At 33.9% G+C, this 72,089-nt stretch overlaps 2 protein-coding genes and 3 long non-coding RNA genes across 8 annotated transcripts; 3 read left to right on the plus strand and 2 right to left on the minus strand.

Moving 5' to 3' along the window:
* The first annotated feature begins 7,366 nt into the window (after positions 1-7,366).
* LOC127855750 (uncharacterized) lies at positions 7,367-14,610 on the plus strand. 2 transcript variants are annotated; one of them, XM_052391551.1, is made up of 4 exons: positions 7,367-7,450; positions 11,828-12,879; positions 13,356-13,800; positions 14,044-14,610. In XM_052391551.1, the coding sequence occupies exons 2-4, from the start codon at positions 11,839-11,841 to the stop codon at positions 14,607-14,609; spliced, it is 2,052 nt and encodes a 683-aa protein (XP_052247511.1). In that variant the 5' UTR covers positions 7,367-7,450; positions 11,828-11,838; the 3' UTR covers position 14,610. The 2 variants fall into 2 exon arrangements, with proteins under 2 accessions (XP_052247511.1, XP_052247513.1); XM_052391553.1 differs by having other exon boundaries at positions 11,828-12,741.
* A 3,708-nt stretch (positions 14,611-18,318) lies between these two features.
* Positions 18,319-23,893, plus strand: LOC127856388 (uncharacterized). 3 transcript variants are annotated; one of them, XR_008037997.1, is made up of 5 exons: positions 18,319-18,606; positions 19,749-19,822; positions 20,313-20,368; positions 21,972-22,035; positions 22,599-23,893. It is a non-coding gene; the product is annotated as an uncharacterized LOC127856388 (long non-coding RNA). The 3 variants fall into 3 exon arrangements; XR_008037995.1 differs by lacking the exon at positions 19,749-19,822; XR_008037996.1 differs by lacking the exon at positions 18,319-18,606 and having other exon boundaries at positions 19,271-19,822.
* Positions 23,894-35,039: 11,146 nt separating this feature from the next.
* LOC127856484 (uncharacterized) lies at positions 35,040-37,579 on the minus strand. Its single transcript, XR_008038063.1, has 3 exons — positions 37,219-37,579; positions 35,649-35,769; positions 35,040-35,249 (listed from the first exon to the last, which is right to left on the minus strand). It is a non-coding gene; the product is annotated as an uncharacterized LOC127856484 (long non-coding RNA).
* A 4,313-nt stretch (positions 37,580-41,892) lies between these two features.
* On the plus strand, positions 41,893-43,586 carry LOC127856083 (uncharacterized). Its single transcript, XR_008037844.1, has 3 exons — positions 41,893-42,200; positions 43,075-43,110; positions 43,521-43,586. It is a non-coding gene; the product is annotated as an uncharacterized LOC127856083 (long non-coding RNA).
* A 1,803-nt stretch (positions 43,587-45,389) lies between these two features.
* Positions 45,390-46,799, minus strand: LOC127856478 (putative nuclease HARBI1). The gene is made up of 2 exons (XM_052392696.1): positions 46,002-46,799; positions 45,390-45,833 (listed from the first exon to the last, which is right to left on the minus strand). Exons 1-2 carry the CDS (start codon positions 46,379-46,381, stop codon positions 45,683-45,685), a joined length of 531 nt encoding a protein of 176 aa, XP_052248656.1. The 5' UTR covers positions 46,382-46,799; the 3' UTR covers positions 45,390-45,682.
* Positions 46,800-72,089: the final 25,290 nt, after the last annotated feature.

The raw sequence follows: 72,089 nt of genomic DNA on the forward strand, positions 1-72,089 counted from the left end.
CGGTATTATAAACCAATCAGAATATTTCACAGATAATCACCAATCTGAACAAAAAAGAATCACTGGATATTGAAAATATTTTAACATAGATTATCACAATATAAAAAAACAATCTGCCAAGACTCTTGTTTTCAAATCGTAAACACCATTTTGAAATGTACACTTAGCATATCAATATGTAACCTTTTTATTATATATTGTATAATGCAATTAACATGGCATATTGCGTTGCGAACATTACCCATTAAAATCAAATGAAACAAGCAAACTGCAAACGACATAGAAAAGCAATAACATGTACGTTAAAAAAGCGACTTCATATGCAATTATCGAATCATAAACTTTTACATTCAAATACATTCTAGCAGTGATTATATTCACCAGAATTTGTTTTATGAAAAAAAAAATTCGTCTTTGCCTTTACGCAGAAGATAACAGTTGGAAACCCATAAATCTTGTCTTGAAAAAGGAAAATAATTAGTCGAGTTTATTTTCTTTAACTTTAGCCCGCCAAACCGATGGGTGAATCTGACAGTGTATTCTAGTATATGTAACCGATGGCGGCTGTATGTCAAGAAGTGTTTCAACCTGGGATTCTGTTATACCACAGTCTGTCTTTACTTAGTGGCCAGAAAAATATGTTGTTGCCTATTTGGTGCATAACGGTAACCTCCAATTTATTCACATCACCATCTAGAATTTCGTCAGGATATCGTTCTCCGTCATATTCCATCATCTTTAAATTATTATGTTGACTCTGAATACCTGAACATTATTATTCATACATACATACAAACACAAAAATATATACAAACTATAAAAAGTTTATCAATGAATATTGCGAAATTCAATTACAAAGCTTCTTAACTACATGACTAAATGTCTTGATATACAACACGGGCGTGTGCTCTACATAAATAATGGTACTTAATTAGTTTGCACAATAACAATGTGTTTCCGCAATACTGTTGTCATAGAGTAAATTAACAAATCCTTATTTCTTTTCAATATCTCATCATACGAAATCAATATCTATCTATTTTAATATTAACCTGAATTCTTTTCAGACAGTTAATACAGTTCAGCTAACAACCTAACCAGTTTTATCACTAAACCTATTACACGCATGATTGGTTCGCGGCGTTGGTCAAGTGGCAAATGCGCGGTTACTTGCGCTTTCCACTTGACCAACGCCGCGAACCAATCATGCGTGTAATAGGTTTAGTGATAAAGCTGGTTAGGTTGTTAGCTGAACTGTATTAACTGTTTGAAAAGAATTCAGGTTAATATTAAAATAGATAGATATTGATTTCGTATGATGAGATATTGTAAAGAAATAAGGATTTGTTAATTTACTCTATGACATACGTCCCCTGTCCATAAAATAAGTCTCCTGACTTACACTTAAACGCAACGCATATACCTCAATACTTCAACGCTAAAATATTATTTATTTATTTTAAAAAATAGTCATACATGAATAATAATATAACGCTGTGTGCATCAAAACGGCTACGGAATGCACGGTTTAGAAAATATGTTTGTCTGATAATATCCTAGATATTACGCACGTTCACGAACTTTAGACATCGCAGACTGCATAACAGTTTAACTGCAACTTCAATAAGAATTATACTATTTGACTAACGACTACAGAAAGCATGTACTATTGCTATCAAAACAGTCTTCCTAATAGTTGTAACAATTACCAACTACTCATACAGCACTAATACATGTTATACAACTATAGATGAGTGAATACTAAGAATACCTCTGTACAAGTGAATACATGATTATAAATGAATTCGATAAAACTAGCGCAAGACTAAATGCACGACATATATATAGAAATAGAGTGCATCGCAACTGAGAGCTTATAATAAAACGATTGATTGCCATCCATTCATAACAACATAAGAATAATAATGGCAATTGAAAAAGTTCAAATACTGTTTAAAATGATTAAAATTCAGTAAAAACTGGTTCAAATATCAGTGCGGCAACAGTTATGTCACAAAGTCGCCTGTCGTCATCCACAGCGGTTTCTTCCGTTTCCGCTGTGATCTGGCAACCGTCTCTTCCTCAACATCAGTGTCTGATCCGGACGCTTCTAATGTTGATGGCGCCTGTTGTTCTTTATGGCACGGTTTTGATGGCTCTAACAACCCATCGGTTACTGTCATAAACGGGAGTAACAGATTCCGGTGTAGCCTCTTAGTCTTCGTAAATCTTGCTCCTTCCCGTTTAACCTCATAAACAGGTGTGTCTGGGTTGGGCTGCGCTACAATCACGTATGGCTGGTGTTCCCAGCGATCGGCCAACTTCTGCTTTCCTCGGAGAGCAACATTACGTACGAGGACAATGTCGCCAGGTTGAAGTCGAGTAGATCTAGCTGATTTGTCGTAGTGCTTCTTGTTCAACAGCCCCGATGACCTAGCATTCTGGCGCGCCCTATCATAAGACTCGCTGAGTCGTTTTCTGAGCTTTGCAACATACTCCGTATGTTGTTTGTCGGCAATGTCTTCCGTAGGAAGCCCTAGAAATGCATCTATGGCCAAACGTGGATGCCTGCCAAACATCAAAAAGTGCGGAGAAAACCCCGTACTTTTGTGATGAGTGGAATTATAGGCATGCACCAATGTTGGAATATAAGACTTCCAATCAGCTTTTTGATGCTCTTCCAAGGTGCCTAACATGCCTAGTAGAGTCTGGTTGAACCGCTCCGTTTCGCCGTTGCCCATTGGATGATAGGGTGTTGTTCTGCTTTTGTCCATACCTGAAATTTGACACAATTCATTGATTAGAGCAGATGTAAAATTCGTGCCTTGGTGAGAATGCAACCTAGCAGGAAAACCATAGTGAACAATAAACTGATCAAACAACACTTTAGCTGTTGTTTTAGCCGTTTGATTGCGTGTTGGATACGCCTGTGCATACCGGCTAAAATGATCAGTAATGACAAGAACGTTTTCAAACCCGCCTTTTGAACGCTCTAACGACAAATAATCGATGCATACGATCTCTAATGGTGCTGTCGTGTCAATAGGCTGAAGTTCAGCGCACTCTGGGCGGCTTTTTCTACGAGTACAGCGACCACATTGTTTCACCTTTTCGGCAACAAACGCATTTAAACCAGGCCAGTAGAATCGCTCCTTCATCAGGCTAGTGGTACGATCCCTACCCTGGTGTCCAAGGTCGTCATGGAGACATCTAAACATATCGTCCCTGAGATGTTCGGGCACAACAATCTGTGTTCGGTCAACATCATTGACCTTCGCCCTGCGATATAGAACACCGTTTTGTACAACCAATTTGTCCCACTCTCTAGCATAATGTTTGCAACTATCCTTCGAAGAAGGTCTATTGCCACTGAGAATGTGACAGACAAGTTCTTTCAGCTGTGGATCATCCGATTGAGCCTTGATCCAGTCCTTGTTAGAAAGACTATATGATTGAAGAAGATCTTCCGGTATATCTTCAGTTGGATCATTCAAAGGTGGCTCATTTCCTGGCGAAACCAAGGTTTGATAAATCGGAATGTTGACCTTTACAGATGTACATAAGGCGCACATGACTGATGGCGAAATACGACTAAGTCCGTCCGCATCGTTGTTGTTCTTCCCCTTCCGATAACGAATGCTGAAGTCGTAAGCTGCCAGAGCCGCGATCCATCTTTGTCCCGTTGCATCAAGCTTCGCTGATGTCGTCACATAGGTGAGAGGGTTATTATCCGTAACAACCTCGAATTTCCCGCCGTACAAGTAGTCATGGAACTTATCACACACAGCCCACTTGACAGCGAGAAACTCGAGCTTGTGAGCCGGATAATTCCGCTCGGCCTTGGTAAGGCTTCTGCTGGCGTAAGCCACTACTCGGTCCTTTCCGTCTTGCTTCTGATACAGCACAGCTCCGAGTCCTGTACCACTGGCGTCAGTGTTCAGCGTGAATGGCAAGGTGTAGTCAGCATACGCAAGGATTGGTGGATTTGACAGCTTCTGTTTTAAAGCATCAAACGCGATTTGTTGGCTGGCTTCCCATCTGAACTTGGGTTTGGGATTTTTCTTTACTGTCTTCTTAGTTGAAGTTCCCAGCAGCAACTCGTTCAGTGGTCTGGAAACGTTTGAAAATCCTTTGATAAACCGCCGGTAGTAGCCAGCAAAGCCTAGAAATTTTCTGACATCTTTTAAATTTTTAGGGACAGGCCAGTTTTGGACGGCTTCAACTTTTTGCGGATCAGCTTGGATTCCTTCTGCTGACACCACATGACCCAAATAAGTTGTTTTGGTCTTAAAAAATTCACACTTTTTAGGGTTAACTTTAAGATTGTATTGTGCAAGACGAGAAAAAACGGAATCTAGTCGATCTAGATGGGAGTCTATGTCCGAAGAAAAAACAACGATATCGTCTAGGTAGATAAAGCACTCTTTCAGATTCAGATCACCCATGCAACGTTCCGTTAATCTCTGAAACGTTGCCGGGGCATTACAGAGTCCAAAAGGCATCCTGGTAGATTGAAAGAAACCAACTCCTGGAACTTGGAACGCTGTTTTCTCCTTATCATCGTCTTCCAATTCAATTTGCCAGTATCCAGATTTTAAATCAATCTTTGAAAAATATTTAGAGCCAGCAAGCATGTGTAGGGTATCCTCAACTTTTGGAATAGCATATGCATCTTTCTTAGTTCTTGAGTTTACGAGCCACGTTGGGCGCCATTGTCGACGTAGCTCTCAGCAAATTTTTGTAAAGGGTTCGTGTGAAGGGCTGTAATTATGACGCAGAACAATATATCAAAGATATATAAGGTGTTAATGTTCTGGCGGTCAAGTGGCAAATGCCTACATTAATCACCATTATTATACAACAATAACAGTAATAGCATTTGTAAAAACATGGCAATATTGTAATCCAATGAATACAATAAATACAGTCAATACAATACATACAATACATACAATACATACAATAAATACAATAAATACAATAAATACAATAAATACAATAAATACAATAAATACAATAAATACAATCAATACCTTACGTTGCATTTAATTAGAACAGAGATTATAACAATACAAAGTTTAAAGTTTATAAATTGATTTATCACTAACCTGTAATAATAACGCAGAACAATATATCAAAGATATATGTGATGTTTATGTTCTGGCGGTCAAGTGGCAAATGCGCGGTTACTTGCGCTTTCCACTTAACAAATCCATATTTCTTTACAATATCTCACTGTTATCTTCTTTTACTTGTTTACTAAACCTTTTTGCGAATTTTTGGGCGATTCAGTGTTGTAGTTCGGACATTTATATTACCTAAAGTAACCGGATTTTTTGCCGTTAGTCGTTGGGGCAGCAGTTCAAGCTTGATCATTAGAGGACGTAACTAGCTTAGTTGCTGAAATTTTGCATTAGCTCAATTTCTTGAATTACACGTTTGTTCCTGGATTGACATTCTAATCCGGAGCGTTTTGGTGTTTGCACTAACCAGCTAGTAACAGTGTTTCGCTAACAGCTGAGCACTTCGAATTTCCTTAAATTAGCCCTGAATCTAAGTATTCAGCAACTTGGCAAACGTTGTAAAGTTTTGTGTTCTGCAATGGACCATTTGTTTAAGGGCATTATTGATTGGTTCATAATTACTATTTGGTCATAGTTGACATAGCCTTTCCTTGCGGGCTCGTTTACCCTGTCTTGCAGATGAGATTTTAGTCTTGTTCTGTGGTACGTTAAACATTGCAGAAATTTGTTAACATTTCATTAAAAGTCATGGTATTTTTTATTCGAAGCATTGAACTAATCAGATGTGCTTTTTTAATCGCAACCAAATCTCATGTGGAGCAGTGGTTTCCCCTCTGTTATGTGGACGTGTTTTTAATGACTTCGACTAAGCTTTTTCGTCGTCACTTTCCATTTTCAGATTCTTAGGGTCGTGGCCTTATTTCCATTTCAGGTGGTAAAAAATAACTGACAGTTTGTTTCGCAGTCACTAGTGTATAAACATTTGACCTGTAAACAGCGGCAATTGCTAAATTGACTAACAACATATCAATTGCTTGACGTTCCAAAATGAAGATCCCAAATCATCAATATCGTCAGCATCGTCGTCGTCGTCATAGTTATCATCATCATCAACAACAACATCATCAGTATCAGCATTGGTATTTATGACAGATGAATGAACATCAGTAAACATGTTATCATCATCTTCATAAGCAGCAGCAGTCTTGTCGTTTGCTTGTTTCTGTTCGAAAAACGCCGCACGCCGTTTAGGTTTTTAATATATGCATATTTCGGAGCGAAAAGCGCTAAATATCGATCGCTTTGGGTGAAAACTATCAAGTATCCAATGATAATATAAAAATTATTTTCTTTCAAAAAAAGTTGAAGGTCGCCATTTGCAACCATGAATGAATGATGTACTTTAATACACATTGAATGTCTTCACGGCCAGTGAATTATATGTCAGTAGTTGCAATTTTGATGCAATAAAGGGACTTAATATTAGAAGCCACGCTCATGCAGTTTGGCGATTTGTTTTGTATTCAGTTAAAACAAAATCTATGAAAATGCAGTATTGTATTAATTATTATCTGATGCACTAATTTGACTACATGTTGTATTTTCATTCAATTACTATGATTATTTTAAAATTTAAGAACAATTGTAGACGATTTAAGTCTTTAAAATGTATAAACATCCTCATTCATTTGTTCTTAAATTTAGATACATACAGGTCTTCACTCCATTTGACCATTAACCGTATGTGAAAGGCCAAACAAGTGGTCCGCTGTGTACATTGAGAAGCGGGATAAATACCATCAGACATGAAAATCTCAAGTTTATCCGACACCCATGGTTTCCTTCTATAAAATCATTTAGCTGTAAGATAAAAAATCTTATACCATAGCTAATTTAAATATACGGAATGAAATGCACGTTCCATATCGACAAAACAACAGTTCAACAGAAAATAAATCTATCGACTATTTAAAACGCTCGTAAAAGGTCATGCAGCTTACCAGAGTAATCCCCCGATAATTACGCACATCGTTCTTTTCATTGTTTAAAAGAACACACGGACGCAATGAATCACTTGAAGTTTGCTATTTTGCTGGCATGAGTTTGAGTCTTTCCGAAAGCGTGTATAGAATAAATTGGCATTTTATGAAATAATTATTGTCTTAACTAATTCATCTATATAACATTGAAAGATAAATATCTGCTTGAAATTATTTAATATGGAACGGTTTTATACATGTCTTTATTTAGGTGAACAACCGTCCACATGCCTTGTGATCACCTTGTGATCACTTTTTGATTTATTTTAAACTTCCCGCCAGTGTAAACGGAACTGCGCAATCTGTGTACGTCGGTGGGTGTATACGTGTAGACCGCTTCAACACAGCAGTAGTTGATAAGGACGCTTATTCTCTTTTGTTAAACAGGTAAGCTCCATTTTCTATAACTTACAATTAAATACATAATTTCAATTGGAAGCAGGTATAAATGAGATCTTCTACCACAAACAACAGTGTCGGAAACGTTTTAAATAACATGTATTTATTGTATTTATTTTACTACGTTTTAAAATCGAAAGTACACATTTGTATAATTTATGATAGGTCTTTGCAAATAAGTATTTTTGTGTTGAGGTCACTTATAAAATAAAAGTAGTATTAGATCTACTATTATATTTCTGTGATCTGCAGTGCATTATTATTAAAAAGTAAACACTGTCAAAATAAAGGCCTATGTCAATGAAAAATATAAAAATGATTTTTTGCGGTTAAAGAATCGTTCAGTAACGTATGACGGGGATCAGTTGCCTTGCTCATATTAAGAGCCAGGCTAATGCAAGCGGTTAAGAAGCACTAATTTATTGTCACATCATTTTGAAGTTAGCTTTATATCACTACTATTAGCTATCGGTACTCCAATACTTATTGCTTCAGCGAATTAAGTTTTGCAAAATTTCTTTATTTGTTGTCTCATTTACTGGACGAGGGGACGATTGTTCGCAGAATCAGTTCATGAACAATAAGCAAATTTATTTTAGCCCTCGCATTTCGCTTCCAATAGACATGTTGTCGATGAAAAAGAAAGTATGAACGTACACACTGTCATATATTTAAGGGGTGTTGCTGCAGTGTTTTTCATCTCATGGATTTTGTTCACAGTTTATATTCAAGTATTACATACTAATACTAAACAAATTAAATAAAATCCTTGGGATATCTGGATTTGTTTTGATTGTGTTTACCATTATATAAAATGTACTTTTCGTTTAAACCGAAAAATCACTCATTGCGTCATAATAACAAATAACTTATTAAATTTGCAACATTAAGATATTATTCGATCAAAGATTCATCAGTCTCATACTATTTAATGAATTTTAACATTACTAATAAAATGGAGGACACAAGTTAAATATTAAGAAATAGATTTTTTTTAAATAATAATTAATCATTTTAACTTCACCTAAAAAACAGATTTTGATCACTATTTTAACCACATACTTGGCATTATAAAAAGTTTTGACTAATAGAATTCTGCGAAATTGCTCAAATGTCTTCATCTACGTGGTGTCATCATAAAACAAAAAAGTCACCGCACTTTTAACAGATACTAATTTTTCAACAATCACAAGGGTCCAAGTCAAATTCAACAAACTTCAGAAATTTATCAGTCCCAAGTACAGGTATATAGATTGCTTGAAATACTCACTCACATATGACATTATTTGCAATCTTATCTGGTATCATAACATCTTACCAAACAAACAAACAAGAGGGTCATGATAACCCTTAATCGCTCACCTGACTAACCTTGCTACATCAACTTAAATTCTTTCAGACTATGGCTAGCTATATCATGACGTACAGATGGGCCAAATTTCAGGACCATAGCTAAAGTATCACAAAAATGATTCAATCGAAGTTAATGGTCAGAATTATTTTTGGTAACTTTGCATGACTGTGAGTTACATACATAATGTTTGTTGAATATAACATCTCAATTAGGTCATTTTAAATCAAACATAATGCAGAATAAAAAAATCAAACATAATGCAGAATAAAATGAGATGTAACACATCAACTCGAAAGAATTCCAAAACGTTTACGGCTGACCTTCTTCGCATAGTTCACTAAAATATAAATAAACTAAAGATATTAGTACGTTAAGTAATGAAATCTCTTATTCACATAACATATAGTATAAATAATTCCTTTATCAACTTGATAACTCATACAGTTCATATCAATAAATTAAGTTGCACAAGTGGTCAAAAATTAAAGGTCATCATCATTGTGAATAAGTTCATTTTTAGGAATTGAGTTGAATTATATATAATCCCAGCCCAGATTCAATCAAAATAAACATTCTGACTATATTTCATAAAGATCTGATAAACTGTGACTTCTATCGTCTACAGGAAATTTTACTTTGATTTGGCCAAATGACCTAATTTTTGACCCCAGATGACCCATATACGATCCAAAGTCAGATATTATCAAGATAAATATTCTGATCATATTTCATTAACATCATATAAAAACTATGACTTCTATTGTCTTCACAAGGTTTTTCTATGATTTGACCTAGTGACCTAGTTTCTGACCCCAGATGACCCAAATACAATCCCAATCCAGATTTCATCAAGATAAACATTCTGACTTAATTTCATAAAGATCTGATGGAAACTGTGACCTCTATTGTCTACACAAGGTTTTTCTATGATTTGACCTAGTGACCACAGTTGAAACACTTTTGTTTATGTTAAATTATCATTACTTAAAGAACTTAATGTTTCTTCTGAAAGACATACCAAACAGTTGTCAATATGCTTCAACGCGTGGTTTTGGTCACTTCATTTTTCTACATTGTGTCAGATCTGTATGTACCCTGGCTAACATAGTAACGTCTTCATTACTTATAAGGACACTAACATATACATTTTTTATTCAATATCTTTAACCTGCTCTCCTACAACATCAGGCTCCATTACTTTAGAGCTAACTCCTTCTTCTCTTTCTTTTGCATTTATGATCAGGAACCATGCTGCCCTTAGCCATATGGTTGTCACATTTGTTTCACTTTTGGAGCCAAAACCGTATGCACTGATTTTGCCTTTCAAGTTTCTGATCATAGTTCCTTCGAGTGATCTGCTGTAATAGCATCTTCATGACTCCCGTGTCATATTTGAATTGCCCTTCAAGGCAGCCTATAACCCTGAATATGTATAGTCTGATCGTAATTAGGTTTATGCACCAACAGCAACTGTAATGAACATGAATATTATAATTAACTATATAGTCTATTCTAGTGTATAAACTAAACTTTTGTTTTTTATGTAACTGATCAGAAAAACATAACAATGACGTATAAAAACAATTATGTTTGAAACAACAATTGGTATACACCGTTTCTCTTTAAATTTGGGATTTTCAAAGTTTTGCTCATAGATATTTTTGTCTAACGCTTCTGTCTAATTGAACACATGTGAAAAAAACTTAACATTTACTCTTGCGACAAGACTTTGCAGCTCATCATGTGTATAAACAATGGGGCTTTGTCATAAATACTGTTTGAATATAGAAATATTACAACACAATGTTTTATGGTTTGCTGTTAAATAAATAAAATGTATAGTTATGACAGATTTACCTGTGTCACATTCAGCTTTATTCCTTGAAGGGGTATAAGAAGTAACATCGCCTTCTTTCGGAATCTCATATTCTGTGAGGGACGCACTTTTTGGCAGAATATCGTTTTAGTTGTGTCCTCAACAATCGTATCCGAAACTACCGCTATTGCCCTATGTTGAACATCGTCAGTTGTTTGTCTACCTTCTTTCAACCAGGCCTTCAGTTCTGTGTTAGATCATATACACGGACTCCCAGAGCCTTTGAAAATAGTTGCTGCGGGAGTCCATATAAACTCATTCGTAAACACAACTGCACTTCTCCACAACTGATCAGTGCGCATCACTTAACAGACGTCGTTCTAGAACCTATTTATGAAAGCGATGCATACACTTCAAAACACATAAATTTACCAGAATGGCAATCTACAGAAGTTATCCTTTGCATCAATCCTTTTAAAACACGACAACGTGTCAACACACTCTCCTTGTTGACATTTTTATGTTGACATTTTGGGACAGTGTCAAAATTAAAAAATCGTTATCGACTTATGCTACATCGCAGATAACAAGGCGCAAAATATTGGTGTTCTGCAGCCTAACTGATAACGTTTTTCATGGTAACCGTGGTGACCGAAAGAGAGTACGAAAGAAAAAGATAGCCTTAGCCCTTGCATTAGTGGTCAAATTTTGCACCTTTGGAACAAAGACGACGCTTTGCAATTCTCAGCAACCCTTTAAGTTATGAAGCATAGAGTTGCATTATTGCAACTAGGCCAGTGTATGACAAAAATGCTCGTTGTTAACTTTTTCTTATCCAAATTTATCTTTTTGCGTGGCATCATGAAAAACTAACGTTGTATCAAAGACATTTTTTATTGGGTTGTAATAATAGGCATAATCGGTGTTTCTTTAAATATATCCCCGGTTTAATAAACTGCTGCAACACCCCTTATTAAAACTTTTGCAAAGTATTGCTGTTATGTCGCGTAAAAAATATAGTTTAATAAAATGTTTTCAATTCACAGGCGGGAAGAATAATACGAGTATTATGAAAAATGAGTGTTTGCTTCGTTCGCATAGCATTATTATTGTTGATTTTAAAAATCATGTTTCTTGATTTTGTTATAACTTTTATGGTAATACTTATGTTATAATATTATATATTTTATTTTAGTAAACACGAGTATGGAATCCAAAATGGAAATGTGTGCGTTTTGTTCTGCCGAATCAGTGATGGGGTTTTGTGAAAACTGTAATTGCAAGCTCGGCTCAAACTGCCTTCAAAATCATAAGAAACTTCCAGTATTTGCAGATCACGTTACTTTTACTTTTGAAGATTTGTACCCATGTACCAACGCAGAAAGTGGGTTTATCAAACTTACAAATGAGTTAAAGTTAGAACCCGATTTGCATAATGAAAATTGTGAGATTCATGAAACAGAAAAAACGAGAATGTATTGTGAAAATCACAATGTTGCAATATGTGTGCGTTGTTTACGAATTAATCATAAAGATTGCATAGATAAAACTATAGACCTTCTGGACATTAAACTGGAAGAGCTAAATGTGAGAGAGAGCTTGTCAATTATAGAAGAGTTGGAAGACGAAATAACCAAAACTGAAGATGGCATAGCTGATAATGGTCAAGTGAACGATGATTGTAACTCAACATTTAAGAGAGAAATTGAAACGTTTTTCTTAAAACTTACGGAACAGCTCAGTTTGATGAAAAATCAAGCAGAAGAAGCAGGCTGGGTTAAACATAATCTTAATGGCAATGCACTAATTAAACTTACTGTTGAATGTGAAGATGTAAAGAAGATTGTTAGTGACAAAAAGAGGTTATTAGTGGATTTAGTTAAGAAAAAACAACCAGGGCGTCTTTATGTAGCAATGAGGAGTTTTCTTAAGGAAACACGAGACATAAAAACAAAATTAAGAAATGTCTGCCAGAAAAATCATATTCAAAAGTTCAGTTTTAGGCCAAACGACGCATTGCAACATGTATTTTTCAGCTATAATTCCGTTATAGGTATTTTGCAAGAGGCGGCTACTGGTAGTGATGAATTTCAGGAGTTGGAAGTGCAGGTAAAGAGTAATATTCATGAGTTCAAAAAGAAGCCAAACGATGAATTGGAACATTTGTTGTTCAGCTCTAATTCCGTTAAAGGTTCTTTGCACGAGGAGGCTATTGGTAGTGATAAATTACAGGGGTTGCAAGTACAGGTAAAGAGGCTTTGGTTAAAACCACAAAATGCATAGTAACACATTTAAATATTGCTTGTTACTACTAACATTTTTTTCAACGTGATAAACCAATGTCCAAATTGTTATGTTTATTTAACTCCCATCGACATTCAAATACTGAAATGGTCGAATTAATATTTGTTCCAACTCTGGACACAATGCCTTTTTTTCAAAATTTTTTCGATATTCCTTCTTTCTAACTCATTACACAATTTGTCCTTTCAAATTTGAATTAAAATTTCTTTTTCGTCGGAAAGAGAGAAATGTATATTTCTTTAATATGTTTTAATACAGTGGAAAAAAAAACAAATGGAATACCATTGACTAAAGAACATGTAAATGTCTTACTTTGTTAATTGTTTGAGTTTTCGTGATAGAATTTTTTTAATTAATCCAATGAATTTTTACCCACATGATTTGTGTCTTGTTTATGTATGCCTTAAACTACATTACAGACGGGTGGCAATTGGAAAAGCCAATACAGCGAGCTTTGTGAATACCATACAAAGTCCACAGTTAAAGTGTTTGTTTATAAAGCCAGCATATGTCATCTGAATGTTGATTGCATAGTTAGTGGCTCTAATGAAAGGCTGATTCACGGTGGAGGAGTATCGAACGCCATTGCAAGAGGAGCTGGAGACGAACTTACGAAAGAATGCGACAAGTATATCAGGACACACGGGCTTATTCCTACCGGAATGGTTGTCGTATCAACAGCTGGGTGTCTAAGTTATAAGTACGTTATCCATGCTATTGGACCTAGATGGGGTGATTATGATACGAGCAGCTTAGAGGGTATCGAATCATGTGGTGGGCATCTGTACAACGCTGTCTTGAACAGTTTCATTGAGGCCAACAAATTGAGCATGAGATCAGTGGCATTACCTGCGATCAGTTCTGGTAAGACATGTGTATGCGAAATTTACATATTTGAGTTCTTTGCAATTTTAAGCGCAATCCAATATCAACATTTTGCATCGATTTAACCATGCATTGGTTTAAGTTGCCACGTATATGTAAAATAAATGCAACACATTTTACCGACGTGATACGTATCTTTATGTTACATATTTTTATCGCTTTTGTATTTGTAACGATATAAAGCAAAATGTATTTTATATAACCATAATAGGTATCTTTCAGCAATATTTGGTGTCCCGATGAACTATTGCACAGTCCAGTATGCAAAGGCGGTATTGGACTTTTGCACCTTGTCTAACAATACATCACTGCAAGAAATTCATTTCGTTGACATAAATATGAACACAGTAAAGGCTATCCAGGAATCGTTTGATTGCATGATACGCCACGGAAAACCAGCACCGTATGATGCACGCTGCTTTCTTCCAGTACAAAATGCAAGAACACTGCAACTACAAAAAACATTGCAAACCGGAAGGCAAACGGTCGCTTCACAAAGACTTGGAAAAAAGCACAAGCAAGTCAAGAAAGACATGAGCCCCCAGGGTGGTTATGGAGGTGGTGGATACGGCGGCTATGGCGATGGTGGATACGGGGGTGGATATGGTGGCTATGGTAACCAGACATACAGCGGTGGTGGAAGCTACGGAAACGGTGGTGGTGGCGGCGGCAGCTACGACAGCTACAGTGGAGGCGGTGGTGTTGGATATGGCGGCGGCGGTTATGGTTGTGGTGGCGGCGGTGGATATTGCGGCGGCAGTTACGGTGGTGTTGGTGGACATCGATAGACAGAGTGTTGGGTCCTGGTTTATAGGCTAAATCAAATTTGAGGAAAATCAAGCATCAGGAATTAAGTAGTCCAAATAAAGTCTGTATTTCTTAAGAAGTCCTTAAGTTTAAGTGCTCAAATAGGGGTTTGATTAAGGGGCTGACATTTCTGATGTCAACTCCATGCAGATTTAGAAAACCTAAGAGAATCCAGTCCAATCAAAGCAGGCCAATCAAACCAGTGAGTATAAATATAGTGACATATCTAGTATGATTCCTATTAATGCCGTTATCCTTCACATTAAGTGATGTTGGAAGTTTAAGTGATCACATAAGTGACAATATAATCTGACATTTAACTTGCTGTATTGTTTGACGTGTTTATACTGACGTAATGAGCACTTGCGCTTACCATTTGTAAAACATGTTTTTTTTTATGTTTGTGTTGCTTTTTGTGTCTAAAATATATTACATCTTGGTATCATATTGTTTGTTTTGTTGAATCTGATTCTATTTTACTAAAAATGATGGCTTTATAGTTGATTCATTTATAGTTCATATCATCGACTGATATAAGAACTTCCTGTTGAACTGATATAAAGATATATATCAGGCAGTTTTATATCAGGCAGATATCAATATGTGTACAGCGGTATGCTACAGGCTTACCGGTATATAAGCCGTTAAGCAGTACTAATTGATATTCACATACTTTTGCAAGTAGCTTGTGATGATCCTACTTCAATAAGAGATAGGGGAACATTTACAGTACTAGCAGCTACTTGCATACATGTACATCCAATATTGTTCCAGCGAATTTAGCCCCACAAAAGTCGTGTATTGTATGTTTCATTTATAAGTCTAGGTGACGATTGTTCGCAAAAATTAGTTCATTGACAATAAGCAAATTTAGTTAACGCTCTTAATGTGCTTCGAACAGACACATTTTCGGTACAATAACATACGGTAAACATACATACATTTAATAGATCTTGAACTTATTTAAAGTCATGCTGTTCGCATATAGTGGCCGGGAGAAAAAACTATTACATAAAATGTTTTCTATATCCTTTGCACACCTGAAACGTATTAGAACGTACTCGTTTTTTCTCTCCTCAAAACCGGGGCGATTTTTACAGTGAACGACCACAACGTTATAGAACGCATACACATTTCGTTGTTTCAAAACCTGACCCCTATTAAGCCTAGAAACCCTGAAACTTTTTCTTAAAAATTACAATTATCAATGTTTGTAAATGAACTGAAACTTTATGAAATAAGACTGCGACGTTCGAACGTTCATTATACAGTCTGTTGACTACAAACTTGTCAAATAAAGTTTCGACCATTTATCGTTAATAATTACTAGTTAAAATCAATAAATATTTAAATGCTCAAATTTCATCTTAAAAAAGCAAATGAGTGGTATTTCGAAAACAATGATTTTCTGTCATGTTTGTGGTATAAACTTAAGAAAGTTCTGCATTTCGAATGTTTATATGACAACGTTTTGGCAAAAAAGATCAAATCATACAACGGATCCTGTGTAATATTGTTTATTGATCTGTATTGATTTTTTCAAAAATAAGTTTTTATCCGTTACAGAGGTTTATTTGCTATTGACAAAGTTCGTAAAAAATACGTTACATTTCTTCTTAGTATTCTCATGCACTTCATTTTTCAGTTGTATAAAAGCGTAAAAATACGGTAGAAACCACTATGGGGCATCCCTTTCTGAAAAAATTTATAACGTATTTAACCAGATAATTGTTTGACGATAAACAACTGTGACGGATAAAAACGTATTTTAGGCCCGATTTTAGTTGTGAACCGTAAAATGTATTTTAAAAAACGCGAAAATCCGTTACAGTATTGAAAATTGTGAAAAAACAACGTTGTAGGTGTAACCTTTAAAAAAGCCCCGATTCTAAAGAGAGAAAAATTGTATACGTTTCAATACGCTACAGCGTTTCGCTGCAAAAATCGACCAGCAGCCAATTGTATAAATATGGATAACTCTCATCCAGCGGATAACTTTTGGTTATCTTCAATTTTAGGATATCTTTTTTGGTTAGCGATTGTATAAAAAAAATAGTTATCCAAAACGGTTCACGTTCCGGTTAAGTTTTGGATAAGATTTAGCCAAGATATTTGACGTCGGTTATCTTTATCCAAATGAAGAACGCGCTGACAAAATGGCTGACATTGACATACCGAACGCTAGACGACCAAGACAATTTCGACGAATTGACAGATTTACGGAAACTGACGACCCTGAAGAAATACGACGAAGATTTAGATTTACACCTGACAGCATCGCCCGCATAGAACGACTGTTCGGACATAGACTTGAGAGACCAACTGGACGGAATCAACCCTTGACACCGAGGCAGCAAATATTGATAACACTGAGATTTTTTGCTTCCGGAAATTTTTTGCAATTAATAGGGGATACTTTTGGGGTGGACATTGCCACGGTTTCAAGGGTAGTGACCAGAGAAACTGACGAACTGTGTGACCTGAAAGACCAAACAATTAAATTCCCGACGACGGACAGACATAAATCAATTACTAAACAGATTTTTTTCAAAATCGCTGGATTTCCGTCTGTAATTGCGGCGATCGACGGAACACACTTTCGCATCATTGCTCCCCATGAACACGAGGAGCAATATGTGAACAGAAAGCACTATCACAGTTTCAATGTACAGGCAACGTGCGACCATCGAGGTATTTATCGATTTGTACACAAAAGTTCAAAACATTATTTTAGGTCTTACCTTCAAGTTTGAGTATCCCTTCGTTTTATAAATCCACTTATTTATATTTATATGCATCCTGCTGTTTTACACACCAGATCAAAGATTCCGTAACACTTACTTATGATCTGGTACGATTTATTTTCGTCTAACACACGTCCTTTAAGTCCAAACTTCCACAGTGTAATGCATATTTTGCGAGCAAAAACTCACATGTACTCAGTTCAAATGACGTAACGATTCTAATTAAAGATAGGTAAAGTATGTTTCATGGTTAAAATATAGTCTGATCCTTTGTATTATAGAGGCACAAGACAGGGAATTCGAATAGCCTTCTTTCCTCTATTCATCCAACCCTATAAATTCATCCACCCCCTTATTTTGGTAATTATGACATTTTTTCTGATAAAACTTAAGTTAGTAATGCTTATTTAAAAAACTTACAACATAGATGTTGTATTTTGGTTAAAAACATGTGAATTTTAGATTTTGTTAGAGAAAAAACAATAATTTTGAAAATATTAATTTTTAAACAGTGTTTTTGTGTTTATTCGTCTATAAGATATATTGTTTAATGATTACAGTGTATATCAAAATTACTCCAAAAGATTTATGTTTTCCTATAAAAATGTTCACTGAGCAGATTGATAGGAAAGATACAGACAAATTAGTGGTTGCTAGGGTGTGCGTTGTAAATTATTTTGCCATACTTTTGTTGGAAAGATATAAAATGTTTAATTAAATGTCTCACTTGTGGTGAAATTCTTTTCATTCAGTAGAAAACGTCAATTTCACTCTTAAGTGGATGAATATACGGTAAAAGAGGCTACACAGAATTATTTTCTTGCTACATTTTAATAATAAGATGTATCATACTATTTGAATGATTTACTGCACTGGAACGTCTATAATTAAATTGCATACATTATATTCTATGTAATCATATTTCAGGTGTATTCACCAGCATAAATGCCACATAGTCCAGTCAATCTGTAATTGTACCCACAACTAATTGCAACAGAAATAATTTTTCGATAATATTGTAGATAAATATCACCTCTTCAACATATCAAAAGTCTAGCAAAGTCTAGCCAGGGCAAACTACCGAAAAATGACTTTTAATATGACAGATTTTCATGGCCCTAAATTACCACCGTAGAAGATAAAATGATCAGATGCACGGTATACAAGCGTTCGCGCGATATGATGTGATCGTCTGCTTTTGATGAAAGATCCTAGATTTAAGTCATTTTTGGAGGTAAGTTAAGATGTCTTTGTTGAATAATATTCTTTTCATCTTGGAAATTAATGTTTTTCTCCTAACAAATGCGTCAGTCATAGAAGGTTGCCTACGTAATAGACTACGTACCACTTTGTAATTAGTTTTCGTGGATGATGCAGGAACTTATAGTTTTCTTCAAATATGCAATAAAGTCAGCAGCAAACACACATTTTACACAAATATACATATGTAGGCATCTAAGGAATGCTTTAAACACACAAACAAATATGAAAAATAAAAGAGAAAAGATCGAGATTTTAATATTTTTTTTAAACTACGGAAGGCCATTTGTACCATAACGTTTTTGTTGTGGCCATTTGTACCATAACGTTTTCGTATTACTTCTTTTTCCCTATAACTTCTATCTATCTATATATACTGCTAGTCGCCAACAATAAGCATTACAAGCAGGTGCGTGTCAGTGCTAGGAAATTAAGGAAGAAGTGTATAGGAGATAAAAGTAATACATAATGTATTTGTGAGACATAGAAACAAAGGTGATAGTGTTAGTTAAAAGAAGGAATATACAGATAAAAGGTTAAAAACAGCCAACCTGCTTAGAAACTGTGGTCTAGTTTGGTCACCCCCAGCCTAAACTGGTCCAGGGTAGGTGCCTGTACAATATTGGCTGGTAGAGATTTCCATAGGACAATAGTAGCTGGTAGAAGGAGAATTTATAGTAGTTGCTTGGAGTAGGGATTTGTCTGAATGAAAGAGGGTGCAAATGTCTAGTGAGCCGGGTCGGAGGAGTGACATAGGGAGGCATTGGTACAGCAACCAGTCCGTGGACAATTTTATAGAACATCAGTAGCCGGGAGTCGTACCTTCTGTTCTCAAGTGAACGCCACCCTAATTTGTCTAGCATGTGTGTGACACTGTTGTGATATGAGTAATCATTTGTAACCCATCGAGCGGCCCTGCGTTGGACCATCTCGATCTTGTTTATGTTGTGTTGTGTGTGTGGGCTCCACACTGAGCTACTATACTCAAGTTGTGGGCGGACCAGGGTTTTGAAGGCAAATTCTCTAATGCGTGGGTGTTTTATGGGAATGTTTCGTTTGATGAAGTTTAGTGTTTGACTGGCTGTTGCAGTAACCTGGTTTATGTGTTTATTCCAGCTGAGGTCAGATGTGATGCTAACACCCAAGTATTTAGCATCACTAACTGTTTCTAGAATATGACCGTGGAGTGTGTAAGTGGATTTGTAGGGACGTTTTGACCTGGGGATGTTCATAACCGTACACTTGGAAGGATTAAATTCCATATCCCAAGTGTGTTCCCATTTTTGTAGCCGATCTAGATCTTCTTGCAGGGTATTTTGTTCAGTGGGATTGTTGACCGTGATGTAGACTTCTTAAGATATTCTACTGATTGAAACTGTTGAGAATGTTCTTACCTAATGTTAAAAAAGCTTTCAATTTTCCACATATTTGAATCATTTTAATGATTTCATGATGAATAATTATCATATATAAAATAGAAATAATAAGTTATGGTCTTAAATTTACAATTCTAAACTATAAACAAATATAATCCGAAATATTGAGTTAAGCTATACCGTAAATCGTTCATTTAGTATTATTACAACAGAAAATCAAAAGCTGTTTATAATAAATAAGTTGTTCTCTTACACACATATCAAACACTTATTTTCTTGAATACATGTGTTTGATTTATTACAGATGTTAGATCAACAATCAACGATGTCAAAGGTGTGGGTTTAGAATTTCAAAAAAAGGTATAAATATATATTCATTTAAAAGTGTTTTTATTAATGATTCATATGCCATGACAAAATGCTACAGGATAATGTAAATTTATATAAACAAAAGATAGTGTGTTAAAAAAAATCTGCCATACCATGTGAAGGTAAATAAGTACAGCTTTGATCAAACTTAAGTTTAATTTTTCCATTTCTGTTTTCTCTATTTTCTCAATATATGTTAAGTAACATTACAACTTAAAATCAACGAAAATTTCGTACAATATTTCGTAAAATAAACTTAACCAATTAAACGTCAGTGCTCCTTATGGCAATTGCCGATATTTCAACGCCAGATTTGGTCTGGTAAAATAGGTTACTGGAGGTTTCGGCGAAACACCGGTTCGGCGAATTGATTATAAATAGTAGGTGTTAAACCGGTTCGGCGAAATGATTTATGGTTGATCACGCCTTTACATAACTACTTAATAGGTGTGAATAGATCGATGTACAGCATTGCTATAACATTCAAATTGTCGGCGAAGTGTTAGCAAACACTATTGTGTTGCCCATCAGCAGATCAATTACTATTGTAGTTGATTGCTCAAATCAGCGCACGAGGAGCAATTAAACAGTATGCGTGAGTATTTAATCGTGTGAATAAAACAAAGGAAAAACAGTGTGCAGTGTAATATTTTATTGAAATACCTTTTAACGATTGTTCAACATGTTCATATTCACAAATTTACTTGCAAGTGATTATACATAAAAAATAGTCATAATTACCTTATTTACTTATGCAATTCACCATGTACTAAGGCAATCAATTTGCAAATGATACAACACAGACTGCTCAGATGTAATACCGGTGTCGCATTTACGATGCTGCCACCGACCACAACCGTCACAACTTACGGCGTGCATACGCCGAGTCACATTTTTCAAGCATTTTATACAAGGCTATTCATTTGCCATGATAGCTAGAATAAAACATAAGTGACCATGTCGAGCATTTATAGAACTCAGCATAATATAACATTCATCACTAAATACCAAACTGTGAGCTGTTTTCGGGTGATGAAATTTGACAGCCTCACTTGAGCAAAGCGTTCTTTATAATGAGTGTGAAAACAATATCGCTAATTAAAATATACAATTTGCAATGCCGTACATCGATCTATTCACACCTATTCAGTAGTTATGTAAAGGCGTAATCAGCTATAAATCATTTCGCCGAACCGGTTTAACACCTACTATCTATAATCAATTCGCCGAACTGGTGTTTCGCCGAAACCTCCATAATTCGTAAAATAGATGTTTGTAGATACAAAATGCTCGTTGTTTTTTCCATTTTAAATTCAAAGATATCTATTCATACGACACATGAACACTAACATGGTGTTCGTGTGTATTATGAATATATATTAAAATGGAGTTTATTGTGTCACAAATAAATAAAAACGAGCATCTTGTATCTACAAAAGTCTATGTTATCATACCACATCTAGTGTTGAAATCGTGGCTATTGCTATAAGGAACACAGATTGTTTAGGTGTTAATTTTATTTTAAGAAAGACTTTACGTAATTTTGGTTGATTTTGAGCGTTATAGAGACTTTAATTTGTTTCATCTATTACAGATGCTAATATGGAACTGCCAAACAATCTGATCAGCACCAAACCTGCTGCAGCTGCATCGGAAAAGTAATAGCAATTTATTCTACACGCAATGCTAGTAAATACTCAACATTTACAGCTTGCAGTTGAAGGCAAAATTAAATAATAATTCATTTTTCAAAAGCATCAATGACAAACATATTAATAAATTAACCCCACAGTACAGTCAAACTATTAATGAGTGCAAAACAAAATTTTCTACAGGATTCATACTGGAACTGTGAACATTTGTACATAGTACAAAAATAACATTGCGTGAATATCCACTATTGTTATTTCTGAAAAAAAAATAAACACAATATTGCGTGAATATCGATAATTGTTGTTTCTTAAAAATAGCTTTTTTATAAACATAAAGTTCAACAATGCATTTACTTGCATTCTGAAATACACAATATGTATGAAAACATAAACCCTTCATTCTATTAAACGCTTTTGAATGCATCTGCAGCAGACGGCTTTAAAATCCATTGTGTCAAATGAAGAAATTGCTTGTTATGAGCAAATGCTCCTTTTGTCACAATTGGAAATGTCACAAAAGATTGTTCTGCCTAATGGTTGAAACAGCATGTATTCATATATTCTTTCAGCAATACCTTCCTGATATGATGTCAATCACTTGCAGATGACCAAGACCATGTTAAGTTACGCCAGAAGGAAGTGATAGCATAAATGCTGCCAGCGAAGTTCGCTTGGACAAGATTACTTCCATACCCGGACAGACCGTTCATACGTACATTGTCGGAAAGATTATTGTAACCCAATTCGAATCAAGCTATCCTTAAATAAAAAGCCAACAAAGACTGTATTATCTCCACCATTACGATCTAACACTGAACGATTTAACTTCAGTACAAATTGTCTATTTTGTGCTCAACGTGCCAAATTTGTTGGAAGAAAACGAGGCTATAATGTATACCCTGTTAGAACAGTTGAATTTAAAAAGAACATAGAACAAATATGTATCGATAGGGATGACAAACAGGGTTCAGATATTAAGAGCAGATTGGAAACAATACATGACTTAGCGGCTGCTGTTGCTATATACCATTAGTCATGCAGCGTAAATTTTAGGACAGGTAAAAATATACCACAGTCAGGCAATGAAAAAGGAAAGAAGTGTGGAAGACCAGTGAACATGGCACAGGAATTTGCTTTCCAGGAAATAGCAAAGTTCCTGATTGAAAATGATGACGAACAAATAACACTAAAAGACCTTGTTGACAAAATGGTAGAACTATGTGGAGAACTCTCCTATACATTAACTCATATGAAGAAGAGATTACTAGAGCATTTTGGGTCCTCTATTGTCATCACAGAATTAAATGGAAAGCAGAATGTAATCACATTTAGAAACACTGCATCATCAATTCTTCATTCATTTTACCAAAAGTCTAGTAGCGATTCTGATGCTTATAAAATTGAAATAATAAAAACAGCAGCACAACTATTGCTAACTGATATAAAGGATATTAAAGCAATAACAATGATTTAATAGTAACATGTATTTAATGGGTGGGTGGGGTAAGTTTACCCCTATAAATGCACTATTTACATGAGTAAATATGTTAAGAAACTTCATGATACACTTAGGTAATAGAAAAATAATACTGTTTTCATAACTGATGTATTACTGAATACTGTTTTTGTCGGGTGGTTTGCTCGAAATGTGTTGTTTGAATAGAAAATGGAAAATATACTTTATTTAAAAAAACGTCCGCGAGGGGCATAAATAAAATGAAGTTTTAACAGGTTTGCCCTGGAAATATTTCGCTAGACTTTTTTTCTGTCATCTGTTATACGTCATAGATGATTTTACACGTGAAACCGTTTCTGTTGCAATTAGTTGATGGTTAGGTGCTTTTTTTTCATAGGATGACTGGACTAACATGGCCTGGAAGTACTCATGATGCTCATATTTTCAGAACCTCAGTACTGTCTGATTATTTGGAAGCTCATCATCATGGTAAGCGCATATTCTAAAATGGATTGATTTTTTTAATGCGATTTCATTTATTGTTGTGCATGTTCCTGTTTCTCATTTATAAATGTATACTTACAAAAGGTTATTCGCCGTGGCGTAATGGATATGGTGTCCGCCTAGCGAACTGGATGTCATGGGTTAGAACCCCACTGGGAACGTTCCTTTGATCTCCCCCAAAGACACCAAGTACTGGTTATAGTCCCAGGAAACGGACTCGAGAGCGTTTATATAAGCCTACAGCTTTCGATGCAATCGAGCTAAAATAATAGGTACGAAAAAAATTAACTATTCCAAAAGACTACACAATCTAGAAAATACTATGCATAGAAGCGTGTAATGCTTTATCAGTGACAGTGTGATTTTTGAGCGACATGGAGGCACATGGAAGGTGTTTTGTTTCTTGCAAAGGAAATTAAAATAAATTGGATTTAATTACCATCCAGTTGGAGCAGCTCAACAAATCCTGTTACACTGCACTGCTCCTAACGTGAAAAAAATAGGTATGGATTAAATTGGAATTATGTGAATATTGAATGAAAGGTAAGAATAGTTAGATACATGTATGTAGCTGGCACAGAAAAATTACGCACTCGACAGTGTAAGTCTTTTCAGTGGTTTATGATTTAGGTATAATCTAATTGTGTTGTATTTATAAATTAGGTACAATTGCAGTGGATCTTTCATAATCAACATAGTTATTTTTTTAATAATTAAGTACACGGGTGGTCACATACCGATAGTGGTTTCGGATTGAGAAGCACTATGAATCCCACTGAAGGACGGCGTGTCCTTCATTGTTTCGATGATTGACATCGTTACCGTGTCTGCGGCTTTCATCGGATGTCCGCCACCCGTCTGCCGGGCGTTTTTTTTTCGCTCCACCGTAAGCGACTCTCTGGCCTTCGCGACCATTTTCCGATATTTTTCTAAATAAATAACACACAATAAAATTACTGATTACATACTTCTTTTCTTTCTTATTCTATCTCGGCAACATATTACAATCAGTCACTCGCGCAATTTGAAACTTGTCAGATATTTACGGACAATGCGAATTGTTCATTTCTGAAATTGAAGGAATGACAATAAGCTCTATAATTTTTTGTAATTATGCATAATCTCTATATAATAGTCTCAAGAAATTGTATACGGATTCATTTTGCGTTTCATACGGCGCTATGATTACATGCGCATGGACGTTGATCTTCGACTTCGGCTTGTGGAATACTAACACTTAAATACATCAGTTAAGTATTAATAAATAAATATATATACATATCTCATATTAACGAATGGCCGAAAAATATCAATGTTGGCATTCGCATACCTTTCACGTCGTCAATCGTGCGACACGCACGACCGACGGAATTTACTTTTTCTGTTATTTCGGCCCACGCCCCATCTTGAATTTTCTTGGTGACTGGTGTTGAGCCGCTTGAAAATTTCTTTGTCAATACTTTGTCAAATTTCAAAACACCTTCACGGATAATAGCAGTTTCCTCATGGGAAAAGTTAACTGAACTTTTTTTACGAAGCGAAAGCGTTTCAGCCATTTTGTTGTCGTCTGAAATGACACTTTCCGCGAAACCGTCTTGACCGGAACCAGATTAAATATGCATTGTGTTTTTTTTATGTTTGGCTAACTTTAACCAAATCGGATATAGATATCCAATGCGACTTGCATTTTTATACAATAGGATAACCACATTGGATAATATATCCAAAAACGGATAAAGTTAACCAAAGGTTATCTTTTGGATTTGCTAAAGTTATTCATATTTATACAATTGGCTGCAGGTGCCTAAAGCATATACAGGCAGGTTAAATAAATAAGTTTTATACTAAGTGAGTGGGTGCTTCGTTATTAGGGATGGGACCGAATATTCGAAAATCGGCCGAATATTCGATTCCAAAATTCACATTTTAATGCAAAGATACTTATAAAAAAGTTGTTATAAGTTCATGTACAGAGTCGCAGTTAAGGTTTAGTGCAGACGACTTACCTGTATAAGTTATTGTTTTGATAACAGCTGCCATCAATAAACGAGATGATAATTGGCAAACGGGAGGGTATAATAAGAGGGACCAATCGCCAATTTTCTTTAAATTTATTTTGATGCAATATGTACAAACAATTTTCTGATAATCCGTCGAAAATGAAAATTAATTTATGTGAACAATCAATGTGTATCCATAAGCATTAAATTTGTTTGACATACAAAGTCTGTGTTTTGACAGGTCTTTTTAGCTCAGGTGGTATAATACACACTACACAGTATCTTCGGACATGATTGGGCGGCAGTTGGCTTTTATTTCAGTGCGACACATCTATCAATAGCAATTAGCGACCCATATCATGAAACACCATGGTGTGCATGCTTGATAAAATAAAAAATTTGCCGATAAATCGCTGATAAGGTATCAAAAACTACACTGGTGCACTCGAGTAGTAGAAGTAGATGGTAATAACTATGGCGCACCGAAAGTCAACAAGACCTAAGAGGTAAACAGAGAAATGTACTTCGACCTACAATATGTACGTCGAAGTACAAAAATTGTACTTCGACGTACAAATATGAAATACACTTCGAAGTATATATTTGTACGTAGAAGTACAATTTGTACTTCGACGTACATGTTTGTACTTCGACGTACACATTTTCTGAACAGCCAAAACACTCGTCTCTTGAGCCGCTTTTCCTTCAGATTTATTCATAACACATGTTTAAAATCTCTTTTTAATTGAGGACAAAATGAATAAAAATATCAAAATTGAAAAAAAAACAAAAAAACAAAGAAGTTTCAAGTATATAATGCTTTGATTATAGACCAATTTGAAGAAGATTCAAGGTTACCTTTTTAAAATTAAAATTATCAAGCATAATAAGAGTACTTATTGACCATACGGGGCAGAGCATCACGGTCCAGCGCATTTCTAAGTAGGAAATTCCCAACGGTAACAAAACAGTTACTAAACGATTACGGGATTTAAAATGAATAATAACTTCCCTGGTTTGGCCGCATACTCTGATAACCATTATTTGCATAAGTCAGAGGTTAATTCCACCGCACATGGTCAATAAATACGCACAATATCTATGAATTAGCGGTCGATAGTCACATAAGTTGGTATGAATAATAATAATAATAATGTTCAATAAATACGCACAATATCTATAAGTTAGCGGTCGACAGTCGCATAATTTGGTATAAATAATAATAATAGTAATAATAAATAGTAGTAATAATAATAATAATAGTGTTCAATGTCAAATATCTCAAGGGTAATATTGTACGTCGAAGTGCATTTCTCTTTTTACCTAGTAGGTCTTTTTGACCTTCGACTCAAATGGTACGCCATAATTAATAACCGGCGATAAAGGGATAAGTGATAGTACGTTTAAGCAATACAGACCTTGAATAGCGAAATAAATTGTTAATTTATTGAACGTACGTCGTATTTAACGAATGTCGGGAGAAATGGTCTCATATCAGGAAGACGGGCCAAATACCCCCAAAACGGGACTGTAACACCGGGATCGGGACGTATGGCATGTTTGTTTTGAATGCTTTATCCGTATATTTAACACATGCTTATTTAATCAGAATTTAGTTTCTCTAATATTAATAGAATAAATAGTCGTTGTTCTTAATTCCAGACAATAAATAGCGAAATCAAAAGCATGAATATTACCGATGGGAAGTAATCCGAATCAATTAGAAGTATTGAAATAAATTAGAAATACGGTAATGTGTTTTCCGGAAATATATATTATGAAAATAAACAGTATTTATCTAAAAAGAACCAAATAGTCAATAATCAATAATAATTTTTTCTAAAATTATTACTCAATCATTTTCTTTAAAGCTGCACATATGATACGATTTTTTGTGTTATTAGTGGCAATATGAAATAGTATGTTGCTCTGGACGGTCATAAGTTCGGACATTTTAAGGTTCATGGGGGGGGGGGGATAAAATTCATTAAAACTTCGCTTTGGTTTTTTCTTCATTGAATGTAGTACAATATGGTCAAACTATATATCATTTTAAAGCTAAAGACGGATAGAATAACATAAACACATTTTTGACAGTCAATATTTGTGTGCTTTATTCATATTTTGGTTTAAAACCAATACTTTTTTACACTTATTTACAAAATCTCAATCTAAAGTTAGGAAGGATATGCACTACCTTAAGTTGAATAAATACAAAGCTGTATACATATACAAGGTCAAGTTAGCAACATTTCACAGGAAATTATTGTCATAAAACAACAAATGAGTTTTTATTCAACTGCCTTTTTTGGATAAATATCCTAAACATAGTTCTAAAAATAACTAAAACGTTACTACTTTTTAAAAATCCGGGTATGGTGGATAATAAGAGTCACAATTCTATTTCAAAGGCTTAACAATTTTGTTATTTACCTCTCAACCAAATTGCAAATTTTAAACCATCTCAAATTGAAATAGATTGCAGACGACATATAAAATTGTAAAGGAATATAAAGAAATAGGCAAAACGATTGATTTTATATTTCGATTCCTTCTACCCATTTGAAAGCGTGGCCATCGTTGTGATCCGTAGAAAAACGTGCAAAACAAATCGGTCGAAACCACGTGCAGTGGTGAGAAAACCGGGTATGTGTATACACATACCTGAGATAACACATACTTATTTTGACAGTTGGGTGGCAACTAGTAAAACAACTATTAACATTAATCAGCAAGAGATCGCACTAAATAACAGAAATGACCACGTAGTGATATCATCACTTACCCTATTTCAAATATTTTCCAGCTGAAAATTGTCCCCCACACGTCTTTTTTAGTTAATTTGTATTGTTTTTCTGGAGCCGAAGTGCATCTCACAGAATATCCATCCAACTTCCGTTGTTTTCACTTTCGTTATTAAAAACTCCGTTTAAAAGAACTATTTCTACGTTTAGATTGTTAAAGCGATGTATTATTATATATTATCAATAGAATAGTATACCGTGATGAATTGAACGGAATAACGTATCGATCTTTCTGTCAGTCTGTAAGCGTACTATTTTATGCGCAATAATAAAGTACATTTGATTCGACAACGATTGTAAACATTGGTGAAATGCTTCTTACATAATTATTCTTTTGAGTGTTTATGAAGTCTGATCGTGCAGTTTGCAAACATCAACGGAAAGATTACAATCCAATGCATTTGTCACCGTCAACCGTTTGGAATGTCAATTAAGCGATGAGTGAGTTTTTAGCATGTTTCTTTCTATTTTATTAATTTAAAAATGGCTGCCCCCATGGTGATGACATGACATGTGTTCGAGTTTTGATATTTCTAGATATGCAAACGTTTTTTACTATTTAAGCGTAACTTGCCCTCGTCAATGTCGATATTATTCACTAGTTATATAATTTTCCGCCGAAATACGTGGAATAAACATGATTAAGATTTTTGAAAATAATGTATATTTTAGTGTTAAAATCGCTTTGTATTTTGATTGATTTTGTGGATGTTATGATACGTTGATGTACAAAATTGGTAGCAGTTTGAAGGAAAAACATCAATTAAAGCATATATGTATACATTATCAATGTGGCACTCTTCCTTTAGTCAAATTTGAGTTCAATGCTAGGGGTCCCACATTTTTCAAAATGAAGCCTCTACATGAACCTTAATATAAGGTTTAAAAATCGAATATTCGAATATATTTGAATAATGACACACGAATATTCGAATATCATTTTCAGTATTCGTTCCCATCCCTTGTATCTTCTAAATAACGTAAAACTAGACGAGAAGAACGCACCAAGTTAATTACTCATTGCTTATCTCGCTAATTAGTCATGTTTTGGGTATGCATGCAGACCATTAAGTGTTGTATAATTTCATGCAAATGGCGCGCTGATATCCATATACGTCCGTTGCATAAATCATGTTACGTCGCTACCTTTGGGCACGTGGTTTTGCACACGTTCCCGTAAGAAATTGTACACGTAATGATTGAGTGTTCCAATCTATATTAATATATTGTTCTTCAGTAGACAGAAGAGTGCCACGCAAACGGCCGGATATTGCGGTTTCACAATTTGTTATTGTCAAGGGGTTGATAGGCAACCTTTAGCTTGTAGTTCAGAATATTTTATGAATATTGGAAAACGTTGTGTTAGAATTAAATTAATAGAAATAAATCGCTATGAACACTGAAATAGAATTGTGTACGTTTATTATGTTTCAAAGACTACGTCACAAATGTAAGTTTGTTAAGAAGATTGTTAGTGAACAAAAATAGATTAATCGAGGAATAGCTTGTGATAAAGAACCAGGGGCGGCTTTATGTAGCAATGAGGAGTTTTCCTTAGAAATTAGGAGTAATAAAAACAAAATTAAGAAATGTGGGTCAGAACATATCATATTCAGAAATTCCGTTTCAAGCCAAACGACGCCTTACAACAAGTGTTGTTCAGCGCTAATTCTGTTATTGGTTCTTTGCAAGAGGCGGCTACTGGTAGTGATGAATTCCGGGAGTTTCAATGGCAGGTGAGAGGCTTTGATTTTGATTTGATTATAAAGTGCATAGTAACACATTTAAATATATGTTACTATTAACATTATTCGATATGTAAAACCAATTTATACCTTTATACACATCCCATTTTTTATTTATTTAACGACCCTCGACATTGAAATACTGCAATGGTTGAATAAACATTTTGTTCTAACTAATGACATAATTACTTTGTTCAAACTTAAAACGAAATTCTTTCAAACTCATTACAGAACTCCTCATTTGCTGTACGTACCACTATGGTAAAACTTTAATAAAAACGCTTTATGTAACAAAACCAGGGTTCCGCGAGACCCTCTTAATTTCCCTCTCTTAAGCTGTAACCAGCTGCCGACTACGCGATAGGAGACATGCGCGAGTATAACACACTTCAGCCCATCGTTTGAAGATGCAAAAAGTGCGAACATTGGTCCACCTCACCTCACCAACCTCACTGTCCACCACAGTGCTCACTAACAAAAAGTACGCGTAAGTGTAAATTATATTTTTATCTAAATATGACTTCTACTTCCAAATTTAGGTACATATACTATAATATATTGGATAGAGCATGTCAGTGGCACTAGTGGCGCACACCTGGCGAATTTCCATCTCGACCGCTCGCTTGATCCTGATGACATAACCTACTTAATAAAACAAAGGAATGGTGGTGGCTTTCTCTTGTCTATCGCACGCTATCTCGTATTTTTCTTATTATTTGGTTTACAGTGCATGATATATGTTATATGGGCGACGAGTAAGCAGTATAATTTAGGAAAGTAACAGTATACCCGCACTACAATTTTCTCTTAAAAAGACATAAATTAAGGTTCAATTGGCCACCGTGCACTTGTGTATTTGTTTTAAAAAAATCGGCGAAAACCCGGGCAGCCGGGGGAAAATTGATCTACTTTGGCTTATTGTTTTTCCCCTGATAGGTCACAGGGGCAGTTCAGCAAATAAGGTTGTCTGGAAGACTCCGCGTTGACCTGTAAATAAACTCTGACATACACACACAGAAGGCAGTAAGGCGGAGAGCACAGAAACACACAATGTAATAAACAAACTATTAACAACCAATCCTGAATAAAAATAATAATGGTGGTAATAATTGTAAAACTGATAATAAAACTGATGATGGGTTGATGATGGGAATAAGGATACTACTAATAATATTATTAATGATAATGATGGTAATGATAATGATGACTACCAGTGAACATTAATATCCATTGGTCACCGTGCACTGGTGTATTTGTACATGTGTATTTAAAATACAACTTGGCGAAAAGCCGGACAGCCGGGGTAAATTTGACCTACCGGTACTTTGGCTCAAAATTAATTATTTTCCCCTGATAGGTCACAGGAGCAGGTCCGCACATAAGGTAGTCGTAAAGACTAGACTTAGCGATGACCTGCAAATAAAATCTGACATACACACAAACAGAGAAGGCAGTATCGGACTGTCCGGTTTGCGCAATTTTTGGTACACTCGCTGCTCCCCTAGGCGACCCGGTTTCAGTTTCCGTTCTTCCCAGTATGTGAGGAAGGTTGGTGGTCACAATACCGGACAGGTAGGGTTTCCTCTGGGTACTCCGGCCTCCTCCACATCACAAGACCACACCAAAAGTGACAACAACATTTCAATGACAACAAATGACATGTAGCTTGAAATTGCAACTATAATTCGAAATTCATCCACATTTTCATGATTCTAGTACGTACATTAAGTAGGAGAGCTGGGAAACCACGAATTATGTAGCCTCTGGCTCGGAAAGGACCTCAAAAACTTCGATATACACACACACACTCAAGCAGGCAGTTAGGCTGTCCTTTGAACTACTTCGGAGAGTAAGATATTTGATAATTGAGTAGTTTCAGTTGGAAGGAGTATTTTTATGTTTGTATGATAAGATCAACCTAAAATATGTACATTGTAAGTGTACATCGGGGGATTATTGAACATTACGACATATATCATTGTCGAATTAAGTGTGAAGTATAAAAATAAAAATGTGCATTGTTTATTATTCAACGTTTGCAAATTATACCGTTAGCATATTGGCCCCGTTTCATAAACGTTCGTACGCACGGTTTCTTACGTAAGTATACTTACGAAGTCCGTAAGAAAATTCAAGCGTTTCACAAAAAAATACTTACGCAACCACCTGCTACGAATTCGTAAGTTCCAACGTTAAAGTTACGCATGGTCTAGGCTGTCGTAGCGTTCGCAAATATGGCCGCCTTAGCTATTTCACGTCTTCACAAATTTTCCAAAATAAAAAGAAACGATTTTAAGCGCATTTTCGACAAAAGAAGCGTGACTTTTCTCTTGAAACTGACAAAATCGGTAAATTGTAATAAATTTATCTTTCTAAAGTACATTATAGAGAGCACAGTTGTTTCCCTTGTTTGCCAAATCGCGACGAAAAAACAAGGTCGAATGTAAACAAAGTTGAATGGATTTTTGTTTTAAATTACCTCTGGCCATGCTTTGTACTACGGGATAAGCATTGTGTAAATACAGAAGAGAGGATTGTTACAGAAGTAAATTGTATATGAAAGTTTAATTAGATCTATGTCAAACTGGAATGTATGAAGCAAACTGGAAATTGGAATACATGGTCATGGATGATGCAAGACACTGGCATGTTTATTGGATCAACCACTTTTGGCACTAACGACTTAACAGAGTGTAACAAAATCAATGAGTTTCCTTCTAGGATTGAATTTACTGGAAGGTTATCTTTGATTCTGTTTGATGCGTCACTGAATTATTGTAAATGGAATGTCCAAAACAGGAGAAGCAGAACAAAGGTTTTCCCTTTGTAAATAAGGTAATTTTTTTATAATTTCATTTACAAAATTGTATTGTTTGGGAAGTATTAAATGTTTGGATCTGGATACATAGAAGATACCAAAACATTATCTGGCTTTTACTCAACTGTGGACATCTCTTGAGTCTGTTTCCTGGGTAGAACTAGTACATACATGCCAGACAGCTAATGGTAATAATCCAAATTATGATATCACAACTAAACATCTTTTTACCATATTTATAAAGGCTTCAAAATCATGTTTCAAATGAACAACAATAATAGATTTTTAGTTATTAGTTGATATCCAAGCGGAAACAAACTTTTTTGATTTTCGGTGATAATTTTCAATGTTCGATGAACGATGTGTTTGATTCAGATCAACTTTTTTTGCCAACTGGTCTGCAAGTATCTTAAAGAAGGTAAATATATGTTTTGTTCCCTATAAAAATAGACCTTTAGTTAACATGCATAGATTGCTTTACCAACATCCAACTGAAATATTTTTGGAAATGGTTATTATTTTCAGAAAAAAACCCTACTAAATTCAGTTTAAAAAACAACAATCTCTTTAATTATGACTAGTGTATTTATATTGTTTTATAATTTATGGCATAATTGAAAAGTACATCCATGTGACTATTTTGAGTTAATTTGGTGTTCAAAATGTAGAAAAATAACAATGGTATCATTTAAATAAATTGGTTGCCATGGAAGCAAATGTACTACACAACACAAAATTGTATATTTTCATATGTTATTATTTTTATTTGAACAAGTCAATGCATTTTAATCTTACAAAAATTACATTTACTTATAATAAGTAACTCAAAAAAGTAATTAAATGTTAGAAAACATAAAAATCTCAGAATTGCTTTTCACAATTTGAGATACAATAAAGAAGGGCTTTGCACGTTGTACGGCCTTATTGTTTAACAAGTACTTACCCGTAATCTCATTTACTATTGAAATGGTATTAGGCATTCCATTGATCACAAAACTAAGAATAAAGATCAAAAGGAATTGTGCACAGATAGTAAAACTGACCATTTTCCAAATTTAAGGAACAGATACAAAATAAAAAAGAATACATGTACTGTAAATCAGGGAGCAAAATGCCACTAATGATGTAGACTCAAACTGAAAATACAGCTTTTTTATGAGTATTCATCATGTGTAATGGATACAATTAAACAGGGTGATGATTGGATAATTTTTAATGATTCTGTTTTTTCTGTTAAATTTTGTTATTTCACATGGGTCACATATATCAAGTATAAAATGAATGCTTAAATATAAAATTCAAGATGGCCGAGTGTTATAGGTTAAATAATTTAAGGACCCCCATGGATGCCAATATTTTTCTGGTGTTTTTATCTCTTCTAAAATTCTATTTTGAGGTTAAAATCTAGCAATTTAAGGCTTCTACTGACATACTTTAAAAAAATGCCTGAATCTGTGAACAATTCCCTTTAAGGTTAAAACCCTTTGGATGGCAGCTTATGTTTTTTTTTATTACCATTACATTCAACATAAAAAAACATAGTTAAGGTGTTAAATAGGTAAAACACTATATAAAATGCATCACTTAAACACTGATATCTCTTAAGTTTATACAATTATTTCTATAATAAAACTGTGTTTGTGTTTAAAAATATTTTTAAATTATTTTAGTTTTACACTTCAAATAAAATTCCAGCATGTACATGAAAATGTTTTCTAATTATAATAATTCAGGTTTGAATTTCCATTGTTAGAATAAATATTCACAGATGTTCTCCATTAAAACAGTACATTGTGATCTTAATCTCCAACCAGCTGTAGCACTTTATGTCCACATAGTGAAGAGACATACACAGTTACAGTAAATTCTTTGACTGAGTCCACATCAACATTTCTGTAAATAAAAATTGAACATAAAAAAGTACCAGTGCAAAAAAATCAAAAATGTAATCCTACTTATGTATCTTAAAATAATTTGGAATAACACAAAACTGACAGTCATGGTTGAAACTCTTATGGCTGGTAATCATCAGGATACACCAAACTTTAGCATGTACAAGTTTCTTTAATCATTAAGATATGTTATGAAATCTTTATCTCAAATGGATTCCCTTCACATCGGAATTCTTAATTTAAACTTGTCAATAAAATTAACTTAACATTTAAACTTTTTTTTTTTTTTTTACTTTTGTAGTGTTCCGATGCATATGTTTTAGTAAAACCAAAGTTACAAAGAATCATTTAATGGAGTAAGAATTATAACAGTCACTATATGCAAAACATAAGTTCTTACAAGCAGTTGAACAATCTGTTGCCAAAGTGATCATCCCTTCTTTCACCCGCCAGGATGCATCTGTGCAAGTAGTTGGGTCCTTTCCCTGGTGATTCATATAATTCATGAAGTATCTGTTCACCTAAAACACAAACTTCTTTAATAACAAATATCCATAATTAAATTTAAACACGGTATTAAATTACAAAAAATGACTGACATGCATGATTTTATGAAAAAAATAATACTGTTTAACTCACATAATTAGATAGAATTTCATTTTTTTAGCAGGATTGTAGTATATTTACCCGACATATGAAACATAAAAATCTTACTTTTTACAAAATATTTTTTAAATCAGAAAATATGTCTTACCAAAGCAGAATTATACTTTTATTGAATTTAATTTATTATTGTCCAAATTACAACACACAAAGTAAATAACAGCTTATCTTAAGAGGATTTTGTCAATTGTTTAGTCTTATCTCAACAGAAGGGACTGTTAAATAATAAATAGAAATTTAAACATTACTTAAAAGTTTAATAGATGTAAATGACTTTTTTTATTCATGTTACATGTAAGTTTTGACAAAAATAGCTCAAACTTACACATATCTTTAATAATATTACAATCTGACATATAAACAAAGTAAGTATTAAACCTTTAATGCCATACCATCTCAATTTAAAACAATAACACACCTGCAAATTTAGCCAGTATTAATTTAACTTCCAAAACAAAACATTTGCTGTCAATGTTAAAGGGACTTGTTCACACTCTATCAAAATGAGAATGTTTCAACTTGTTGTCACAGATTTAAGAAAGAAATGAACAATATACATCAGTGTGCGAAATAACACTAATGCCGCAGACTTTTACTGAAAATACACTTTCGTTTACTAAAAATCATCGTTAGAAATTGATAAAATTATAAAGCATCTCATACGCGAAACGATTTTAAATTTTTGATTTCTTGTGTGATCGTTATATTTTGTAACAACACGCGGATGGTTTTACAAAGTATAAAATAAATGTCAACCCATGTGAAGACGGTTTGTCAGGTCCGCAAATAATGTAGTTGTAAAGACTCAATGACGACCAGAACATGAACTCTGAATTACACAAACCCACATGTGAAGACGGATTGCTGAGCGGTTTCGGCGCTTGGCTTTTACTACATGGGTCAGTGGTTCGAGCCCCGGTGTGGTAAACTTTTTTTTCTGTTTGTTTTCTTTTTCTACTTTTATTCTTGTTTTTATATTGGAGCTATAATTTGTTACATTACAAAGATTGCTTACATAAAGTATAAATAGTACACCTGAGCGTACTATATCAGTACGGACAGCCAAGTGGTTGGTGCTAGACTTTTACTCCAGGTGTCAGTGGTTCAAGCCCTGGTGTGGATTACATTTTTTTCTTTCTTTAATTTTATCATTGGTTTATACTGGACTGGAACTATTTAGTTCCGATGTTTACATTTATCAATTAAAAGCATTTCATGACTACCTTCAAAACATGCCAAACTTTGTGAACAAGTCCCTTTAGCAAAGGCGATTTTTACCATGGTGTCATGTAGATTCGTCATCTTACCTGATGCGGAATATCAACTCCTTAATTTAGAAATCCTCCATGTCAATCAATAGCAGTTTGTTCCATTGTTAATCAGCGCAAATCTATCCAACTTTGACAGTAAATTTCAACATCGTATTGTTACTCTACGCTCGTTTAACCCCAATGAGTATTTCAATTTCAACAACAAAGCAATTGTTACACTCAACAAACTTTAAAAACGTTGTTTACATTATAAGCGATAACTTCGCGAGGGGTAAGTGCCTTTTTCGTCTGAACTAGTTACCAAGATCACAAGTTATATATGTTTCAGTTCACCTGAATGAATTTCAAATAATCAAGTGCAGTTATTTAACGTCACACAAAAACACGTTTAGCGTCATAAAACGTCGACCTCATTTGAAAGCATTTCTGCTGACGACTTCACATTTATTTATTTTAAAAGAGAAAAATAAAACTACTAGTTCTCGTAGTGTTTATTATAATCTGACAGATGGCGCCAAATGTTAGTTTTACGTCTTTTAAAACCTTCAATTAAAGAGCGCAGACTGGTTTTACGTTAGTAAGATTCGTAAGAATTCTTAAGTCTGCGAACGCGTTGATGAAACGTTCGTAGGAATTGGCGTAAGAACGTCCGTACGTAAAAATCGCAGAATTCTTACGAAAAACTTAAGAATTGTTTATGAAACGGATTATGTGTAAAACTGGTTGCTTTGTTATTTATTGTTTTTAATGCAATCGTAAACTTTTCCACTTTGTTCTGTCTTATTCATTGTGTTGCTTACATTTGCAATAATATCTGCTAATACACACATATTTTATGAACAAGTTATGTGTACTTTTGTCAACATTAAATAATCACATTTATAAAATTTGCATTTGAATTGGCATTAATATCATTGCGATGTTTGTTTCCTGAGCAACCACGATTTTGTTTCCACATTTTTCTCCAACGTTTACTAATTTACACAAAATATTATGCAACGACTTCATACACTAAAAGTTGTATAGTAGCAGTATAGTCACAAAAGGAATAGGATGCTATTCATCGATTTTCATCTCTCAATAATCAATGTCCTGTTAAAGTGTATAGCACAGTTTAGAATATTAGACCATTGCACACAATTAAATTATAAAGAACTTCATACTTTTCAAAATATTTTTCTTTGGATTGGAAATGAGGACATTTATACAAAAGCAGCCTAAAATATCTTTTTTACATTTGCTGATATTTTATGGATTAGCAACAAAATGAAAATAAATATAAAAATAAAGTAAATTGTTCCATTGGCAACCGATGAATTTCGATGTTGTTGTGTTTTTTCCTTAGAATTTTGCACCCAGGGGCCGTATCCACAAAGATCCTTAGGCATTTTCTTAGTTATTTACTTAAGTTCGAAAAATCACCTAAGGCAAGTTTTTCCCTTAAATATTCTTCTTAAAAATTCCTTAGGAAAAAGATTAGGTAAGTTTTTGTCTCGTGCATTTTTTTCCCTCAGTGAAACATAATTCGCCTAAGGAGTGACTTAAGTTTGTTGTCAGGGACATCCCCGGGTTCCCTGACATAAAAATAGCATCACGATGACGTCGTCATTATAACATACCACGAGATTTCTCGGCACACAAAAATGGCGGTTGTCTCTGTCTAAAGAGAATCGGTTGAATTTTATTACGTGTTTTAATTTCCGAAGCGTGCCACAAGGAGTTTTTATGGAAAACATAAAGGGAGTGACTTTTATTACATGCATACAATGCTTGTGAATTTAAGCAGCATTAAATGCCATGTTTTATTTGTGATTCCCACTGACGGCGTTTGGGTTTTTTGTGGATCTTAAAATAGCACTGAAGCGATACCGGATGTTTATAGCAGACGACGTTTTGTCGAAACTGTCAAAATGGAAGAAAAAAGAAAACGCAATCCCAACTTTTCGCTGCAAGATTTCTTGCTTCTTACCCAAATAATGGGAGAGACGCATCCCGACTTCCATGATATGGACATGTCTTTCCACAAGGTTGATAAGGCTAGATTCAGCAATCGTACGTATCAAAATATTGGTATCAAGCTTTAGACACCAACCAGAGAATCATTTGCATAACACTCAGTCTTCAAAATTAGCTTTGAAAAGTTAATTGCCAACTGGCCAGCTACTGAAGAATTCACTACATGCCTTTTAATATTTTTATGTCCAATAATAATGTTTTGACACATATTCCTACAACACTTAATTAAGCTCTTGATTTGTTGGAAATTAAGTCAGTGTTTCAACACATATTAGGTATGAATAATAATCTCTGCAATTAAGAAGGATCAGTTTCCACTTGTAATTTTTTGTCATCTTAAACAATAACCATTTCATGATTATTCAACGTGAAATTTATTATTGGCCCAACAGTTTTTTTTATATGCTACGGGCATTTTTACATGTGTTAATTTTTATGACTGTGAAATGTCTGTGAGCAGAATGGTAATAATATGCGAATATAGCCATTGCATTATGACAAAAACTTTAAATGAACAATGCGATAAAAATAAAAATAAACAAAAATAAACGTTCTATTAAAATAAGTGCATATTATTGAATATTGATCTATTTAACATGTGTTGCTAAATGTTACAATGAGTAATATGAATAAAACCAATGTTAATAAATATATTTCATAAACTACATTAACTTGAGCATTATTCATTTTATGTACCTGTAAGTAAAAAAAGAATATATGTATGATATCAGGAATCAGCAAAGCAACAAAGAATGCACTGTGGGTGGCAGTTACTGAAAATTTCAATGCCAGAGCCCAGTTTAGAAGGGAGCAATCCATTTTGGAGAAAAAATGGGAAAATCTACAAAGGGATCACAGAAATCTGTACATGGATTTTCAAAGACAAATTTCATTGACAGGTACCTTAGATATTAAACTAATTGTTTACCATTTCAAACATTTGTCGGAATGAACTTTGTTTTTGAATGTAAAAGGATAATTATGAAAATTGACATTTTTACACGTAACAGGAATAAATTGCAATTTACTCATGTAAGAAATAGTTTTAAGCTATTTTAATTGTTCAAATGCACATATAGACTGATGTAATTATTTCAATCTCAAAGACCTGTTAATAACATGAAATTATTTCGTTTCACCTGATAGAGGTTTTTTATGTCCCCAGCCACTATAGTGGGGGACGTATTGTTTTTGCCCTGTCTGTTGGTTGGTCTGTTTGTTGGTTTGCGCAAATTTTAACATTTGCAATAACTTTTGCAATATTGAAGATAGCAACTTGATATTTGGCATGCATATGTATCTCATGGAGCTGCACATTTTGAGTGGTGAAAGATCAAGGTCAAGGTCATCCTTCAAGGTCAAAGGTAAATATATAGCTTCAAAGCAGCGCAAAAGGGGACATAGTGTTTCTGGCAAACACATATCTTGTTTATATATATAAAAGAATGCATTAAGGAATAAAATAGGTGTTTGTTTCCATCAACACCAAAAAAATAGGTAGGTAGGTCGCCATAACTTTTATAAATTTCATCTTTACATGTTATTTTACACTTTAAAAGGGTAATTTCAATGACCAAAGTCTTCCAAATGTATAAACAACATTATTTCTACATAATTATCCCCACGCTTTTTGAAAAAAAGGTGGGGATATTGTGGTGATCTCCGCCGTCCGTCCGTCCGTCTGTCCGTCCGTCTGTCCGTCCGTCCTGGCCACTATCTCCTCCTACACTAAAAGCACTAGAACCTTGAAATTTACACACATGGTAGCTATGAGCATATGTGCGACGGTGCACTATTTGGAATTTTGATCTGACCCCTGGGTCAAAAGTTATAGGGGTTGGGGTGGGGCCGCGTCAGAAATTATCACTCATTTTTTTAGGTTATTTTACATTTACTTCTTTATTTCTACACCGATTCACTTCAAATTGATACTGGACCTCACCTATGACAATACGGTCAATCTCAACCATGCATGGCCCCATTCCCAACCCTGGGGCGCCCCGCCCACATAGGCCACACCCACCAAAAATTTCCATTTACTATAATTTTTTCATTTCTACACGGATTCACTTCAAATTGATACTGAACTTTTGTTATGACATTAGGGTCAATCTCAACTATGCATGGCCCCAATCCCAACCCTGGGGCGCCCGCCCACATAGGCCACACCCACCAAAAAAATCCATTTACTATAAAAAAAATTTAGGTTATTTTACATTAACTTCTTCATTTCTACACTGATTCACTTCAAATTGATACTGAACCTCTCTTATGACAAAACGGTCAAACTCAACTATGCATGGCCCCGTTGCCAACCCTGGGGCGCCACGCCCACATAGACCACACCCGCCCAAAATTGCCTTTTACTATAATTTCTTCATTAATACACTGATTCACTTCAAATTGATACTGAACCTCTCTTATGACAATACGGTCAATCTCAACTATGCATGGCCCCATTACCAACCCTGGGGCACCCCGCCCACATAGGCCACACCCTCCCAAAATTGCCTTTTACTATAACTTCTTTATTTTTACACCCATTCACTTCTAATTGATACTGAACTTCTCTTATGACAATACAGTCAATCTCAACTATGCATGGCCCCATGATCAACCCTGGGGCGCCCTTGGGTCAAACATGCGGCGTGGGGATACGCGTCGGCCTCTGCCGCGCCATTTCTAGTTATGAGATGGAACAACCTTTATTTTGATAAAACAATGCATTTTTAAAAAATTAATAATAACAATGAATTTTTAATGTAAACTTTACTACAAATCGCAAAAAAAGTTGAGTCGGCAGGGGTTAGTAGAAACAGTGACCTTTTTTAGGCCTAATGTATAACTAAATATGCTGAAATGTATTAAACAGGGCGAGGTCCAATTGGCAGAACATTGTCTGTCCTCACAGAGGCAGTAATTGATGTTATTGGAAAGCAGAGTGCGGCAGTTGTTGGGGCAGCAGGAGCAGCATATGACTCAACATTGGCCTCACTTATGCTGTAAGATTCACAAACAAGTATAATTAAAAATATGTTACTTCCTTAACTTTATATACTCAATATATGGATCAATATGGAATAGGAAAAAATGCTGAAGATACTGATGATTATTTTTGAATTCAGTGTCACAACATATTATGTTTCATGTATGAATGGTCAAGTTTTTACAGAAAAAAGGGAAGTACAATACTCAATAGATGTAATCATTTAGAAAAAAAGATAATCCCCCAAATAATGTAATAACTAACCTAGGGTAAGAACTCACAAGACAAAAGATTAACATTATTTTACTGCACCATTGAACACAATTCTATCATTATTTAAATAAATAAATTACAGAATATTTTTTGTAAATGGCATATTTTTAAGCAGCGTTTAATTAAAAGTTTTAGTATATAGAGGATATTTGTTGGATCCGGTGGATTATCGATTTTAATTCACGAGTGATCATAGAAAATAATAATTTCACGAGTGGCGAAAATATATATTTTCTATGATCACGAGTGAATTAAAATCGATAATCCACCGAATCCAACAAATTTTCTTTTTATTAAACGCATTTTTTACAGTTTATATACATTGTTTAAGAGTTTAACTAAAGACTTTTGCTTGGATAATGACGTCATTTCGTTAAAAAAATGACGTCATTTCACAGTAAACAATGAAAATTATCAATAATTCTCACTGATAATTTTCACTGTTTGAAACAGTGAAATTATCAGTTTTAATTCACTAATATTTCTCTATAAACCACCGGAAAGCATTAAATAAAAAATTTAAATTCTGCAAATTAAATGCAGAACAAGCCATTGATATCCCCCTTTTAAACTGATATTGTCTGATTACTTGTTTTTTTGTGTTTTTAATTGTTCAGTCCTCAACAGTTTGACCTATGTGACAGTGAAGAAAGGTGATTATTTCTTCTTCTGTTTGTGTAATATATATGTTTCAGATGTAATCATTATAAGGCATGACAATCCATACTCATTCGGGGTAGTGGGAACAAACAGCTTTTCTATTCTAGTCATGTTTACTTAAAACACATAATTCACATCCAATACATGCAAATCACATAAAAAACATGTTACACACCTCCAATTAAATAGCTAAGCATAACCCAAACAGAAGTTGTTCCTTTATTTGCTATTAAATATTTTATTTACTTCCCATGTTAATTAAGTATGAATTAGTTACCAACAATTTAAAAGAAAAAAGAAACTAATGCTGCAAAATTTTTACGTCAGTGCATATTTTTCATATCAATACAAATTCCCATGGCATCTACCATTCAATGTATATTTAATTTGATTTTTGCTACAGATCATCAGTTTCGGATGGTCCAATCTTCAATGTAATGGATCTTGTTCCAGTAAAACCTTCCCAAAGGTATGATATAATTGTATAATAAAAGAATGTAAAACATATCGTACAAAGCTGATCTTGTCAGTGTTTTAAAGAAGGTAAATGACATATAAACAGTTAATCAATGCATTAAAACTATCATTACAGTTTGCATCAGTGATACATGTACATAATGGAATCAAAGCTCACTGTTTTTATTTATTTTAAGTAATCTCATTATAAAATGAAACGTTTACACAGTTATTTTTACAATTTACAACATATTGTGTAACTATGGCATTTTGTGGCAAAATCTATGTACAGAACTTTTATTTTAGAGTCCAATCATGTTCAACAACAATCAGTACATTGCCAAGGTATTTTTATAACATTAATAACAAATTTATGTTTTCAAGCTATAAGCAATGATCACTAGTTATTAAATTATTTATTAATTTATTATAATTATGTAACTTCTGTCACTTTCATTTGAATGCTGCTGCATTCTGATTGTATAATCTGTGCACATGACCGTTTTTTTTTTTTCATTTTTAATGTCTTTTAAAGACATTAAACAATACACTTTACATGACACATTCCTGTCAGTAAATGTATGACAAAATATTGTAACTCAACAAGAAAATTCCATGACTTTGTGTAAACAAACAACGTTAATTGAAAATGAAAACTTTAAATTGAAATGTCCTGACATTTAAAGCATTGCATGAATAAGGTATACATGAAATTTTTTCAGCCCAAATCAAGCGCACTGTTGCTGTTGTAGTGACTCTGAAATGAGAGCCTTAAAGAAGAGAAAACTAGAGTTGCAGATAAAGTTTTATGAGAGACAACTTAAATTGTAAAATGACATATTAGTTAGTGTTTCTTTGTTAGTTTTTCAATAATCTTTTTTGCAACAGTTTTTATATCATATCAGCTATGTCCCCCGGCCCCCAAACCAATAACATCAGCGATGGCCTCCGACCCCCAAACTGATATTATCAGCTATGTTTTCTGGCTCCAAAACCTATAACATCAGCTATGTTCCCTTGCCCTGAAACCTATAATATCAGCTATGTTCCCCAGCCACCAATCCTATATTAATCAGCTATGTCTCATTCAGCACACATTTTATATACTTGTTTTGTCTTTATCAGATGTAAATAAACACACATTTTTAAGACTTGTTTTGTGTTTATCAGATGTAAATGAACACACATTTTTAAGACTTGTTTTGTCTTTATCAGATGTAAATGAACACACATTTTTAAGACTTGTTTTGTCTTTATCAGATGTAAATGAACACACATTTTTAAGACTTGTTTTGTCTTTATCAGATGTAAATGAACACACATTTTTAAGACTTGTTTTGTCTTTATCAGATGTAAATGAACACACATTTTTAAGACTTGTTTTGTCTTTATTAGATGTAAATGAACACACATTTTTAAGACTTGTTTTGTCTATATCCCCCGTAATTTACACTCTAAAATACTGTTCACATATAATATCACGGAAGCGAAGTCCATCTTCTGGACCAACATGAATCCCGTCATTGCGCACAGGATCTTCCGGCAGATCATCAACATCTGGCACACCATGCAGCTTGCAGATGTTGTGCAAAACTGCACATGCAATGATCACCCTGTCAATACACATTGTTTGTTGTTTTGCAATATATACCACTTTCACAGTAAAAAGACATTTTTATTGATACAATATTGATTTTCTTGCAATATATAATGGTTTTGACCTTGTGACCCAAAATGAGTGTGGTGTGTAGAACTCATCAAGGTGCATCTACATGAAGTTTCAAAGTTGTAGGTGGATTTTAGAGCCAATGTTAAGGTTTTAGCACGACGCCTAGGGTGGACGGCGGACGGCGAGCTGGCTATGACAATAGCTCGGGTTTTCTCGGAAAACAGCCTTGCTAATAAAATCAACAATACTTCAATTAAATGACACTGTGTGCATTAAGAAAGTCAAACAATAAAAGGGTTAAAATCAACAATAATACAATTAAATGGCAGTGTGTGCAAAAAGAAAGTCAAACAATAAAAGAGTTTTATCACAATGCACAATGTCTTTTCATATGGGGAATACACAATCTGTTAAAAACACAATGGTTTACAACATACGATTCACTTTGTGACATATTTCACAATTTTAAGAAACATTACCTGTGTGTTGATGGAATGGTAACCCATTCTGTTCACGTACATGGGTTCATCAATAGATGGTGCCTGGATCTGTACATGAGTCCCATCTATGACACCGATCACATTTGGGAATCTAATTAAAACAACATGCAGAAAATGCAGTTGTTAATAAATTGAACAAATACCTGTTGCAAGGGCACAATTTAACACAATTATATGATATTCCTATTATATAATAGGATTAATCAAGTATTTTCATTATCAGAAATTGGAACAACAAATATCTTATAAAGTGAAGTACCTAGCAATATGAAAAAATCCTTGTTTATTCCTGTTTAATGACTCAATGGTTGTTGGGAATCTAATGTGTCTCCTCACAACATTTTGGGAGCTCAGTGCATCAAGTGTTTGAGATACTGCTCTCGAAACACTTGATTGAGCTACAGAGTGCAGATCACCGGTGTTGAGCTGTATCACACCGGTAGCCAGGTACCTCAGTGTGATCAAGACCTTGTAGCCAGTAGAAAGGCTGTGGCTCCTGTCAGTATTGGGGGCTAAGGCAGCATCCAGCTGGGCAATTATATATGCCAATGTGGCATGGTTCACACGATATCTCTTGTACAGATCATCATTGGTCAACTGTGCAATGTCAATTCGCTCACGATACTCCCGAACTGCCATTTTGTTGCAAGCTGTATAACCAAAATGTTGAAAATATCACAATGTACTGTATGAATTGCTATATGGTAGAAAAGTAACTTACCATCAAATATATCCTGCCATTTATGGATTGATTTTCATTATCTTGCAAGGCAAAGTACATACAAATACTGGAACAGTGTTCGTCCCGATATAGTATAGATTAAGCCCAGCAAGATTTGTAACTTTTATTTCATACAGTATCATCTTGGTGACCGGATATTCCGAAACGCCAATGTTGTTTTTTCATCTCCAAATTCAATACAATGGGGGGATTGGGCGTCTGTCATTTTGTAACATAACGTTAAAAATGGCAATTGAATTGATAATAGAAAACACAATCAGTTTTAATTACTGGTTACAAAAATAACCGATTTGGTTACAAAATGATCGATTAATGATTACGAAATAACTGAAAATGCGTAGCTACGAGTACACGAAACGGCTATGCTACGAAATGACCGTAAACCCAATTCAACATTTCCGGATTTTCCTCGTTACTGACTCAAACAAACAAGTATGATTCTTTCATTAACAAAAAAACACTTCACATCAACTGCTTTTAAATCAGTGTTTACATTTGTATAACAAAATAACAGCTTGAAACCAACGTGCGAAAACTTCCTCGATCAATTCCTTATTTTTTTACATACGGAAGTAAACATTGCAACTTCCTGTCTCGCTAACAAATATAAACGGGTAGAAACAATTACTATTTAAATCAACTGCACTATCGATAAATTTATCAAAAGAAATAAGATACACCCACCGATTGTGATGATTTTCTAACTTCTCTCCTTGAAAACAGGATTCCGCGTTAAAATGGACGCTACGTTAGTTTTTTCCTTAATATTTAAGGGTCCTCCGGAGGTTCCTAAAAAGTTAAGGCGAAAATGCCGACTTAAGGCAAAACATAAGGGCATTTTGTTTTGTGGATAATACTTGAGGAATATCTTAAAAATTAAGGGAAAATAGCGAAAATTAAGGGGAAAATATTTAAACTTAGGCAAAAATCTCCCTCAGGATCTTTGTGGATACGGCCCCAGATGTAGGTTATGCTCATAGCAAGAATAGAGTCAGTGTTCGGAATCGTAAGCTCAAATTTCAGATTATTTTGTCATAAGTAGTATGACCATAATATGTGCTAAACAGGAAGTCATATTTGACCTGATGGGTCTAAATATCATTTAGAGCCGCGTTTTCAAAATTCATAATCTTAAACTTACTGGAAAACTTACTAAGATTAACCGAAATACTTTATATATATATATATATATATATATATATATATATATATATATATATATATATATATATATATATATATATGAGTAAAATATAAAAGTTATTTTCTCGTGGGGAACCATTTCATTAATATCAAATCAGGGGAAGAATTCCTGTTCTACTTTCAACAAATGATATTTAACTTTAAGTATAACATGCACATATACTGCTTGAACGTACAGTTCTTGTACAAGTATTATAAATAACCATCAACTAATCAAAATAAGTTTTCAAAGTAACAAACCCATCGATACATTTACATTTCATGTTTTATTTCGCATACTTTAGTAATAAAGGCATTACATTACTTTGACAGGAGTCAGAAAGACTTTGGCATGTCAATTCAGGTATATACATGGTATATAATTAATATTTATCCTCGGAATATCTGGTATCTTATCCTGGGCATGCGTAGAAGGGCTCAACAGAATGGGGTATTACAAATAATCAAGTAAATCGATTTTTGTAAACTTTTTAGGTACAAGGCTTAAAAGCAGGAGTTCCCCGGGGTCTTGCCACCAAGTAAAATAGAAAAAAATCTGGAGACCCTTCATCAATGATGTGTAATTGAAATATAACATAGGATGTTGGCTAGTTCATGTATTGAAAGATTCCACAAGAACTACCCGTGGGTCATTCACTAATAATAGGGTGACGTTGAAATTATACTTATTTTGACTTTTGCATGATTTCGTGCGAACATTATTGGGTGTCGTCAATAAACGAGTCGTGCTTGTATATAATTAGATGTATACCCCCTGACTCTCTCGATCCGACGTAAATACTTTCCAATTCCTCATACATTTGAGTGCAACAATCATTATGTTGTTGATATATAAACATGTAATACAATTTGCAAAAAATAATATAACTGTGATTTGATATATTGATAAAAAAGTGTAAAGATATTAACCATGTTAAATAAGAAAATTATATATGTATGCGTATATAGACTGGTTAAAAGTAATATTTGCACAGGATGTAGTCTGCACAGCCTGCAAAACACATTACACGCAAAAAATAAGTTCGCAAGTGTTATATTATACATGTTTACCCTGACAGCATTCATTTTAGATAACACTTTTTTTTTATTTCAATGTATATTAAAATAGGTATATTGGCATGCGTTCAAGAATGTATATTAACGCTCTATTATTTATTTATTTATTATTTTTTACAATTTTTCGATTGTGTTTATACATGTATTTTACTTTTATCTTTGTCATCTGTAACGTTGATGTCAGTGCATTAAACTGCATAGCTTGATGATGTATTTTACTATACGTCACCTGTGATATTACCTTTTTAATAATAATGTCATCACTAATTTGATGAATTTTACACTTTCTTGCCGATATAAAATATGGACGGATATGCGGTGCTTTATCTTATATTTCAAAAGTGGTGGATTGAATACATGCATTTATGCATTTCTTGTGTTATTAATAATTAAAAAACATACACGGCTTCTTGAATGTAAAACAAAATTTTACGTAAATTTAAGTGCCAAAAAATCTTCTAAGCTCTTAGAATAAAACGTAATAATGTGGATTGACGATGCACTTCAGTAAGTAATAACAAAGCAATTATGTATTGAAGTTTAAATAACGTACAGTTTTGTTTGCTGGCTAACTATATCAACGAAACCGCAGTTCTGCCTCATGTCACAGCTAATTCGCATTTTAATTGAGTTTATTTTTATTTAAATATATGTTATCAATTTTATATTTATTTTACACAATTGTTATTCTTTATAATAACTTTGAAGAATAACGCTTCCAGACGCATTTATCTTTATAATGAAATTGTGAACGTGCATTATCGCGGCGCAAAAACTAACACGTTAGTTAATAAACGACAGCTTTAGCGACAATGGCAGCGCATGCACTCCCTTATTATATGCATATTTCCCACATCTTTAAAATAAGAGCAATAATATTACCAAAGGGTTCACGTCGAGGTAACACCGTAGTAACGCCGCCATTGTTAAACTGTTTGCATGACTTTGTATAAATGTGTTGTGTTAATGAGTTACCTTCTCAAAATAAAGATATTATTATTATTATTATTATTATTATTATTATTATTATTATTATTATTATTATTATTATTATCATGCACTGCCTTATTATATGCCTATTTCCCACATCTTGAAAATAAGAGCGATAATATTACCGAAGGGTTCACGTCGAGGTAACAATGCACCTTACATATTTTGTTACGGCGTGAGAAACGACAGCTTTGGCGACAACGGCAGCGCATGTATTGCCTTATAACATGCATATTTCCCACATCTTTAAAATAAGAGCGATAATATTACAAAGGGTTCACGTCGAGGTTACACTGAACCTTAGATATTTTGTTACGTACGCCGATACGTTTTGCACGACGGCGCCTCCTATCAAGCATCATATCGGAGTGAAATGTGCTCAAACAACAACGGATGCAACAGATATTTGATTTAACGTCGTTTTTGATGTTGTTGTTTTTCAATGTGACAGGTTAAACAGGCATCACACTGACAAAACGTGAGAACGGCAAATGATATCATGTGTATTAATTTCGTGTATGCGTATGCTATTTGAAGGTGTATTAGATGGTATGTTTTTTGTTTTTGTGACGGTTATTTAAATAATGTATTCTGATTCGCACAAGGAATGTTCATATTTGTACAACCAAACTTGGTCGGCTTATTGCATTTGCTTTGTATTTGTTTGCAATATCCCCTTACACGTATAAAAATAGCCTATACATGTGCTAATTTTTAAACTGTATGTAACTGGACTTGTTTCCGATATGTTGACCATCAATCAAACTCCAAACATCCAAACGCCGGAATTTAAACGTGTCATGTGATTGCAGTGTGAGCTTGTCAAATAACAAATGATGATTTGTACTTCACTATTAACCAATACATGATAGTTAAAGAAGATATAAGTGTATATACGTGTAAGATTTTTTATGGTTCTGGCTACCATAACTTTTAATGTCGCTTTTTATGAATTTTGACTGGCGCGACTTTATAGTTATGGATCAACCCCATTAGGAAAGTCAACCAGAAATTCCCGAAAAGTACAGTTAACAAAGACCGGTCAAAAACAGCATTTAAATGCAGTTATTGGCCAAAAATCAACCACTTAATCGGAAAGATTGACATTTTTCACATTTAACTGATATATTCTTTCACAAAATACTATCTAAAAAATTAAAATTTATCTATTCTGCTCTTACATATCGAGAAAAACAGCGATGTGACAGACTTTCTTGAAATGCGAATCTCCCGAGATTTTAGGGTCATATGACGTTATTTCTATTTTTAGTAACATACCATGTGCTCAAGTGTTTTCAAATTTAGAATGACATTTCCCGGTATTTTATATTATACTGGCTTGTTTTGTAAAAAAAATTGTTGTGTAAATACAAACTCAAAGTAAATATTATTTAAAACTACCTGATTCAACTGAAATCAGTCTTATAATCCACCAGACGTTAGTTGTAAATCGCAAGTAATAGATTTCAGAAAACGAAAGTAATGTTTACAATTTCAACAAAATATGTCAAGGTCGATCCGAAAGTATCCAAATGAAAAATTCGTCACATGACAAAACGACAATGGCGTCAAAATTGTGAATTTCAGACTGATGAGAGTTATTTTCATCTATTGTAAGATGCATTTGAAACATTTGAACCATGGAATATTCCCCGATGCAGTAATCTTTATTCATTCACCAATATATGTAGAAATGTATCCAAGAAAATAAGCGTTCTTTGATTTAGAGCGTGACACAAATATGTTACGACTCTGGTTGACTTTCGATAAGGGGTGGGCTTCAGCGTACAGGGATGTCAATACTATATAAACGGTACGCTGAAATTTCTTTAGCTAGTATTTTTACAGTGGCATAGAGGTGAGTTTTACTCCTCTTGCTTTAAATTTGCATTCCTCTTTTTTTTCATCTCGTTCACACGGAATACTAACTATAGGGAACAACATTCATGTACTAACTCGTGGGAACGAGGTTACCATGTAGTCGAAACTAATCATTAAGTCGAGGGAACGAGAAAAGAAGAGGAGTGAAAAAATAAATAAAAGAGGAGTGCAATGAAAGAAATAGCGATGCAGTACATTAAGGAAGGGTGAATTAAACAAAAGAGGAAAAAAGTTTAGCTATCTCGAGGGAAACAATTCGCTAATTTGTTCACATGTGTTAGTCAGCAAATCGAATGGTTTCTTATATAAATTTAACATTTACCCATGATCATCATGGCCGAAACGAGATGATCGTAAGGTATTTTCAGAAAGGACATTCATATCGTCAACTGTGAAATCTTAAAACCTAAAGAAATGAAGCGAATTGAATCAAAGAAAAATCAAAGGAAAAGCAAACCCCACTTTAAATTTGTTCATTGAGCCTTATTTGTCAAATATCTTTATCTAATAGCCAGAACATGCGATACACATTGATACTGTGGTGTTTAATACGTTGTTCTGAGATTTCGCAGATTTTGCGTGGGTTTTCGATGTTAAATTGTGTGTATTACGAAGTTTATGAGGTTCTTCCACGTCCGAGGCTTCGTTATGTGAGGGCCCGGAGTGTGTCCTAGCACTCCTAATTATTTAACTTTTTGACACACGAACAATTTTGGAATTACGAATTTTGGATAAAAGCTGCAATGTCCAGCTATTTTGTTTTTATTGAAAGATATTTATAATGTTGTTGTGGTCCTGTGCTGTGGGGGAAGCCATAGTGCCAGGAGGAAAACCCCTCCTGTCCGGTATGGTGGCCACCAACTAAACTCACATGAATCCGGTGTTATATCATACCACGCCGGCTATATATATATATGCTTCCAGAATATTTGCAGATGATTGGTTGTATAACTCGTTTCCTCGAGATAGCTAAAATTATCTCCTCTTTTGTTAAATGCAACGCTTCTTTATTTACTGCATCGCTCTTTTTTTTAATTGCACTCCTCATTAATTTAGTTGTGCACTCCTCTCTTTTTTCTATCTCTTTCCCACGACGTAGTAAGTCGTTCACACGACATAGTTACTCGTTCCCACGAGGAAGTGACTCTTTCCCTCGAGTAAGTATTTCGTGGGAACGAGATAGAGAAAAGAGGAGATCATTAAACAAATGGAGTGTCCCTATTTGCCACTTTAAATTTAACAGGGTGACATTATTATCATTATATGATCAGAGCATCTATAAGGAAACATCGAAGAAAAGTTAAGCAAGCCAAAATATGATGATGATTAAGGTAATATTTGTGAAACAATAGTTTCAATCGGTGGAAGTAACATAATAGTCAAGAAGAAAAGGAGGTCTACGGTGAATGATTAGAAACTTTTTTTCTATGCTGATGATGATCTTCATTGTCTTGGGTAAAAGAAAATATTTGTTCCCAAGAAAATAATTATACCCACGGGGTCTAAATCCAAGATGGCTAAAGATACAAACAACATATATTTACCACCATGATTTCGGTAAGCTTTTTAACAAGTTAACAAATTTAGTATTTCTCAAAATATATCAATATGCACATTAGGCATTTTCTCTTTACTCATTTACCCCGCCCACTTTTCTTGTCTTACAGATCAAAATTATTGATTATATTCACATGACATATTACATATTTATATTCCTTAGTCCCATAAGAATGTATAACTGTAGAATTATATAGGATGAACATTGTATCTAAACCCTTTTTCAGGTACCATTTGAAACATGTCATTAGCACAAACACACATGTTTTTGTTTTTTTTACCTTTTTTCATTGATACACTCATATTTTTCATATTTCACCAAAAACGTATTTGTTTAATAAGAATAATATGTTCTCAATTGCTTAAATAAAAATGCTTACCAAAAACATGGAAAATATATGTTGTTTGTGTCAGTAGCGAAAGGAACGGTATTTCCCATGATTTTGGTCGGCCATCTTGGCGGCCATCTTGGCATTAGATCCCGTGGGCATAACTTTTTTTTTATTTAACCCAATGCAATGTAGAACATCATCAGCATGTTTAAAAAAGTTTCCAATCATGCACCGTAGACCTTCGTTCCAACTAGACTATAAATACATCTTTGTAATTATTAAAGGGTTTTTCGTTTTTCATATGTTTGTTGTCCTAAAGACAATATCTGAAAAAAAGTTTTTTTCGAGAATTATTATTGAAAAAAACTTACTTCTGTATTAAAATGTTTTTGCAAAAAAAGTTTGCATTTTTGTCGTAAATCGTCCCTTGATTTCGCTCATTGTTATCGTATTATCGAATGTTTGCGTATGGTATCCGACCGGGCCGCAATATGAAATCACGCGGACTCACGAAATACTACTACTACTACTACTACTACTACTACTACTACTACTACTACTACTACTACTACTACTACTACTACTACTACTACTACTACTACTACTACCACTACTACTACTACTACTACTACTACTACTTCTACTACTACTACTACTACTACTACTACTACTACTACTACTACTACTACTACTACTACTACTACTACTACTACTACTACTACTACTTCTACTACTACTACTACTACTTCTACTACTACTACTACTACTACTACAACAACTACTACTACTACAACAACAACAACAACAACAACTATTACTACTACTACTACTACTACTACTGCTTCTGCTCCACGCTTGCAGTGAGTGTATTTACCAGCTTGTAAGACGACATTGGCCAGTCTAGTGTTTATCTTTGAAATCTGTACATATTGGCTGCTTTTAGGGACAACGGGGCTCATTGCATGTCAAATGAGATAGCCTGTGTACACTGATTAACCTGTGCAATGCGCACAAGCTAATCAAGGACGACAACAGCGAACAACTTCAGTGCCTTCAGCGCTTTGATTGAATCCTGTTATAATATCTACTTGTTTGACAGTTTTAAAGCCAACGTTCAACGCATATAATATCATTTTGATAACTTTTGTTAAAACCAAGCAGACTTTGATAAAAGTGCATAGAAACAAGTTCATCGCCCATGGCAAACCCCTCATTTCGCTTTCATAATTAAGCAGCGGTAATTAAAGTCAATCAAATACTAAGTAAATCGAGTCTGTCTTTCACAGTAATTCGTGTACATGTTATATTAATACAACAACAAGGTAATTAAACTTCGTATGTATCTTTAGTTCAGTATCATTGTAGTGGAATTATATACTGTGTGCCGTCCCTCTTATCCTGAAAAACATAATTTTAGTTTTATTGGAGTTCGCTACTAACTTCAAACTTCTGCAATATTCATAAATATATTTAGATTATGTTGCAATTCCTGAACGTTATTTGGAAAAAAATATATATCACATGCGTGCCACACAAGAAATCATCTGAAATAATCTGCATCTATACCATTTATACCACACTCAGAAAAGAATGATTCTAAATCATATGAAATATAAAAAACAAAATCGGCGATTCTCATTTCTATCCCCTAGAATACTTTCGAAATCTCAATTGTATCTTTTACAATATTCAACAGATTTAACAGATGATTATATTGTTTAAACAATATCGAACTTGGTGCCTTGTATTCCTAGTTTAAAGCCACACAACTTATTTGGCATAGTTATATTAAGTATAAATATGAAACATATTTTATCTATGCAAATTATAATATATCTGGTGGTTACAAGGTAGAAATCAGTCTTGTTAAACTGGACGTTTGCGTCTAGAAATCCTACTTTCGGTTTTAAAGCGGTACCGTTTGAAAAATAATAACTTACTTGCTAACTAGACTATATATTTAATTTTATATTTGCCAATACGAATATATCTGGTGGTTACAAGGTAGAAATCCGTCTTAAAACTTAAAAACAATCGCGTTTGTCGAAATGGACGCATACGTATTGAAATCCTTCTTTCGGTGTTAAAAGCGGTACCGTTTGAAAAATAATAAATTACTGGCTTACTAGGCTATAGATTCAATTTTATCTATGCCAATTAGAATGTATCTGGTGGTTTCAAGATAGAAATCCATCTTTTTGCGTTTTAAAACTTAAAAACAATTGCGTTTTTCGGAATGCACGTTTACGTATACGAAATCCTACTGTCGGCTTTAAAAGCGGTACCGTTTGAAAAATAATATATTACTTGCTAACTAAGCTATAGATTAAATGACATTTTGCACACTTTTAAATTGCATCTATATGTTTTGATTTACATGTATTTCATTTCAAGGTCAGAGGCAAAGTGTGTGGCTTTAATGAGTTGCACAAAAGCTTTTTTCGAACAACATAAACGAAGGCTGTACTTTACTTACGTCCACTTATACACTCTTAAGCTGTTTTACTTTATTAAATAAGTGTGTCACTAGACAATAAAATACAAAAATATTATCAAGAATGCTCCTTTTATTGTCGATGCTCTCGAATGTATACATAATTATGTTTCACCCATTGGGAGAGCCCGATATTTCAATGCGAGTAAACCGTTTTCCTAAAATACCCAATAATGTAATACGTATTAAGTTATTATTGTCATTTATACTACCTTGCGTTTGCCTATCTATAACGCAACCTTCAGAACAAGAAGTTTAAAATCAACCACTATCAAATATTTTGTTGAAAAGGTGTATGTTAATATGTAAATTTAAATATGATTATTTATAATTATATCAGGGCCTCACATTTGAAAGATTTTAATTCTTAAAAGCTTTATTTATTAGTAATATTGAAGTAGTTTTTTTTCTAATTAAACATTACATGTGCCGAATAGAAATTTATTATGTTACCATTGTGAAGCAAACATTGAAAAAAATCTTTTAAACAAAAAACGTTCTTATTTGATGCATTTTATGCATACGTCGACTGGCATTGATAAATTGAATGAAAATATTCAAAGACGGAACATTATTTGGGTTGTTTAGATGGTTCACTTTAAACATAATGGGCGCTTCACTGATAATATATTTTAACGTTGATGGTAACGATCAACGGCTCTTCGAACAGTGAAAATGTAATGACAAAACGTCCTCTTATCAATATAAAATACGATAAAAGTTACTTAAAGCGACAGTGTCACAAGTTGGATCTGACGTATTGCTTGTAAGACGTCATGACGTTACTTCCGGCATAACAAGTTTTAAAAAGCTCCGTTAAATTATGCGCTTTATCTAAGATTTTTCAGAAAAAAACAATGATGTAAATGTGAAATTTAATGTAAATAATGGAGTATTTGACAGCGGACATTTTGATACCAATTGAACATGGCAGAACGGATACAGAATTGCGTGTTGATCGCTACAAAAAAATCCGGACTTGAAACAACTAGTGGACCGATGAAAACAAGAGACTACGAGTTAAATAGTGAAAAGGCAATGAAAAAGAAACTCAATGCGACCACAAGGGACCACGCGATTGTCAAGGTGACTGGTGGTGGGCTGAAAATCGAATTTAGTACTGGTATGTATGAACTTTTCAAAAGCTGTGCTGATGAGTTTTACCAGTCTGAAACTTTGAAATTTAAATGTAAAAAAAACACCAGTGTATGATAATATTGGTAGTTTAGTGGAAACTATATACAGGCTATCATCCGGAAGAAATGGTGTGTATACAATTAACTTGTATCACACAAAATGTTCGTGTCCGGTTAATGGGAAAATGGTGAATCAGTTTGCGGAAAGTGACTTATAAGAAATCATACAACTCACTTCTAATAAATTAATATCAGAAAACTTGACCGTCGATGAAGTGAATGCAACATTTCAAGAAATGTTTCAGGAATGCATGCTAGTGTTAACAAATAAACAAACTGAAGAAAAAGATGTATGTTGTTTGAGACCGGAAATAAATGATTTCAATTTCATGGTAAATACCAAGCAACCTGAAAATTTTGAATCGGTGTTAAAAGTTCAACACGTGCAAATTGACGCAATTACTCAAACGGAGAGCACCGGGATTGAATTTGATTTTGATACATTTTTTTGTTTGCTTCAAACAATTCAAAAGTCTGTAAGTGATATGCGCAAAGATGTTTGTGAGCACATCTTAAACACCAATCGCGGATTCAATGAGACGAAAGACATTATCCATAGTGTAAAAGTAACTAGTACAACGAATTCCCGAGGTACGGACGACAAATGCGATTGTTTACAGGAAAACGTTCAAGACCTGTAGCAAACACTCGACCAATTAAATATATCTGTACAGAAAAAATTTCAATCGCTCGGAGATATATTTAAGGCAAACTCCCTACCAAGTGTTCTTTCCAAAGGTTATATGAATGGCTCTGTAGAAGCAACAAGTAAACGGATGTCCAATGACACATTACTAGAAACCGAACAAGTGTCACTTGAGCCTAGCCCACAAGCGATCTCCGATATACTAGAAAGTACTGTGCATTTTGAAGAAGAAACCAATAAAGGCGAGCATAGATCGAACATTACGCCACAAACGTCGAAGACGTTACTGATTGGAGATTCAATTTTGAGAGGCATAAATACGCGAGGATTATGCGAATCTGTGGACATATGCACTTTGCTAGGGAAGACAATGCTGGATATCTGTGAAAAGCTGCGAAAAGTGAATAATATTTGCTGGTGGGAATGATGTCTCGAATGGCCAGCCCATTTCAATAATCAAAGATGTAATCTTGCAGACTTCGCAATGCATTCAAGATCAAACAAATTGTGAAATATTTATTTGTAAAATAAGTCCTCGACGGGATGTTGATGTACGCGATTTCAACTCAATGCTAGAAGATGTATCAAGCGAACTTCCGGTAAAGCTGATCGATTGTTATAATTGTTTTGTGTACGGAAACGGACAATTGGCGAATCGACTATTCAGACATGATGGAATTCACCCAAGTAATTATGGATCAAGTTTACTTGTGGCAGCAATCAATGAAGTAGTGCATATAACTAAGAAAAGAATGCAGGAGCAACAACAACAACATCGTCAACTTGATCAAAATCAGCGGAGGCGTACTTCTAACGGTGACTTCAAAAACGGGCATCGTGAACACCGGAGCGCTAAACCGAACTTCCAATACGGGCATCATGGCTTTAGGAACGGGCATCGTGACTTCCGGAACGGTTATCATGACTTCCGGAAAGGGCATCATGACTTCCGTAATGGGCACCATAACTTCTTCAGGCAGCATGATCTAAGGAACGCACACCTGGACACCCGGAGTTAATATCAGGATTGTCATAATGAAAATCTTGACTTCCGGTACGTTCGTCGACACGTCACTCATGAAAACAGTCGACACTGCACGAACTGTGGACGTCAAAATCATGTTACACGTGACTGCAGACTACCCAAAAGACAATAGGTTACTGATGACAGACGTACTACATCGTTATATAGCACAAATAAATTTGACATTCTTTCGTCGGTATGTAACCTATATGACTCGCACAAATGTAAGTGTAGTTTAATTATTGCTAATGATGATACAAATCAACATAAACCACATTGCTTAAGATTGAATAATGTTGAATGTAGCACAATAAATAATTTAGACACTGATATATCATACCTGGATAGTAACGTTCTTATGGACTGTCACATACAATCTGCTTTAAAATGTAACATAAATAATGATTATTATATTCCATTTACATATAAAGGTTTGCATATTATGCATTTGAATATCCAACATTTATTGCCTAAATTTGATGAAACTCGTGTTTACTTACACGAAAATAGTTCTTTAGATATAGTAGGCCTTTGTGAAACATTTTTAAATGATAAAACGGAGATTAATACAATATCCATTTCCGGTTACAGCATTGTAAGACGAGAGAGGGCTATTTCTGCTGGAGGCGGTATAATAGTTTATACAAAAGATAGCATCTCTTTTGTACGTAGACATGTTTTACAAAGTACAAACCATATCTAATTAACTTTGTTTATCGCCCACCAAATAGCCCTCAATCTTGGATTGACTCATTTGAATTACAGATAAATAAGGCAGACATGGAAGATTGTAATATGTATTCAACCGGGGATTTTAATTTTCACTGTTTAAGCCCAAACATATTTAACAATAAGAAATGAGAAACTCATCACTGATTTTAATTTAAAACAACACGTGTCTTTTCCAACAAGGGTTACGGAACGTTCAGCATCAATATTAGACCACTTGTATTCAAAATATGACAACATTTCTGAGGTAATCATACAAAAAATAGGCATAAGTGACCATTACCCAGTAGTTTTTACAGTAAGCGTCAAAGGTAAAATTGTTAAAACAGATGATCATAAAATTATTAAGTACAGATGTTTTAACAAATTTAATGAAATCAATTTCCAAAATGACTTAGCAAATGCTAATTTTGATATGGTTGAAACAATAGAGGATGCTAATGAGGCATTTGAAGTATTTTATAACATATTAAACTCAGTCCTTAATAAGAATGCCCCTATCAAATATAAAAAAGTGAAGAGATTACAACAACCTGGTTGGTACAACGAAAACGTAAAACAAGCAAGGTCTTTAAGGGATAAATATAAACGTGAATCTAATTGGCCACAATATAAGTTGTGGCGTAATAAATGTAACAGTGCAATCAAAATGGCTAAAAAATAATATTTTTCGAATGCGGTACAAAACAAAACAAGTGCGAAATCGCTCTGGAAAACTATTAAATTAGCATCAAATGAACACACAGAATGCTCTATTTTGCCAAATGTAATAAAGAAGGATGATCAGATAATATCTGGTAAAACAAATGTAGCTTATGCACTTAATGACCACTTTGTTGACATCTCGAAACTTATTAAAAAGACTTAATTTTCTGAACACGATTTCCACTCACTGAAAACATATCTAGATGCTAAGCTATAATCTAAGCATTTCTCTGTTCAGTTTATTACTACATCAGAAGTTAGTACTTTAATTAATCAACTTCATTCAAACAAATCTGCTGGGGCTGATGGTATAGGGCCCAGCATTATTAAACTTTGCAAAGAATTCATTATACAACCAATCACTGCTCTTATAAATAACTGTATATAACATGGAACCTTTCCCGACATGTTTAAAATTGCAAACGTAATACCTTTATACAAGGGTGGATCGGTAGAAGATCCCAATAATTATAGACCAATATCACTTTTACCTACTATATCTAAAATATTTGAAAAGCATATAGCTAAACAATTGCATATATATCTAGAATCTAAAGGTATATTAAACAAAACTCAGTCGGGTTTTCGCAAATATCATTCTTGTCAAACAGCATTGATTAATATAGTTGATTCATGGCTTAAACAAATTGATAATGGAAATCTGGTAGGTACAAATTTCTTGGATTTTAAAAAAGCATTTGATCTTGTGGACCATAGGGTTCTTTTACACAAATTAAAACTTATCATTTTAATGACAGGTCATGCGACCTATTTTCTTCATATCTCCGCAATCGATTTCAGTTTAGCAAAGCAGAAAACACTACCTCTACTTGTAAAAGCATCATTGCTGGTGTTCCCCAAGGATCTTTTTTAGGACCTCTTCTATTTCTTATTTACGTTAATGATCGTTCGCTAGATCTTACATGTGATTCTGCAATATATGCTGATGATACAACATTGCACACTGTGGGAACAAATATTCAAACACTTCAAAATAAGCTACAAACAAATCTTTCAATTGTAAATGATTGGTGACAAACTAATAACATGATTATTAATCCACTAAAAACTACTTGTATGGTATTAGGGTCAAAACGGAAAGCTCAAAACATAACAGATCTAAAACTTAAAATTTCAGATACGGTGTTCAAAACAGTAAATTGTCAAAAACTTCTTGGCCTTTATTTTGACAATACTCTATCTTGGAAACTACACATTAACAGCGTTTGTTCAAAAATGTCATCACGAATGTTTCTTTTGCAAAAAATAAAACCATATTTAACCCTTGAAATGCGTAAGCTTTTTTATAATGGTTATATCTCACCTATATCCGACTACGCATGCGTTACCTGGAGTTCAGCGGCCAAAACGGAAATTAATAGATTAGTCAAAATACAAAAGCGTTGTGGTGCACATATTTTAAATAAAAAGTACAACACTAATTCAAAAACACTATTTAAAGATCTTAAATGGTTGACCTTCGAACAGCGTAATCACTATTTCACGTCAGTTATTGTATTTAAAGCATTTCACAATCAAACCCCAACATACATACGTGACCTTTTGACACCTTCACAAAATACTCACTATAGCTTGCGATCTTGCGAAAAGGGGGATTTAAAGCTAGTGCGAATACCCAAAACAAAGTATTTCAAACAATCGTTTGAATTTTCTAGCAAAACAATTTGGAATTCGTTACCCCAATCTATACGTCAAACAAACAATTTAATTACATTTAAGAAAAAAATAAAAGATTATCTTTCTTCCACACTTTATGAAATAAACTGAACATGCTTCATGTTGTTTTAGTAAATAACATTAGTTTAATGTTTAAATACTGTTCTTGCATAAATGTTTATTGTAGTTTTATGTCTGTCATTTGTTTTTAATTATAATATATATCATTATATGTGCATGCATATATGACTCTTTATGTTTTGTTCTTATTGCTCAAGATGAAATATGATGTATTTGTTGTAAATTGTATCTTGTTAGAAGACCTTGTTGAAAATAAGAAATTTATTATATAAATTGCATATTATGTCATTTCATCTTATGTATTTCTTAACAAGTCTATCTTCTTAAAATAAAGATTTTATTATTATTATTATTATTAGACTACTTTTAAGAAACGTTTTGTAAAATATATATGATCTATTAGTATGTTTAGGATCGAAAATACACATAGCTACGTTTCATGACAAGAATCCATGTTACCCTTAAGTATGTCAGTTTCACAATTAGATGTAGTGCATTTCCTTAGCAATAGTGTTATTAAATGGTTGGTGTTCTACCATTTTGTTAGCATACTGCACACTGTTGTGATTTATTTCCATGTACCATTTCCTATTAATGTTAATTTATCATAGGTAATGAAACCATATGCTTCTGTCATATCTGCATAATTTGAATGATTTGTTTTAGTTTAAGTGCCTTAATATATGTATAACCAATTCACTTTACATGTGCATTACTTGTATTTGTTATTCTATTGGTTTTGCTATCTTCATATTAGAAATTGTCTCACTGAATAGTCAAACGATTTGAAACAACCATTCGCACTTATTGATATCAGATTACCGAATTTCCTTTTAGATTAAAAAAAAAATAATCATGATATCGTATTATGTCAAGATATATTAAATATGAAACTGCAGATCACTTGTAATGAGAAATATTGTTGTTCACATCTAAAAGACAAATGACAAATTGTCAATAAATTACAGTACCATTTATATAGCATGACTATTAAGAGGAAAAAATAATTGAGCCCACGGCACTTGAACCGTCATTACACAGGAATCCAATTACTTCGTCCCCATATATAATAAAGTCTTTAACCCTATTTTGTAGATACGTTGTACTTTTTTTAATACTTTATGGCCAAGGCATTTTAATATGATTCATTTAATTCTGAAATTAATATTTGAGAGGAGTAAATGCATAAATAAGATGTTGTAATGATGCTTTATACTAATTTATTTTGACTTTAAAATCACTTATGTGGTTAAGGCAATTTGTGATTTATAATGATTAGAATTGATTTAATTATTTTTTTTAATTCATTTAATTAAAATCATTCTATAATTATCATCATTTTCATACTCTTGGCTTTATAACGCACTGTAATACAATCATGAAGTTGTTTGTACTTCAAACATGCGGTTTAAAATGAACTATCACCATAGCAGAGAAGTTGATAAAGCCTTGGCTCGGACTGTCCTATAAACTCGGATGTGTGGGTGATGTCGATATGTTATGCATGATTTCGAAATATGTTAAAGGGATCTTTTCACGGTTTGGTAAATTGACAAAATTGAAAAAAAATGTTTCAGATTCGCAAATTTTCGTTTTAGTTATGATATTTGTGAGGTAACAGTATTACTGAACATTTACCATAGTCCAAAATAGCCATTATATGTATCTTTTGACGATTTGAAAACCTAAAAGTTATAAAGCGTTGCAACGCGAAACGATTGAATAATTTGGAGAGTTCTGTTGTAGTCGTTTGAATTTACGAAACTACGAAGATTGCTTATATAACGTATAAAATACTTCTCTTGAATAACCCCGGCGGAATAGCCGAGAGGGCTAATGCGTTTTTACCTCAGACAAACTCCAGGACTCCGGGGGTCACTGGTTCGAGCCCTGGTACCGGCTACTTTTTTTCCTTTTTTAAATTTTATTCTTGATTTTTTAAGATCCAATGTTTATATTTATCAATATAAAGCATTTAATGACAAACTTAAAAATATGCCAAAATCTGTGAAAAGGCCCCTTTAAGTCTTCAAACAGTAGTGGTATGTGGGAATCTTTGTTCGACAAACGTTTTGAAGTAGTGTATTGATTTACATCGGATGCTTATGACACGTGTTTGATTATGATTTTCATTACTTTTATTGCGGTTCTTGAACATTCAAGATATCATAACCACATAATGATCTACTGTGGTTTTTTTCCATACACTTTAGTTATATTACAATTAACTTCATTCAATTCTTAATCTTGACTATCATTGATCTTTATTATACGCACGCAGCTGATGCCAAATGAAAGGACATTAGTCTTTGACTTTGATGTCAGCATTATTTGTCGGGAGAATAAAGTGAAGCACAAAGGAAATTTATTTCAAGAGAAAGACATCGACAAGAAATTTAAGATTAACTTCTGCAATTAAAAAGATATTTTTTTAACTAGATTGATCTATATGTGTTCGTTATATGGTCAATAATATTTTACTTATATTTAAATGCTTTTGGTTGGAAAATGAGGAAAGGCGTTAATAATAGAGTCGTTGTGTCCAATGATTGTTTAATACGCTGTTTGTATAGCGTATGGTTTCCTATTATTGGACAAATGAGTAACCCGTAAATACATATATATCTCTTAATTAGAAACTGTTTTCTCTTTCGAATATGCTTTTGTTCAAAACGAACGCATTCGTTTCAATGCTAATATATATTTGTGTCGCGGAAGAAACATTTGACAATGCTGTTTGTTTTTCACCGTTTGGGCGTGCTTAACGTTTCTCTAGGAAATATATTGCGAATTGATCGACTCGTTTTAATTCTTCTTTGCTTGATGTTTCTTTAAACAAAATTCAAAACAATATCATTAATTAGGAGCATAAAAAGAGTAAATGGCTAGCTTGGGATAACCCATTGCCTATTTAGTGTATTCATCTTTAATCCTTTCCTAGGTACCAATCACTCGACTTTTATATAATTGAATAATGTTAACTTCTGGAAGAACAAACTACAAAATGAAAAGGACATGCGTGGTTCTCATACTAAACCACATATTTTCATGTGTGTGCGGGATACATACAGAACAATATATCCAAAGCTTTAAAGAAGTGTGTCTATACAACAATCTCTGCTATGAAAGCACCACAGGTAAGCTTTTATATTTGTCTATGTTACCTATTGACTTTTGCCAAATGTTAACATGCTCTGTGCATTTTGGTTTTTGATTGGTTCCTTGACATAAAGAAAAGAAAAGACAACGTTCTACAATACGGTTTATTAGCTTAGTATTTTAAATGTCATCTGAAGAATAATCTGATATGTTCTCTAATTAACGTTTATAGATTTTTGTTTGTTTCCCTTCGTACTTTGGTAGTTTTTACAAGTTGCAAGATGAAATTTAAATCTTTTCATTAAATAAATACTTATATATAATTGTTATATACATATAAATATAGTTAACTGCTTTCAAATGCTTATAACAGTCTACAAACAACTTTGAAAGCAATCAATATTGTTTGAATAAAATCAACAAAACACGTTTATAATTCATTAACAAAAAATAATATGCGTGCATTTTCTCGACGGCATCATCGTCAACAAAAACAAACTAGCACACCAACATGCATTACATACATAATACATTTTAAGGTTAATTTCACCGAATGATATCCGTTGTTCGATTTAGAACACCAAATGCAGCGTACAGCACAAAACACATCTCGATCATGATCAGCACTCTCGGCGATTACTGTTTCGATGAAGACTTTTCATAGACGGATATAATAACTACTTACTGAACGCTTTGCTTAACATACTTTTTCCAGATTGTTTGCTTATAAATGAATATATATGTATATATTAAGTCGATTACTCTAGTGATTTTTTCTCAAAAAATTGAAATGTTAAAAAAAGAATATATTGTTTTCGTTGTAATTTATCCCTTATTAAACCATTACAAAAATAATTTGTATAATTGAAAACACAATACTACGAAAACTATTTTCTTAGTTTATAAGTATGTTTTTGAATATCTTTATCTTGTATTAGTTGAATGCACATCCGGATCTGACCCCGTGTTGCGAAGAGTGCTCTTGTGAAGCTGACTGTTACTCGTTTCAAAATTGCTGCCCCGATGCGGTTACATTTGACGTCCCAGATCAACCGCCAATTATCCTCTGTGTACCATGGTATAATGTGTACGGCATAAATGTTACCCTCGACGATCCTTCTGAACAATATGGCTACAGAGTCATCTCCGCATGTCCTCCTGGAAATATTTTTCATAAAAGCACGGAGCTGTGCGGAAAGGCTTCGCGATTCCTCGACATTATAGTCTCTGATTCTGAAGGGTGGGTTTACCTTAAAGAGGACTGTGCGCTGTGTCCCAGAGTAACCGCCTTCATAAGGGGGAAAATACATTAAAATAAGTGCGATGGTCTATATAACCAAACGTTGGACACACCGGAGGACCGGGACAACTATGTCCGTAACCATTGTTCGGTAGGGGCTGTCCCACCAAAAGAGAAAGTAAATCGATGCGTGCTCAACCCGCGCCGACAATGTGTACAACCAAATGACTTAGATTCTATCCGAAGGGATGCCTGTAATGATAACGCTAGTAACATAATAATATATAGACCGTCTTCTAAAACACTGATTGCATATGCTAACGCAGATTGTTACCTGTGTAATAATCCCCTCTATGGAAATAGCAATATTACCCACTTATGTAATGTCAATTACTTTGGAAGCAAGAATATGGGAATATTTAAAGACTTGCTGATAACCACACTTATTGACTACAAAAAGTCGGTCAACACACACCCGCAGACGATTGATAAATATTGTAAGGTGACAGAAGTCTATGACTACATTACGGTTGGTATATAGTCTTTATGAACACTGAACCAAATTTAATTGGAAACTGTGCATGCATTTTATTCACTGGACTTGTGCATCCCCATTTTTGATAGGATGGTCACTGTATTTATCCGTAGGCTACGTACCCACTATCACGATAGGCGCAACGATTGATATTGTGAACTTTATAATGACCATATCGTGGTAATCCTATAAGATCTTATCAGGTTTAACTTGAACTTGATTTCTGCTATACCGTGTTATTCGAGGTAAATTGTTGGAACGGTTTGAAATTTGTACGATGAACATGTTACAAATCGTATCTGATCGTGTTTTTGTTTAAAAAAGCGCTGCAAATCTTGTTTAATGCATTCGTTCTTCCAAATATTGCGATTAGGAATAAAATAATAAATAATAAATAAAACCGATAATCAAACGGGTGGGTTTTGTATTATTCGGGTCCAGTCGTGGCTTTTATCTTTAATGTTTTTTCATGTAAAATCATGTTCAATATCGAAACCGCCATCATATCATTACGTCACAGAGCGCAATGACTCCTTATAAACTTAATACAACGTATCACCTCGTACTAGAAAGCAATTATTCGGAAAATCGTGTCGGATCGCGACAGAATCGACGACTACCAATATTCTATATGTTTGCGAATTTGAACCAAAGGTTAAGCCGTTAAAATCGTGAAACCTGTAATTAAGTAATAACGACCAGATCGCAACCGAGCGGATAAAAATATCATAACGCATGCGCACGCATCACATCGTATCTAATTGTATAGTTCCTTGCTAAAGACATCAATAGTGTACGTATGGCAAATAGCGGCGTTCGTAGTGAATCACACGACAGTGGGGACTTAGCATAATGCTTTCGTCGATTAAAAACAAAAAGTAGGATGGTGCATTGCTTTTGTGGGGAAGACATACTTTAAATTGGCTGTGTTTATTTTGTTTTTATATGAGAACTATAAAGGCAAAATATCGGACAAATACAAGTTTTATATGTACTCACGTATTATTATAATTCCATCTTAGTCAGAAATCTAGCATTTTTATTTCATGTAAAAATGGTGAATCTTAATCCAATTTTAATATGCACGATAAGCGTTTGAAGGCTCGTTGTTTTTAACAAGATAAATATGATGTCATAACGCTTTCAAAATTGACACTTTCTATTGAAGCTGGAATACGAGAGGCGCCCAGATTATATTTGAAAAAATCTGCATAAATGTTTAGACAGACCATGCATGAAAAATACTGTTATTAATAATAAAAAAAGAACGCAAATGAATTATTTTATTTTTTTATGACTGAGAATGACATTATCAAAGTTTATCATGTTTATTTGACCCATACCAGATTAAAATTAACTTGGTATGTCTACTAATTTATCGCATAGCATGAAACGATAAATGTCTTGTATTTTCAGAAAAAATGCCGAACGCTCCTTTGTCCACGAGGATCAATGGCGATCGATGGTCTATGTGTGAACTTTGTTAAAATTACTTGTATGGCAGTTTTGTTTAAAGTTCCTACAGAATTAACGTATGTCCAATTAGGGAAACATACATCACGTGACTTTCTTGAGTTTGCAAGAATTCTTGAAGAGTACGTCTTAACGGCATACAATATTTCCTGCGAAATATGTCACGCTCTCAAAATAAGTTAGGACTCCGCAATTTTGCGTTTAGCGGTAAGTTCCACATGTCCAATGGAAACTTTACACAAAATTGCGCGGGAAATGTCAACGAGGCTGACATATCTTTATGTGACCATCAGCGTACGTCTGATAACCGTGCCTGTGTTTGCCAATGTTGCAGTGTTCGGGTCTCAAGTCAAGCCGATTGTCACGGGTTGTAATCAGGTCTTTTTTGTTGCCGGTTTGGAATTTCCTGTGCACGAGTGTCCGAGTGTACAGTTATCCTTTGCAGACATAAACAACGCCGGCATTAAACGCTAAAATAAACAATCTGACCTTTAGCGATTGTATCGCTATGAAGTCAAATGATCCGAACCTGGTGAACATATCATACTTTAGAAACATAATATACTGTCCTCCATCAGATCTCCAAACAAATGCATCAAGGGTATATAAGATCTGTGTAGATTCGTACTTTAGGCTGCGAATTACGTCCTCGTCTTCAAAACGATTTGATTTGCTTTACTTTCCATAACTGTATTCGTGATGTTTTACCTTTGTTTGCTTATTTAAATGTATATCTAAATGTGTTTATGTATGGAAGACCATGCCTTAAAATTAGGTTAAAATTGCAAAAGCTGTGTAGTTACTTTCGGCGATCACAGCTGGAATCATTTTATTTATTGAGTCGTGTTATATTTATACGTGTTTTGTCCTGTATTGTTATTGTGACAATTGACACCTTGTCTTAAATTACAGGCGATCAGATGGCATCATGATGTCATTAAGTTACGTAAAGGGACTTTAATTATTCATGTATCTATCGTTGTGTTAATAACGTTATCATTCTTTTTGGAATCTAGCAATCGTTAAGCACACATGTCTGTGAATGCATTTATTGTTACTAGTTTTGGCATGAAATATACAAAGCATCTTGGTGCAAATATTATTGTACCTGCTTAAAAATATAGATAGCTAATAAGTTTTAGGGCAAATGTTGGTGCCTTATTGATGTTCAGATCGTTAAGTTGTGGATACTTGTCTGATTACATATTTGTTTGCAATTTTCAAGCTTAATAGCGATTTTACGTATTTATCTTTGAAATGGCAACGCAATTTTGAATTTTATACCTTGCTTTTTAGGTGTGCTTATAATACAGTGAATTCGAAAAATCATATTATCTACTTCTGAATAGCACATGAATTATTTTCCTTAGTCATTTGCTGCACTCATACAAATCGATTAGATGTGTACATTGTTATTCAAATAGAAACAAGCTCATAGGAGTTTAATATGAATATAATACATGAATAGTTATTAAAAACACATTTGGATCCATCAATTATTCTTCCTAAGACACGTACTTATATTAAATACACTCATATTCATAAAGCAAAGATATGTTATTTCATTAAATTACGTATTAAATATACTCTTGTAAGCTCAGAGTCGACAAGGCCAGTTTGGACCATAGCGGCATAATTTGAATAAACTTCGTAGAGGAAATCAAGGTTATACTGAATGCCGAATATCAGAGATGTTTGATATTTTTTTTACCGCACATGCGTTTACATACAAACAGGTGACCCATGTAGACGGGACCATAATTTAAATACATTGTGTGAGGCACTCTGGATCAGCAGACGATTTATTTCATAAAACAATCTCTGGGTTAATGGTCTCCATCTTTAGAACAACTTTCAAAAGTACTACAAAAACAATAACAATAGAAGACAATTTTAATTGCGAAAAGTTGAAAAATTGAGTATCATATGTCACGAATGTTGAGTTGAATAGTGTTTTTTTCATCAGTGTACGAAGCATTTGAACTGGAAGTGGAATTGTTGGTGGAACTGGAATTTAGAAATATATCTAATACTTCATCATCGTGTAGAATTATCATCAGCATCATTTCCGTGGAAAATTGCACTATTCAAACTACAAGTGTTTCATAGCTATGGTGCTTTTGACATAGTTCACAAACTATCAAGACTGAAATGATTCCTGCACACAGGTAAAGTTAATAATTAAATTTGTGCAAAATGTTTATTTTTTACAAATTATTATTCATTTTACCAATTTATTTTAAATAGATTGCACTGAAACTCAAAGTCTAAAGCTTAGTACGACACTTAAACCAATTTACTGAGTAGAAACAATACTTGTTCTGAGTATAGCAGGCTCATGCGGCCTCTGGTTTATTTAGCATCGACCTTTTACCTGGGTCGCTTTGATTTCATGTGTTTAGCCCCCATATCAACAAGGCTTTATCGACCATATCTGTACTTATTCATAATGGTTAAAGATTTTGAGAACCTTCACTCCGTGTAAGTACGGATAAAACAGGGACCTTCTTATAGCTAGATTTACACATCCAATATGCCAGCAAAACTGTATTATCAAGAACTATAATAACTGATTATTCTGTTATTTTAACTACATTACTAATTTACCAAATCAACGTGAAACACATTTTATGTCCCCGAAGGAGGGCATATAGTGATCGCACTGTCCGTCTGTCTGTCCATCACACTTTGCGTTTAGGTTTCGAAAAATGCTCATAACTTCTATATCGCTGGAGATGTAACATTCGTATTTGGTATGCATGTGTATATGGACAAGGCCTTTCCATACGCACACAAATTTTGACCCTGACCTTGAACATAGGGTCCGCTTTTCGATTTTGAAAAAAGCGTTTAGGTTTCGAAAAATGCTCATAACTGCTATCAAAGCGTTTATCGCGGCATAATTAAGTCATCCTATAGAGACAACTCTCGTTTTTGCTATTGTCCTCTGCACAAACCATGTAATATTTGCATATGCATCCAACCAAATCAGTAAAACTAACTGTCACTTAATTATAGTAAATTTATTGCATGTAATCTTTTCAACAATATATCAGATCTTGAAAAAAAACACACATCAAACTTTACATTGTTTTAGTAAATTATAGGCTTTAATTGGTATTATGACATTGACACCACTCATGCATACGACTATACAATAATACAACTATGAGACACATTATTTATGAGCAATTCCAATACATCACCATATCATCTCAGATTTAAGGCACATGATCTAGTGCTTTTTTGCTGCCATTTTTACTATTACACATTTTTTCATTTAATTATATGATGCATTGATCTTGTTTCTAAATTAACCAAGCAATCATGTTGAACTTTTAAAGAGAGATGTTGTCAGATAAATAATGAAAACATAAATACTACAAAGTGAACAAACATCAGTTGAATAATGTGACCATTGAAGATTTGCCGAAGAGCAATTCAGATCATGAATTAAATTAAATACAAAACTCTGTATTATGTGAAGTAGGAATAAGACATCAACTTGGAAACAAATTGTGTTTTTTCTACTATGCATAATATGCAGTTATACATGTTGTAATTTTTTAGTTTGACAAATTGTAATTAAAATAGATACTTGCATATATAATAGCCTAATTTAAATTGATTTTAATACAAAACTGGATTGTTTATGAATTTTTATTTTAATACTCATAAAATAAAACT

This window comes from Dreissena polymorpha, chromosome 13 (genome assembly GCF_020536995.1).
Source record: "Dreissena polymorpha isolate Duluth1 chromosome 13, UMN_Dpol_1.0, whole genome shotgun sequence".
NCBI lineage: Eukaryota > Metazoa > Mollusca > Bivalvia > Myida > Dreissenidae > Dreissena > Dreissena polymorpha.

What these genes read in the sequence shown, in the direction of transcription:
- LOC127855750 (XM_052391551.1), top strand. Translation starts at nt 11,839, where the DNA reads ATGGAATCCAAAATGGAAATGTGTGCGTTTTGTTCTGCCGAATCAGTG. An exon ending in TACAGGGGTTGCAAGTACAG is followed by an intron (nt 12,880 to 13,355) that starts GTAAAGAGGCTT and finishes ACTACATTACAG; the next exon opens with ACGGGTGGCAATTGGAAAAG. An exon ending in ATTACCTGCGATCAGTTCTG is followed by an intron (nt 13,801 to 14,043) that starts GTAAGACATGTG and finishes GGTATCTTTCAG; the next exon opens with CAATATTTGGTGTCCCGATG.
- LOC127856478 (XM_052392696.1), bottom strand. Translation starts at nt 46,381, where the DNA reads ATGGCAGTTCGGGAGTATCGTGAGCGAATTGACATTGCACAGTTGACC. An exon ending in GGATTTTTTCATATTGCTAG is followed by an intron (nt 45,834 to 46,001) that starts GTACTTCACTTT and finishes TGTTTTAATTAG; the next exon opens with ATTCCCAAATGTGATCGGTG.